Source organism: Hemiscyllium ocellatum, chromosome 20, assembly GCF_020745735.1.
Source record: "Hemiscyllium ocellatum isolate sHemOce1 chromosome 20, sHemOce1.pat.X.cur, whole genome shotgun sequence".
In the NCBI taxonomy this organism is placed as follows: domain Eukaryota; kingdom Metazoa; phylum Chordata; class Chondrichthyes; order Orectolobiformes; family Hemiscylliidae; genus Hemiscyllium; species Hemiscyllium ocellatum.
Genome location: NC_083420.1, coordinates 42,741,065 through 42,813,153, shown reverse-complemented (window position 1 = coordinate 42,813,153; position 72,089 = coordinate 42,741,065). Strand labels below are relative to the sequence as shown.

General features: G+C 43.8%; 3 protein-coding genes across 15 annotated transcripts in view; 2 read left to right on the top strand and 1 right to left on the bottom strand.

The window, feature by feature from the left end:
- Positions 1–7,063, top strand: part of natd1 (protein NATD1) — a 24,213-nt gene extending 17,150 nt beyond the window's left edge. Inside the window, exon 3 of the mRNA XM_060840801.1 lies at positions 2,948–7,063. Within this exon, the coding sequence (XP_060696784.1) occupies positions 2,948–3,091 (144 nt within the window). The 3' untranslated portion in view covers positions 3,092–7,063. The remainder of the gene's footprint in view (positions 1–2,947) is intronic.
- A 14,838-nt stretch (positions 7,064–21,901) lies between these two features.
- shmt1 (serine hydroxymethyltransferase 1 (soluble)) lies at positions 21,902–61,106 on the bottom strand. Of its 7 annotated transcripts, none has more exons than XM_060840793.1 (12): positions 61,081–61,106; positions 53,387–53,503; positions 45,857–46,002; positions 44,033–44,148; positions 42,670–42,830; positions 34,647–34,728; positions 33,202–33,414; positions 31,988–32,104; positions 31,174–31,296; positions 29,251–29,367; positions 25,886–25,996; positions 21,902–25,029 (listed from the first exon to the last, which is right to left on the bottom strand). In XM_060840793.1, the coding sequence occupies exons 2-12, from the start codon at positions 53,471–53,473 to the stop codon at positions 24,857–24,859; spliced, it is 1,446 nt and encodes a 481-aa protein (XP_060696776.1). In that variant the 5' UTR covers positions 53,474–53,503; positions 61,081–61,106; the 3' UTR covers positions 21,902–24,856. The 7 variants fall into 7 exon arrangements, with proteins under 7 accessions (XP_060696776.1, XP_060696782.1, XP_060696777.1 ...); XM_060840799.1 differs by having other exon boundaries at positions 53,387–53,506; positions 61,081–61,090; XM_060840794.1 differs by lacking the exon at positions 61,081–61,106 and adding an exon at positions 60,981–61,049.
- An 8,862-nt stretch (positions 61,107–69,968) lies between these two features.
- Positions 69,969–72,089, top strand: part of zfand2a (zinc finger, AN1-type domain 2A) — a 51,826-nt gene continuing 49,705 nt past the window's right edge. For 3 of the 7 annotated variants that reach the window (XM_060840304.1, XM_060840303.1, XM_060840307.1), the window contains exon 1: positions 69,969–70,117. The gene's annotated coding sequence lies outside the window, so the exon portion shown is untranslated. Of the gene's footprint in view, positions 70,180–72,089 lie in introns of all 7 variants that reach the window. The other 4 variants (XM_060840311.1, XM_060840309.1, XM_060840308.1 and 1 more) reach the window with 3 other exon arrangements.

The window sequence follows — 72,089 nt, the reverse complement described above, 5'->3', positions numbered from 1 at the left end:
TCAGATGTGTTTGTTCTGTATTGTCAGAGATGCTCACTTTCAGGTAATGCATTAAACCAAAGTACTGGCTGCCCTCCCGGGGATAGTCAACATGGCTTTGTGCGTGGGAAATCATGTCTCACAAATTTGATTGAGTTTTTTGAGGAAATAATAAAGAGGATTGATTAGGGCAGAGTGGTAGATGTGATCTATATGGATTTCAGTAAGGCATACGACAAGGTTCCCCATGGGAAATTGATCAGCAAGGTAATATCTCACTGAATGCAGGAAGAACCAGCCATTTGGATACAGAAGCGGCTCAAAGATAGAAACAGAGGGTGATGGTGGAGGGTTGTTTTTCAGACTGGAGGCCTGTGACCAGTGGAGTGCCACAAGGATCGGTGCTGGGTCCTCTACTTTCTGTCATTTACATAAATGATTTGGATGCGAGCATAAGAGGTACAGTTAGTAAGTTTGCAGATGACACCAAAATTGGAGGTGTAGTGGACAGCGAATAGGGTTTCCTCAGATTACAACAGGATCTTGATCAGATGGGCCAATGGGATGAGGAGTGGCAGATGGAGTTTAATTTCGATAAATGCAAGGTGCTGTATTTTGGGAAAGCAAATCTTCGCAGGACTTATACACTTAATGGTAAGGCAAAAGTGAGGACTGCAGATGCTGGAAACCAGAGTTTAGATCAGAGTGATGCTGGAAAAGCACAGCAGGTCAGGCAGCATCCGAGGAGCAGGAAAATTGATGTTTCGGGCAAAAGCCCTTCATCAGGAATAGAGGTAGAAAACTTCCAGGATGGAGAGATAATTGACAGGGGTGGAGGAGGGGGGTGGGGTTGCTGGGGGTGGGGGTGGGGATGGGGAGAAGGTAGCAATGAGTACAGTAGGTGAATGGGGGTGGGGATGGAGATGATCGGTCAGAGAGAAGGGTGGAGTGGATAGGTGGGAAGGGAGGTTGGCAGGTAGGACAGGTCATGAGGACAGCGCTGAGCTGGAAGGTTGGAACTGGGATAAGGTGGAGGGAGGGTAAATGAGGAAATTAGTGAAGTTCACATTGATGCCCTGGGGTTGAAGTGTTCCGAGGCAGAAGATGAGGCGTTCTTCCTCCAGGCGTTGGGTGGTGAGGGAGCAGCAGTGGAGGAGGCCAAGGACCTCCATGTCCTCGACAGAGTGGGAGGGGGAGTTGAAATGTTGGGCCACGGAGCGGTGGGGTTGATTGGTGCGGGTGTCCCGCAAATGTTCCCTCAAGCGCACTGCGAGAAAGTGTCCAGTCTCCCCAATGTAGAGGAGACCGCATCGGGAGCAATGGATACAATAAATGATATTGGTGGATGTGTAGGTGAAACTTTGGATGTGTAAGGCTCCTTTAGGGCCTTGGATGGAGGTGAGGGAGGAGGTGTGGGCACAGGTTTTGCAATTCCTGTGGTGGCAGGGGAAGGTGCCAGGAAGGGAGGGTGGGTTGTTGGGGGGGCGGGGGGCGTGGACTTGACCAGGTAGTCACGGAGAGAACGGTCTTTATGGAAGGTGGAAAGGGGTGGGGAACGAAATGTATCCCTGGGTGTGGGGTCCGTTTGGAGGTGGCAGAAATGTCATCAGATGATGTGGTTTTTGCGAAGGGTGGTAGGTGAGGACCGGGGGGGGGTTCTGTCCTTGTTTCGATTGGAGAGGTGAGGTTTGAGGGCGGAGGTGCAGGATGGGGACGAGATGCTTTGGAGGGCATCTTTAACCATGTGGGAAGGGAAATAGCGGTCTCTAAAGAAGGAGGCCATCTGGTGTGTTCTGTGGTGGAACTGATCCTCCTGGGAGCAGATACGGCGGAGGTGGAGGAATTGGGATTACGGGATGACATTTTTGCAGGAGGTAGGGTGGGAAGAGGTGTAACCAGGTAGCTGTGGGAGTCGGTGCTTTTGTTAAAAATGTCACTGTCAAGTCGGTCATCATTTATGGAAATGGAGAGGTCCAGGAAGGAGAGGGAGGTGTCAGAGATGGTCCAGGTGAATTTAAGATCAGGATGGAATGTGTTGGTGAAGTTGATGAACTGCTCAACCTCCTCGCGGGAGAACAAGGTGGCGCCGATGCAGTCATCAATGTAGCAGAGGAAGAGTTGGGGAGAGTTGCTGGTGTAATTACAGAAGATGGACTGTTCTACGTAGCCAACAAAGAGACAGGCATAGCTGGGGCCCATACGGGTGCCCATGGCTATCCCTTTGATTTGGGCCCCAGCTATGCCTATCTCTTTGTCGGCTATGTAGAACAGTCCATCTTCTGTAGTTACACCAGAACTAGAGGGCATAGGTTTAGGGTGAGAGGCGAAAGAAATAAAACAGACCTATGGACCTATGGGCCAACTTTTTCATGCAGAGGGTGGTACGTGTATGGAATGAGCTGCCAGAGGAATTGGTGGAGGCTGGTACATTTGCAACATTTAAAAGGCATTTGGATGGGTATATGAACAGGAAGGGTTTGGAGGGATATGGGCTGGGTGCTGGCAGGTGGGACCAGATTGGGTTGGGATATCTGGTTGGCATAGACGAGTTGGACCGAAGGGTCTCTTTCCATGCTGTACATCTCTATGCCTCTAAGTGGTAAAATATTCCACACACTATTCTGAAAAAGGATAGAGGAGATGTCCTCGCTGTCACCAATGATATTTATTTCTCAGTTGACATTATAAAACAGGATTATCTGGTTGCAAGCATTTGCTGTGCTCAAATTGACTGTTCAATGCATTCAAACATGTTTCTCGAGCATTCCCTTAACTAAAAATGTGCTTTCGGACATCCATAAGTTTGTAAAAGTGGTTATTCAAATGCAAGGATTTTTATTATTCCCGCATTTGCAGTCACAGGTTTGTTGACTTTGTTTCTCTTTCCTCCTTTCCTCTCCCTCTCTCCGAACCCCTCCTTTTATGATCAATCCTGGCTCATGTCACCAGTTCTGCTCTTTGTCCCTAGGCTGCCTTGGACTTTGTTGTTGAGGAGGATCTCCGAGCTCACCTCACCTGCTGGTACCTCCAGAAGTACATCAAAGAGAACCCACTGCCACACTATGTGGAGCGAATACAGCAGCGAGCGCCAACAGATTTCCAACTTCACTAGGATCTCTGGAGGCTCTGACCACAGCGATCATTGTTACATACTTGATTTTCCTTTTCCTTTTTCTTGTTTTTTTTGAGGGAGGCAGCGGCAGGGAAGTTCTATTAATTATCTGCGTGTGATTTTAAATGCACGCACGCATTGCGGGTTGGGGAAGAGAGCAGAAAATTTGTAAATGTTTGAAGCTCATGTATTTCCTTTGCCGAATGTTACCCCACCCCCACCTCCAGCACCTGATGGACTCCTGACTTTGTATACATGGGATTGCATCCTCTCAGTGAGATTGCTGAAGAATGAATCCCTTTCCAACTGACTCACGAAGTGTTTACAAGACAGGATATTACCTGGTTACAGATTCAGCGCGATGAATTAGACATATCTTGTCCAGCAAAAAGCTAAATGTTTCATTTTGTAATTCCTTTTAATGTTTCTCTGTTCAGAATCTATGGCTTTGAGCACATGTATTTCCCATAAGATTCATTTTCATCCATCTACCCACCTCAGTATCAAGACTGAGTCCATGTTAACAGGGTAGGCTGTCAGAGTAAGAGGAAACTGCCAAGATTATGGAACAGCAGGAGGAGAGACCGAAACAAATCCACAAATGATGGATAGGCGATACTGGACTTGGATTTTAAATGCTTATGGAGCTAGGAGGAGGGGAAGTTTGAGGAAGAGAAGAATTGGTTGGAAGGCGTTGACTGGGAAGCAGATTGATAGAGGTATTGAGCTTAGAAGGACTGCCTTTATAAAAGTGCCTCAAAGGCAAATTTCAGGCCTGCAGCAAGGTCAAGAAAGTGGCTAAGTCTGTGAAACATAGCAAACTTCCAGGGAAAAAAAACTCTACAGGGAGCACTAATACAGAGTGTAAGGACCAATCAGCTGCCCTCCTCATACAGTGAAGTCAAAGAGTTGGCTTGCCCCATTCCCACTTCTTGTCATTCCTTGGCTGAATAGATTGGGATCCATTCCTGGTGTTGGCCACTCATCAGTGTTTAAGAAAGTCAACAACAAAGTGTGTGTGAGTTACAAATCTGTCTGTGAAGCATTTCAGCAGCCAGTTTGTGCAGACTAACCTGAGGAAAACAGCAGCCTCTCTTAAACCCCAGCCTATTGTACCTACACCAATATAAAATGCTGGTAGTTAGGACATAGCCAAGGGCAGGAGGTCCTCAGTTAGTGTAGAATGGGAACAGCGACAAGCTTCGCATTTGTGTAGTGCCTTCTTCTATTAAAGTTAAAAATCACACAACACCAGGTTATAGACCAACAGGTTTATTTGAAAATACAGGCTTTCAGAGGGCTGCTCCTTTTCTCAGCAACTAGCTACTGGATGTAGAAACAGTGATCCAAAAGCTTATATTTTCAAATAAACCTGTTGAACTGTAATCTGGTGCTGTGTTGACTTTTAACTTTGTCTACCCCAGTCCAACACCAGCTTACAGAGTAACATCAGGTACCTGCCTATTGAGGACTGAAGGTTAGTGGGAACCTTTAATTAATATGGGACATTTAAAGAACGGTTTTGCTTTCATCAAGCGCCTTTTGCTACCTTTGGATGCCCCAAACTGCGTCAGAGCCAATGAAATGCATTTGGAAGTATAGTCACCATTATTAACAGCTAATTCATTCACAACAAACTTGCACAAACAGCGATGACATTAATATGGTTTTTATTTGAGAAGTTGATTGAGTAATAAACAATATAGCATCAAAAATGTGACATTTTCTGTAGATGCTTCTTCTAAAAAGTGCCAACCATACCTCTGAGTCAGAGGGTCATGGGTTCATACCTGACACTCCAGCGGTCATGCTACACCATCAGGGTACTGCCCTGGATGTGAAGTTAGACTGAGGCACCACACTACCCTCTCCAATGGATGCAAAAGGTTCCCCAGCACTTCTCCTGGTTTAATATTTAACTCTCAGCTGGGGACTTACTGAAAACAGATCATTTGCTCATTATCACCCTGCTGTTTGTGGGAGCTTGCTGTGCCGAAATTGGCTGCTGCCTTTTAGCACGACACTTCAAAATGTACTTAATTGGCCGTAAAATACTTTTGAGATGTCCTGAGGTTGTGACAAGTGCTGTGGAGACACAAGTTTTTTTAAAAAATCAGACATTTGAATGCCTGCATCATTCTGAGCCTGGACAATAATGAAGTCTTTCAGCATCGCTGAGTTTTTTTTGTTTCAATTGCCTGCTTGACTGTAACTTGTTACCCAGAGGAAGCTGGATCGGTCCTGTGAACTGAAACAACTCCTCTCATTAACCAAGCCCTGTCAGCTTAATGGAGACAGCGGTTTAATTGAGGCTGTTCCAAATTACCGGGTTGTCTGAACACTCCTCCTGGATGCAGCTCTAGGTAATGAGAGTCTCTGACCAGCAACACCTACCTTGAAATGAAATTGAACAAAGCTCGTGGATTAGCATAACTTTCGTCCCGGTTTTCATATCTATTCTGTTTAAATTGTTTAATTAATTGGCATCACAGGAGAGAACAGGTCAGCAACAAATGAGTAGCCCTCAATATCCTGGAGGACCAGACCCTTGTGAAAACAAGAACAGCCAATACATTAACAGCAAACATGGTAAACCACTCATGAAGTGTCAATGTCCTCTCATTTAATGAAGGCAACAGCCCATAACCACTCCCCCCCCCCCCCCCCCCCCCCCCACAAGATTCAAGATTGAGTTAAACTCTTTAAACTTATTAATGATAACATTGTTGACACTTTGCAGTGTGGTCTAACTCAGTCTCTTCACATCTAGATTAGGCAGGTGCTCTAAAATAAAGTCTACCATCAATTCAACTCAGCTCGATTCTTTCAGCTTTACTGGATTGTCTGATCATGACAGCGAGTTTGCTAAGGTGCTTAGAAAGTCCCAGATTCCTGTCTTAGACTAAAGTTAGTCTTGGGTCATTTTGTTGAGGAATTAGGGATATTGCTGTTCACTGAAGTTGTGGTTGCTATTGAGGAGGAGATAGGATGGGCTGTTTAACTGGCATTCTTCCAGACCCTATGGCTTTCTCTTCCAGTGGGTTGTGTTCAAGTTACTGGCCATATATATCTCCGTAGATGTGGCCCTTGGGTTTCCTGACTGCATTCCTTGGAATTGAGCTCACTGGAGTTGGAACAATGCCACTAGACGAAGCAGCACTTGCTCACAATGCTCTCAATTTGGCAGCAGAAGCCACATTCACATCCCAAACAGGCTCAAACTCTGACCTGTCGCTGGGTCGGGGATCCACTGATTCTGGTGAGGGATCCATAGCCCTTCTGAGAACCTGAAGCTCAATCTTCAGCAATTTGTCTTCAGAGTTTGAGTGTAGGAGATAAGGGGCAATCCAATTGAAGTGAATATAATCCAAGGTAATGCGGGGGTGAGGGGAGATGTTTTCCTCTAGTGAGGCACAATCTTCAAATTAGAGTGAGGTCATTGGAATGGGGTGGGGGTGGTGTTGGCAGGAAGCATTCTTCACACGTAAAGGGTCATGGGAATCTATTACTCGTTCCCTCCAGAAAACTATTAAGGTTGGGGGAAATTTTGCAAACTTTTTCAAAATTGAGATTCACAATTTGTGTTGGGATCATGATAACAGAAGTAGGTGGAGTTAGATGCTGCTCAGCGATGATCTAATTGAAAGGTGGAAACGGGCTGATTGGATGAGTCATGTACTCTGTTCTGAAAGATTCCCTACCCCCTCCCGAGTCTTTAATACCAGCTGTCAACCTTCATACTGTCTGTCTAACCTTGTACTCTATGGTAATGCTGTGTTAACACTCTCTGGAGAGATGGGTCCTCTCTCCTGTTTGATACTATACTTTCATTGTAAACTCTTTCAAGTGGTATTTCTGAACTTTTATGTATCTTTTATGCACAGAATCCAATTATTTAGTCTTTAGTTTTACAGAGAAAGCAATAAATTTCTAGCAAACAGCATCAGTTTGCAGTTGCCCTGAAGCTTAATACATATTTTGGATTATACCTGTCGCTGTGCTGGACTGTGTCACATTGTAAGGAAGAGTTGCATTTCTGCAGCACTTTTCATGACCTCAGGATTTCCCAAGGTGCTGTGCAATATGTTTTGGAGTTGGTCACTGTTGTGCTGGAGAAAGACAGCAAGCAGTTTGAACACAGCAAACACTTTAACAGATCAGTGACATGATCTTCAGTTTTAATGACATTGGTGGAGGAATAAAGACTGGGCCAGAGATTACATGGTTTCATGAGATCTTACCCAGAAAGGAAGACATTGACTTAATACAAAGAACAAAGAAAATTTACAGCCCAGGAACAGGCCGTTTGGCCCTCCCAACCTCAGCCGATTCAAATCCACTGTCTAAACCTGTCGCCTAATTGATTAGATTACATACAGTGTGGAAACAGGCCCTTCGGCCCAACCCTCTGAACAGCAACCCACCCAGACCCATTCCCTACATCTAACAGTACGGGCAATTTAGCGTAGCCAATTCACCTAACCTGCACATTTTTGGACTGTGCAAGGAAACCCACACAGACACGGGGAGAATGTGCAAACTCGTTAGGTGAATTGGCCATGTTAAATTGCCCGTAGTGTTAGGCGAAGGGGTAAATGTGGGAGAATGGGACTGGGTGGGTTGCGCTTTGGTGGATCGGTGTGGACTTGTTGGGCTGAAGGGCCTGTTTCCACACTGTAAGTAATCTAATCTAATTCACACAGATAGTTGCCTGAGGCGGGAATTGAACCCAGATCTCTGGCGCTGTGAGGCAGCAGGGCTAACCACTGTGCCACCTTGCCGCCCATTAATTCCTAAGGATCTGTATCCCTCTGCTCCCCACCTACTCCTGCATCTGTCCAGACACACTTTAAACGAATCTATCGTGCCTGCCTGTACTACCTCTGCTGGCAACGCGTTGCGGGCACCTACCACCCTTTGTGTAAAGTACTTGCCACGTGTATCCCCCTTAAACTTTTCACCTCTCACCTTGAACATGTGACCTCTCGTTATTGAATCCCTCACCCTGGGAAAAAGATTATCTCTATCCACCCCGTCTATACCCTTCATGGGGGTATACTTCATCTCAAAGAAGGCAACTCCCACAGTGCAGCATTCCCTGGGTACTGCAGTAAAATCTCAGCCACTGTTTAAGCTTCTAGAGATTCACAGCCCTCTAACACCAAGACGAATGTGTATTAGAATGTGAAAACAGCCGGCATGTTGGGAGACAGAAACAAGAAGCAGGAGCAAGAATTGGCCATTAACCCCTTTGAGCTGACACTGCCATTTAATATGCTCATGGCTGATCTCTCTCAACACCATTTTGCTGCACTATCTGTGTCAGCCTGGATGTTTTTAATCAATCTTGAGATCTCCAACTTGAACCTAATCAATGACTCAGCCTCTGCTGTCCCCTGGGGCAGAGATTTCCGAAGAGATGGCAAATCCTTGTGGATTTCTGGCGTGGCTCCATGTGAGGTTGTGTTGCTGGTTGCTGTGTTTCAGCTCTGATCTCCAGCATCTGCAGACCTCACTTTTTACTCCATATGAGGTTTCCAGGAAGGTTGAATTCAGGCCAACGAACAGGATTGATTTAGAAAGGAAGTCACTATTGTAATCTGAAGGGTGTGGTGGAGAGTAAGTGTGTGACGTTCCTTATTTCGTACAAACCAATCACTCAACACTTCATATCGTGCATTGTTTGTGCAGATTTTATGATACTGGTCAGGCATCTCAAAGGATGTGGTTTGATTTTGTTGGAGTGGAGCACATCTTTCTGCTTCAGCGATGATAAAGGCACTGGTTCTGAACTGGCCAACCAGAAACTGAGTTCAAATCCCACAGTGGCAAGAGGTAACATAATTCACCAAATCGGCTAAAGAAAAATTCAGAGGGAAAATGAAAAATTAATTGATTCACTAACTTCAGGAAAGAAATTAGTTTTTCTGAATCTATTACACTCTCCACATGATTCCAGTTACACCCTGTCTTTTGAAATAGCCTTGCAGATCACCAGTTGTAAAATAACCATTGGCACAAGGACTGCAGTGATTCAAGAAGACTCAGTTTCATCTCCTCAGGCAATCAGGTAAAGGGCAGTAAATTCTCACAACCCGAGAACAAATAATTTAATAATGTGTGAGAATATAAAGTGCTAAAGATCCAGTTACAAGATATTCAGGTTGTACACAGTTCTGCACGTGATAAGTTTCTTACACTCTACCAATTCTGAGTGTCCTACTAATCCGCACGAGAGAATGTATCATTTTTTGGTTTCCTCTCCATTCTTATGTACTGTTCCATTGATTGAGCCCAACACAGGTCAGTATGCACAGTTGTGATTTATGAAAAAAGCAAATAGGACGGAAATGGAAGCTGCTAATAAATGATGTCAATTCCTGATATTAACCCTTTGGTTACCAACAACTTGAAATCACATGTTCCCCAAATGTGGTAAAACTTTCCAAGGCACTTCACTGGCTTGAAACAAGATCAACATCAAAATTGAAGTGTTGAAGGAGATTGGTGACCAAAAGCTTGATCAAAGAGCTAAGTTTTAAGGAGTGTTTTAAAGGAGCAGAGAGGTTTGAGGAGGAAATTCTGGAGCTGAGAGTCTCGCCAGTTTCAGACACTGTCACCAACAATGAAACTCAGTGATGTGTGTGACACCAGATTTGGAGGAAAAAAAATCTTCGAGTAAAAAATGAGGTCTGCAGATGCTGGAGATCACAGCTGCAAATGTGTTGCTGGTCAAAGCACAGCAGGTTAGGCAGCATCTCAGGAATAGAGAATTCGACGTTTCGAGCATAGGAGGAGCAGAGATACCTGGGAACACCATAGGTAATATTCCCTCATCGCTGCATGTCCACAGGCAGCCCAGAGAGTTCCTCACAGGTTGTACAAACTGGCTGCTTTGAGATTCAGCCTCCTAAAATAATTCAAAGGGTCCACACACTGCAGAAAATAATTAAGGGGTACATTGGTAGTGTAAAAGATAACAGATACCAAGAAGTTAAGCCAAGGAGGGATTTAGAATTAAGGGTGAACATTTTGATATCGAGGTGTTGCCGACCAGGAACCAATATAGATTAACACACACAGGAGGGTGTGGGTGCACGGGAGCTGGTGCAAATTAGAATACTCACTTCCCTCCAAGGCCCCAAGGGATCCTTCCATATCCGCCACAAGTTCACCTGTACCTCCACACACATCATCTATTGCATCCGCTGCACCCGATGTGGCCTCCTCTATATTGGTGAGACAGGCCGCTTACTTGCGGAACGCTTCAGAGAACACCTCCGGGCCGCCCGAACCAACCAACCCAATCACCCCGTGGCTCAACACTTTAACTCCCCCTCCCACTCCACCGAGGACATGCAGGTCCTTGGACTCCTCCACCGGCAGAACACAACTACACGACGGCTGGAGGAGGAGCGCCTCATCTTCCGCCTGGGAACCCTCCAACCACAAGGTATGAATTCAGATTTCTCCAGCTTCCTCATTTCCCCTCCCCCCACCTTGTCTCAGTCGGTTCCCTCAACTCAGCACCGCCCTCCTAACCTGCAATCCTCTTCCCGACCTCTCCGCCCCCACCCCACTCCGGCCTATCACCCTCACCTTGACCTCCTTCCACCTATCCCACCTCCATCGCCCCTCCCCCTAGTCCCTCCTCCCTACCTTTTATCTTAGCCTGCTTGGCTCTCTCTCTTATTCCTGATGAAGGGCTTATGCTCGAAACGTCGAATTCTCTATTCCTGAGATGCTGCCTGGCCTGCTGTGCTTTGACCAGCAACACATTTGCAGCTGTGATCTCCAGCATCTGCAGACTTCATTTTTTACTCAAATTAGAATATAACCAGCAGAATTTTGAATTAACTTGAGTTTACACAGGGTCTTAATTTTGAAGTGGTATCATTATTTGATTATTTTGCTTTTTGTTGACATCATCCTGATTTGGTCGAGACCAACAAAAACTTATCTATTTTGGGAAGTCTAAAATTCAGGTTCCCCTGTCAAGATTCCCATGCTACAGCCATATGGCTACTAGTCTGGCCCTCAGATTCCAAATCCTTCCCTTATTATTTTCTGGGACCAGAAGATACACTTTCCACAGGTGACATGCCATTCTCTGTCACCAGATGGCAGTACCAAGTTCTGTGAGGGCAGTCAGAGGGTGGATACTGACACTGACTGCAGTGAACTCTGGCAAGTCTCGGGATATGTGTGATTGCAGTACTCAGACACCCCCTTGTGGTTATATTCACACAATGCACATGGGAGGGCGAGCTTAAGAACAATCATACAGCATACAGGAGAAGCTCTTCAGCCCAAGGGTCTGTGTCAATGCTACTTAAATAGTCTCACGCTGCTTTTCCTCCCATAGCCTGTTACATTTTCATTTCAAGTAGTCATCCAATTCCCTTTTGAAAAAGAATTATCTAATCTTCTTATCGCACCATTCCAGATCACAACTTGCCACATCAGAACAATCCTCATAGGATTCTAGAGTCATACAGCACAGAAATAGACCCTTTGGTCCAACCAGTTCATGCTGAACATAATCCCAAACTTAACTAGTTGCACCTGCCTACGCCTGGCCCAAATCCTTCTAAACCCTTCCTAATCATGTACTTATCCAAATATTCTTTACATGAAGGGACTCTCTAGTCTGAGGTACAGACAGACGTTTCTGTGGCCAGCAGCAAAAGATCAGAATGGTGTATTGTCTCTGGTGCCAGGATCAAGGATGTCTCAGAGAGGGTGCAGAATGTTCTCAAGGGGGAGAGGGGCCAGCAAGAGGTCATTGTACACATTGGAATCAACGACATAGGAAGGGAAAAGGTTGAAATTGTGAAGGGAGATTACAGAGAGTTAGCACTGAAAATGTGTTGCTGGTTAAAGCACAGCAGGTCAGGCAGCATCCAAGGAACAGGAAATTCGACGTTTCGGGCCAGAGCCCTTCATCAGGAATGAGGAGAGGGTGCCAGGCAGGCTAAGATAAAAGGTAGGGAGGAGGGACTTGGGGGAGGGGCGATGGAGATGTGATAGGTGCTGTGCAGAGGAGATGACCTGGGGGGTGCAGTGAGAGAGACACTCATTGAAATCGTTGTAGAGGGAGGAAGACAGCTTCTTCAAGGAAGGCATCCTTGCAAGAGGATTCGCTTGCCTGAGCTGCTGTGCTTTAACCAGCAACACATTTTCAGCTCTGATCTCCAGCATCTGCAGACTTCACTTTTTACTCGAAGATTTTAACCTACTGCGAATCCTCTTGCAAGGATGCCTTCCTTGAAGAAGCTCTCTTCCTCCCTCTACAAGGATTTCAGTGAGTGTCTCTCTCACTGCACCCCCCAGGTCATCTCCTCTGCACAGCACCTATCACATCTCCATCGCCCCTCCCCCAAGTCCCTCCTCCCTACCTTTTATCTTAGCCTGCCTGGCGCCCTCTCCTCATTCCTGATGAAGGGCTCTGGCCCGAAACATCGAATTTCCTGTTCCTTGGATGCTGCCTGACCTGCTGTGCTTTAACCAGCAACACATTTTCAGCTCTGATCTCCAGCATCTGCAGACCTCACTTTTTACTCGAAGATTATGGAGAGTTAGGCAAGAATTTAAAAAGGAGGTCCTCGAGAGTAGTAATATCTGGATTACTCCCAGGGCAACAAGCTAGTGATGGCAGGAATAGGAGGATAGAGCAGATGAATGCATGGCTGAGGAGCTGGTGTATGGGAGAGGGATTCACACTTTTGGATCATTGGAAGCTGTTTTGGGGTGGAAATGACCTGTACAAGAAGGACGGATTGCAACTAAATTGGAAGGGGACTAATACTGGCAGGGAGATTTGCTAAAGCTGCTTAGGAAGATTTAAACTAGTAAGGTGGGACCCAGAGAGATAGTGAGGAAAGATTTCAATCTGAGGATGGTACAGTTGAGAACAAAGACAAGCAAAACAGTGAAGGCAGGCAGGAACAAAGCAGAGAACAAGGTAGGACTGATAAATTAAACTGCATTTATTTCAATGCAAGAGGCCAAACAGGGAAGGCAGATGAACTCAGGACATGGTTAGGAACATGGCACTGAGATATCATAGCAATTAGAGAAACGTATATCATAGCAATCAGGGATGGACAGGAATAACAGCTTAATGTTCCAGGATACAAATGCTACAGGAAGGATAGGAAGGGAGGCAAGAGAGGAGGGGGAGTGGCATTTTTGGTAAGGGATAGCATTACAGCTATGCTGAGGGATGAAATTCCCGTAAATACATCCAGGGAAGTTATTTGGATGGAACTGAGAAATACGAAAGGGATGATCACCTTATTGGGATTGTATTATAGACCCCCTGATAGTCAGAGGGAAATTGAGAAACAAATTTCTAAGGAGATGTCAGTTATCTGTAAGAATAATGGGGTGGTTATGGTAGGGGATTTTAACTTTCCAAACATAGACTGGGACTGCTATAGTGTTAAGGGTTTAGATGGAGAGGAGTTTGTTAAGTATATACAAGAAAAATTCAGTATGTGGATGTACCTAATAGAGAAGGTGCAAAATTTGACCTACTCTTGGGAAATAAGGCAGAGCAGGTGACTGAAGTGTCAGTGGGAGAGCACTTTGGGGTCAGTGACCATAATTTTATTCGTTTTAAAATGCTGATGGAAAAGGATAGACCAGATCTAAAAGTTGAAGTTCTAAATTGGAGAAGGGCTAATTTTGACAGTATTAGCAAGAACTTTCAAAAGCTGATTGGGCGCAGATGTTCGCAGGTAAAGGGATGGCTGGAAAATGGGAAGCCTTCAGAAATGAGATAACAAGAATCCAGAGAAAGTATATTCCTGTCAGGGTGAAAGGGAAAGCTGGTAGGTATAGGGAATGCTGGATGACTAAAGCAATTGAGGGTTTGGTTAAGAAAAAGAAGGAAGCATATGTCAGATATAGACAGGATAGATTGAGTGAATCCTTAGAAGAGTATAAAGGCAGTAGGAGTATATTTAAGAGAGAAATCAGGAAGGCAAAACGGGGACATGAGATAGCGTTGGCAAATAAAATTAAGGAGAATCCAAAGGGTTTTTACAAATATATGAAGGACAAAAGGATAACTAGGGAAAGAATACGGCCCCTCAAAGATCAGCAAGGTGGCCTTTGTGTGGAGCCACAGAAAATGGGGGAGATACTAAATGAATATTTTGCATCAGCATTTACTGTGGAAAAGGATATGGAAGATATAGACTGTAGGGAAATATATGGTGACATTTTGCAAAATGTCCATATTACAGAGGAGGAAGTGCTGGATGTTTTGAAATGCATAAAAGTGGATAAATCCCCAGGACCTGATCAGGTGTACCCTAGAACTCTGTGGGAAGCTAGAGAAGTGATTGCTAGGCCTCTTGCTGAGATATTTGTATCATCGATAGTTACAGGTGAGGTGCCAGAAGACTGGAGGTTGGCTAATGTGGTGCCACTATTTAAGAAAGGTGGTAAGGACAACCAGATAACTATAGACCATTGAGCCTGACATCGTGGTGGGCAAGTTGTTGGAGGGAATCCTGAGGGACAGGATGTACATGTATTTGGAAAGGCAAGGACTGATTAGGGATAGTCAATATGGCTTTATGCTTGGGAAATCATGTCTCACAAACTTGAGTTTTTTGAAGAAGTAACAAAGAGGATTGATGAGGGCAGAGAGATCTATAAGGACTTCAGTAAGGCGTTCAACAAGGTTCCCCATAGGAGACTGGTGATCAAGGTTAGGTCTCATGGAGTATAGGGAGAACTCGCCATTTGGATACATAACTGGCTCAAAGATAGAAGATGGTAGGTGGTGGTGGAAGGTTGTTTTTCAGACTGGAGGCCTGTGACCAGTGGAGTGCTACAAGGATCGGTGCTGGGTCCACTACTTTTCATCATTTATATAAATGATTTGGATGTGAGCATAAGAGATATAGTTAGTAAGTTTGCTGATGACACCAAAATTGGAGGTGTAGTGGACAGCAAAGAGGGTTACCTCAGATTATAACTGAATCTTGATAAGATGGGCCAATGGACTGAGAAGTGGCAGATGGAGTTTAATTTAGATAACTGTGAGTTGATGCATTTTGGGAAAGCAAATCTTAGCAGGACGTATACACTTACTGGTAAGGTCCTGAGGAGTGTTGCTGAACAAAGAGACCTTGGAGTGCAGGTTCATAGCTCCTTGAAAGTGGAGTTGCAGGTAGGATCATGAAGGTGGCATTTGGTAAGCTTTCCTTTATTGGTCAGAGTATTGAGTACAGGAGTTGGGAGGTCATGTTGCGGCTGTGCAGGACATTGGTTAGGCCACTGTTGGAATATTGCGTGCAATTCTGGTCTCCTTCCTATCGGAAAGATGTTGTGAAACTTGAAAGGGTTCAGAAAAGATTTACAAGGATGTTGCCAGGGTTGGAGGATTTGAGCTATAGGGGGAGGTTGAATAGGCTGGGGCTGTTTTCCCTGGAGCATCGGAGGCTGAGGGGTGACCTTATAGAGGTTTATAAAATCATGTGGGGCATGGATAGGGTAAATTGGCAAAGTCTTTTCCATGGAGTGGGGGAGTCCAGAGCTAGAGAGTATAGGTTTAGAGGGAAAAGATATAAAAGAGACCTAAGAGGCAACTTTTTCACTCAGAAGGTGGTACATGTATGGAATGAGTTGCCAGAGGAAGTGGTTGGTACAATTGCAACATTTAAAAGACATCTGGATGGGTATATGAACTGGAAGGGTTTGGAGGGATATGGGCCAGATGCTGGCAGGTGGGACTAGATTGGGTTGGGGTATCTGGTCGGCATGGACAGGCTGGACCAAAGGGTCTGTTTCCATGCTGTACATCCCTATCACTCTATGTTGTAATTGAAACCACATTCACCCAATTCCTCAGGAAGTTCATTCCACACAGTCTTTTCAACTCTTTCTCTGTCAATTACCATAAATTTATGTTTTTGTTTACTGGTCCTGCCATGAGAAATTGTTTCAATTTATTGACCATATTAAAATTCTTTATATTTCGAGCACATTTATTGAACTCTTTCTTCACCTTTTCTACACTTAAGAACAACCAGTTTTGGCATATAAAATAAAATCCCTTACCTTTGGTACTAACACTGACCAACAGTTGCTTACACAATATCATCTGCTACCAGTCACACTCATAAAGTACATTATTCATAAAGTACTCATAAAGCCAATGAAACAAAACTGTAGAAGTTAGTTTGCAGTTTTACATCATTTATATTGAGCCTTTTATTTATCAAGGAGGAAGTAGTGAGTACGGAGCAAAGAAACTGACAGGGTAAATTATACAGAGGGATTGAAAGTTGATAATGCTGCAGAGGGAAACTTTATTTCTTTTTTTCTCAACTTTATACCTAAGATTTTGTACCTAGGTACCTTTGTACCTAAGCTGGTGCCAGGAATGGTGACTTTGTACTTTTTTTGCTGTGCTGTTGTATTGCTGTAATTCTAATTCTAATTCCAACATAGAGCAAAAGATTGATCATTAAACGATGTGGCAGGATGTAGGGAAAATGTGTGATGGAATGAAGGGAGAGTTTATGGTGGGATGTAAGATTAAGATTTGATTATAAGGTGCGCCATTGAAGGCTCCTCATGGTGGGAATTAAAATTTTGAAGTTTATATGCTCAAATATTTTATTTTGAAGTATAATTTTATTCAATAGTGTGAACTTCAAGTCTTGTTGTTTACTCACAAACATGTTGATGACTATAAAGAACCCAATAAAAACCAAAAGAACTGCAGATGCTATAAATTGGAAACAAAAACAAAAACAAAAAATGCTGGAAAAGCTCTGCAGGTCTGGCAGCATCTGTGCAGAGAAATCAGAAATAATGTTTGGGTCTGGTGACCCTTCCTCAGAACTGATGATGGCTCGGAAAATGTCGGCTTCTATGCAGAAGACAGGAAGGGGGGAGGGGGTAAGGAGTAAATGATAGGTGGGGTTAGAGCCCAAAGAGAGAGAAGAACAGTTGGACAAAGAAGTGGATAACGATCTGGCTATGAGGGTGAATAGCTGTTAATGGAGACTGTTAGTAGCTAACAATGGGTAATAGCAGACTGTTTGTTAACAAGGTCTGGTGTGTGGGGGTGGGGGCTAGGACATAGGAGAGTTCAAGCCCTAAAATTATTGAACTTGATATTGAGTCCAGAGGGCTGTAGGGTCCACAAGCAGGAAATGAGGTGTTGTTCTTCCAACTTACGCAGAGCTTCGCCAGAGTACTGCAACAAGCCTGAGACAGAGATGTTAGCCCTATCTTCCTTTCCAAAAATCCACTCCACCCTCCTCTCTGACCTATCACCTTCATCCCCACCCCATTCACCTATTGTACTCTATGCTACTTTCTCCCCTCCCCCACCCCCCTCTCATTTATGTCTCCACCCTGCAGGCTCTCTGCCTCTATTCCTGATGAAGGGCTTTTGCCCGAAACATTGATTTTCATGCTCCTTGGATGCTGCCTGAACTGCTGTGCTTTTCCAGCTCCACTCTGATCCAGAATAAGGTGGTGTGTTAAAGTGGCAGGCAACTGGAAGCCTAGGGTTATTTCTGCAGGCAGAATGTAGATGTTCTGCAAAGTGGTCATCCAGTCTATGCTTTGTTCCCTGCATTGTGAGAGTGAATGAGGTAGACTAGATTGTGTGAAGTGCAGGTAAAGCACTACTTCACTTGAAAGGGATGTTTGTGCCTTTGGAAACCCATTTGTTTGTGCTATACAAATGTCTTATTATACAGTACATTCCTGTTCTGGTCAGATACATACTCCTCTCTGTGTAATGTATAGTTAGTTCTGAAAGCCATTAAAACCTCCTTTTGATTTAACAATGTTTATTATGTTCCTTTTCAATTTGTCAGTTGTCTTCCATAGTACCCTGAGCTATGATATTATATATTTCACTGACCTGTTCTACTCTCAGAGAACCATTCGAGTCAATTTGAGGCACTGACTGAGATTTTCATCTGATTAATTAATGTTACACCAGTTATTCCACTTGTTCAGTAACAACATGTATTCTTTAGGTGATCAGACAGGAATCACACTGAATTTACAGCTAGGTCAAAGCACTGCAATAAACTGGTGATTCCAGTAATGTAACCTTCCAAACTGAAGCTCTCACAGACTCAGACTTAGAGTCTGTTTTGTAAGGACTTCAAGACTGAGGAGCAAATTTGTGATACTGTCATGGAGCTGCACATTACCGAGCATAAGTAATTGTGTGGGTGAAGTTAGTCAAGATTACACTAAATTACACTACACTAGAACTTTAGAGTCTTACCAATACAACGACATGAACAAATGAAGGAGATAGATTTACCCTTACCTAATGTAACTATAAGAGTGAACGTGGGATATCAATGATTAGTGTGTACATAAAGACTTAACATGAGATAGATTAATGTATAATAAATAGTGTCAATTTGAACTCAAAGTGTGAAGACAGTTCTTGGCTTTGCTCGTTCCTGGATCTGTCTTAAACCCAAATTCACAGCAGGGCATCCAACCACACAATAAAGAGTCGTAAGCCATCTGGATTTGGCTACAATCCATACCTTTTACTTTCTGAATGTGCAAAAGGGCTTTGTAGTTGGGATTCTGGAACTTTATTGTTGATATTGACAACCAAACACAATACTGAGCTTCATTCCAGCTCCGAATCTGTACACTGCGCCACGATTCCTCTTGAAATTGTTCCTTAAGTTGCACACTTACTACGCATTGAACTACATAGGAGCAGGCCATTCAGCCCTCAATTTTGTTCTACGTACAACTGGACTATGGATGATCTGTACATCAATGCCATCTATGTACTGCTGTTGCTTGTTTTACAAAACAAAATTCCCATTTAAAACCAACTCCACAAAATGAGCTAAACTATCTGAAATCCAGATTTTTCACATAAGCCATATGTACATGATTTTAAAGATTCACTAGGGAGGCAGGATGATCCAAATTCGCACAACTCAACTTCAAGAAATGTTCTTTTCAGCTTGTACCTTTCAATTGTAATAAAGCCTAGTCTTAGCAACCATATTTTGGAACATTGCATAGTAACCTCTTGGAAGTGTTTATTGATCTTTATGGGCAATGGAGATTAGAATTTAAAGTCTGGTTGAAGATTTGTAGCTCGGGTGTCTGTTGTTGTGGTTCTGTTCGCCGAGCTGGAAGTTTTTGCTGCAAACGTTTCGTTCCCTGGCTAGGGAACATCATCAGTGCTATTGGAGCCTCCTGTGAAGCGCTGCTTTGATGTTTCTTCCAGTATTTATAGTGGTTTGTTCTTGCCGCTTCCGGGTGTCAGTTTCAGCTGTAGTAGTTTGTATGTGGGGTCCAGGTCGATGTGTCTGTTGATGGATGTTCTTGCCGTTTCCGGGTGTCAGTTTCAGCTGTAGTGGTTTGTATATGGGGTCCAGGCCTATGTGTCTGTTAATGGAGTTTGTGTTAGAACATACAGCCCTACCACAAATCCAACCCAAACTCTGGATCAGATACGTCGATGACACCTTTGTAATCATCAAAAACACAGAAATAGAAAAACCACACCGAATCATCAACGCCACACTCACAGGAATACGATTCACGAGAGAAGAGGAAAAGGATAGCCAACTCCCATTCCTAGACATGTTAGAGAGAACACCCAACAGAGAATTCACCACAAGGGTACACAGGAAACCAACACACACAGACCAAGTCCTAAACTATGAAAGTAACCACCCCAACACACACAAACGAAGCTGCATAAGGACACTATTCAAAAGAGCCACAAGACACTGCAGTACACCAGAACTGCGAAAAGAGGAAGTGGAACACCTATACAAGGTATTCGCCAAAAACGGATACCCACGCAACTTTATCACCAGATGCCTAAGAGATAGACCACGGAACGAGGACATGCCACAACCAAAAGAACTAGCCACACTACCATACGTCAGGAGCATCTCAGAACTGACAGCCAGACTACTGCGACCCTTAGGACTCATAACAGCACACAAGCCAACTTCCACACTCAGACAACAACTCACTAGAACAAAGGACCCAATAGCCAGCACGAGCCAAACTAACGTAGTTTACAAAATACCATGCAAGGACTGCACAAAACACTATATAGGACAAACAGGAAGACAGCTAACAATCCGCATCCATGAACATCAGCTAGCCACAAAACGACACGACCAGCTATCCCTAGTAGCCATACACTCAGACAACCAGGAACATGAATTTGACTGGGAAAACACTACCATCATAGGACAAGCCAGACAGAGAACAGCCAGGGAATTCCTAGAGGCATGGCATTCATCCACAAACTCCATTAACAGACACATAGACCTGGACCCCATATACAGACCACTACAGCTGAAACTGACACCCGGAAACGGCAAGAACATCCATCAACAGACACATCGACCTGGACCCCACATACAAACTACTACAGCTGAAACTGATACCCGGAAGCGGCAAGAACAAACCACTATAAATACCGGAAGAAACATCAAAGCAGCGCTTCACAGGAGGCTCCAATAGCACTGATGATGGTCCCTAGCCAGGGAACGAAACGTTTGCAGCAAAAACTTCCAGCTCGGCGAACAGAACCACAACAACGGAGATTAGAATGCCAAGTAGAAACTGGCTATGCTCTTTGCCAATGCAGTCATACCACTTCTGATCAGGAAACTGTGGGCAGATATCTAGTTAGAAAGAACAAAAAGTCTGCAACAAATTGCGAGTTTAGTGAGAGAGGAGAAAACACTTATTACTCATTTATAGGACACGGGCTGATCTGACCATGTCTCAACTTGACTTTCTTGTCTGACCACCACCCCTCCTGGTTATCCATGACCATCAACTCCTTTGTGGTCACTAAACAGTCCAATTCAGTGTTGTCAGCAAAGTCAGCATTCATTGTTCATCTGTAATTACCTTTGCAAAGGTAGTAGTGAGCTGCCCCCTTGAAGTCCATGAGATGTAGGGACACCTAAAGCATTGTTTCAAAAGGAGTTCCAAACTTTTGACCCACTGATAAACAAGGAAAGACAATATAACTCCAAATCAAGATGTTGCGTGGCTCAGTGGGGAATCTGCAAATGATGCATTCCCATGTGTCTACTGCCTCTGGCTTTCTATTTGCTGGAGGTCCCGAGTTTATAAAATGCTGTTAATGAAACCCTGGTGAGTCACTGCAATATATCTTGTGGATGGTACACGCTGACTCAAATTGAACCAGAAGGCCAGCATGGGAAGAGAAAGGAAGGCAAGCTGGGTAAAATTTAAATACATTTGCCCATCTTGTTCAGATATTCGAGGTTGTTCTATAATTAGTTTCACAGAAATCAATGCTACAATTAAAAAGGCTCCATTTAATGATTTTAAACAAAAGCGATTGTTTTCAAAGCATCAAATGGCATTGTTTCTTCTTTACTAACTGCTGAATATAAGCAAATTGAAGGAGTAGATTTTTAAGCCTGACTGCTAAGACTGTAAATCTATATTCATGGACTATGTGATAAACTGGAAGACATGGAACTGCTTGGACAGTAGCCAGTAGAGTGTAAGAATTCATAATTTTTTTTTGTTGTTCTTCAGGATCATCAACATTAAGGGTGTGGCCAACATTGGTCAATAAGGGTGTTTTTTTTGCTCTATTTTAATATCATTCCTACAAAGTCTTTGCCATTTGTTGTTTGTAATGGGTTTAAAAGGGGGATTTCATTCTAATTCCAGATTACATCTTGAATATTAATCTGATTTGCTACTTGTTTTCAGAAGTGAGTTGTGTTTTATAATAAACAGAATATTTTTGAGTTCATTAAACGGCAGACATCTCTTTTATTCTGGATAGCTGTATCAAAAGGGAAACAACAGGCCATTTTGTTGATTGAATCTAAACACTTCTATTAATGCACTGATTCATGGAGCTTGATTCCAAGTACAGTATGTCTCCACCATTCATGTCAGAATACAATAACTGACATCACATTCACTCAGAAAAGGCACTAATAGCTTGTATTTATGTAGTGCCTCTAGCTGAATAAAAGATCCCCAGGCACCTCTTGGGTGAGTTATAAAACAAAACTTGACAAAGTCACACCAGAAGATATGAAAACATAATGAAAGTTTGATCAAAGGGTTAGGTTTTAAGAATTGTCTTAAGAGAAGTAGACTCTGGGTAGGAGATGGAAGAATTTAGGGCAGAATTTAATTCTTGCGACAAGGGTCTTGCGACTGTCAGAAAAGCTAGTGGGCGTGTCTCATGTTGTCTCTACTGGGAAAGGTCCTTCAGCCGTATGTACCTATCACTTGCTGAGGTGGCTTGCATTGAGTATTTCCTGGGATGGAAAACCCCGGGGGAAAACTTCAGCCAGTGAGAGCTGCAAATTTTAATGCATATAAGAGATTTAAAGTCAGAGACATATACAGCACAGAAACAGACCCTTCACTCCAACTCGTCCATGCCAACTAGATTTCCAAACCTAATCCACTCGCATTTGCCAACTCTTGGCCAATATCCCTCTAAACCCTTCCTATTCATACACTCATCCAGATGCCTTTTAAATGTTGTAATTGTACCATCTTCCTCTACTAGCTCATTCCATACACTCACCACCCTCTGAGTGAAAAGACCCTCTTTTATATCTTTCCCCTCTCACCCTAAACCTATGCACTCTAGTTCTGGACTCCCCCACCCCAGGAAAAAGACCTTGTCTATTTATCCTATCCATGCCCCTCATGATTTTATAAACTTCTATAAAGTCACCCCTCAGCCTCCGATGCTCCAGGGAAAACAGCCCCAGCCTATTCAACCTCTCCCTATAGCTCAAATCTTTCAACCCTGGCAACATCTTTGCAAATCTTTTCAGAACCCTTTCAAGTTTCACAACATCCTTCCACTAGGAAGGAGACCAGAATTGCATGCTGTATTCTAACAGTGGCCTAACCAATGTCCTGTACAGTCTCAACATGACCTCTCAACTCCTGTATTCAATACTAAGAAAGGAAAGCATACCAAATGCCTTCTTCACTATCACATCTACCTGTGACTCTACTTTCAAGGAACTGTGAACCTGCACTCCAAGGTCTCTCTGTTCAGTATCACTCGCTAAGACCTTACCATTCAGTGTCTAAGTCCTACTCTGATTTGCTTTTCCAAAATGTAGACCCCACATTTATCTAAATTAAACTCCATCTGCCACTCCTCAGCCCATTGGTCCATCTGACTTGCAAAAAAAAACAGCAAATGTGATGAGAAAAAATGCTTTTCAAAAATGAGTGATTTGGGTCTGGAATGAGCTGCTTGGAAGTATGGTGAAGGCAGGTTTGATCAAGGTCTCCAAACACACTTTTGGTGATTATTTAAATGGCAGTAGTGTGCAGGGTTACGGGGAAAGGGCAGGAGCATGGCACTAAGCGATGCTGCTCGTTTGGAGAGCCGGTGCAGACACAATAGACCGAATGGCCTTCTGTACTGTACCAACTGTGAGCTAATCATGACAAGTCTCCATTACACTCTGCACCATCAGAAACAGTGAGTGGCAACTGCCAGCAATACACCCACCGGAGCCAATGAGGGATTCAGTTCATGCGTGAATGATGGCCACTGGGCAGGCGCAGGGGGCACAGTGGTCAGCAGAAAAGGCATGTGAATGGCTGTCGAGGGAATCCCCCTCCCCAGTGCCGGATTCCTTGGTCAGATACAATGTACCTTTGACCAAGGAATTCTCCAGGAGCCTGTAACCCAACCCAACAGGACTGTGTTTCCCATGTGGTGACAGGCCCTCTTGTTGCTGGGTAAAATGTACAGGTTAGGTGGATTGACTGTGCTAAATTGCCCATGGTGTCTAGGGTTGTCTAGGTTAAGTGGATTAGCCATGGGATATGCAAGGTTATAGGGTAGAGGGGATGGGTCTGGAATGCTCTTCAGAGGAGGTGTGGACTTGACAATGTAGGGATTCGATGATTCCTAAATACCAGCGGCAGGCAATAATGATGGAAATTTTTTGCTGATTTAAGGGGTTCAATTCATGCCTATACAGGAATCCATCAGCATCCTACCCTTTATCAACAGAGATGAGAACCCAACTTACAGGGAGGGAGGGAGAGGTGCATGTACAGGTCACCTGCCACCCAATTAACTGACTGCTCTCACACTCGGTGCCTCCACACTCACTGCCTGGGGCATTCAATCTTGCCCTTAAAGAGGAAACTCCAGGGCAAGTTTAGACCACTGAAGACACAGACATCCTTAGTACAGCGATTAAAAGCAGGGATGCTCAATAGGCCAGAATAGTTGTTGCTGTTGTAAATAAGGCACGTTAAATGGAACTTACATGCACTTGCATGGGGTATGAGTACTAAAACACAATCTACGATTAAAAAAATCAGCTTGAGGTGTCCATTTAAAAACCATTAATATAAACTGTTAAAAGCCCCATAATCCTGGGAATAAAGAGTGGTTTCTCATCAGGCGACAATCAAGCAATGATCCTGAGGAGAGTGGGAAGAGTACCTCTTGAAAGTGAGAAACACGACCATTGGTTTTGCAGAGACTTGGGCAAATCTCTCAAACATGAAATACAGTAGTCAAAAAGGCCCTGAAATAATGACAGGATTCCCGAGCTTTCATGAAATAATTCTAATTCTTTGCATCACAAGGGACCTCTTAATTTAATGGAATTTTTAATCACTTCAGGGATAGGTCAGCTCGAATAGCAACACTGTTGTGCATTTTAAACAAATCCCACAAGTTTAGCTGCTGCAATTCCAGGCTCTGCAGCTTTAAAGATCAGCGAACCCAGGAATTGGGAATTTGGATGCAAACATCTCCACTTCCTCCTTTAGTTGTCTGATCTTGCTCTGGTAGTCCTTGTCAGTCATCATCCTCTCTTTGAATTCTTTGAGTGATGCCTTTGCACCAATGTCTCTCTGAATCTCCAGTGTTAACTGGATCCCTGTACAGGTTAAAACAAACCCAGTTTATACAAATCAACCTGACAATAGGACATCTACATGCAAAAGGTAGCCAGGAGATCCACCAGTCACTGTGGACGGGATAGGTCTCCCTTTCCCCATTCCTTCTCCAGCTGGGACTGATATCCTCCCCCAACCCAGCAGGGATGGACTTCTCTCCCCCAGTCCAGCTGCGATCGACTCCCCTCCCATAATCCAGCTGGGACTGAATCCTCTCAGCCCTGAATCCAGCTGGGATTGACTTCCCTCAGCCCTGAATCCAGCTGAGATTGATTTCCATGAGCCCTGAATCCAGCTAGGATCAAATTCCTTCAGCCCTGAATCCAGCTGGGACTGAATCCCCTCAGCCTTGAATCCAGCTGGGAATGAATCCCCTCAGCCTTGAATCCAGCTGGGAATGAATCCCCTCAGCCTTGAATCAAGGTGGAACAATTCCCTCAGCCCTGAATCCAGCTGGGATTGACTTCCCTGAGTCCTGAATCCAGCTGGGATCAAATCCCTTCAGCCCTGAATCCAGCTGGGATTGACTCCCATCCCCTTGAGTAAACTGGGATTGAATTTCCCTCCCCAAATCCAGATGGGATTGACTCTCCTGTCCCCACACCATTTTTTGCTTCAGCTATTGAGCACACCACACCCCCCCCCCCCCCCCCCCCCGCACCACCATATTACCCCAAACTGATGAACACATTAACATTTGTGATTCTGCTGCCCCTGGTGCTGAGTTCTCCCCCAATCTGAAGAACAAAACCTGGTTAAAACACAGGAAATCCCAGTGCTGACCTCCCCCCCGCCACCACCCCGGCCAAGTGTCTTCAGAATCCCCAACCACTTTACCTCTGTGAATGAAAGCTGCTACTGTGCGGAAATGCTCTTCCTGGAACCCTCGGGAGGTGAGAGCTGGTGTTCCCAGGCGAAGGCCACTGGGACGTAAGGCACTTTTGTCACCTGTGGACAATGAGAGGTTAATGTTTCCTCATTACCATCTCATCACTTCACAGCTTTCTCATGTCCCAAGACAAATTTACTTTCAACTATCTTTTATCTTTCTTCATGGTCACAGAAGATGGACTGCAACATTCAGTGATTCCCCCCCTCTCCTCATAGCATTGTTCTGTCCAGCACAACAATAGAATCGTGTACAATTCAAATCTTAACTGCAACAACAATTCCCTTGGTTCTATAGCCTTCTCAGAATTTCACCTTACAGTCCCAGCCTATTTGTTAAGATTTGTGGGATGTGGGCATCACTGGCTGGGGCCAGTACTTATTGCCCGTCTCTAGTTTAGATTTAGATTTATTTAATATTGTCACTTGGACCCAGTGAGAAGTGGATAACGTCACCATGTTCCGGTGCTGTCTTTCATTCCAGAATAAATTACTGAATAAATTGTACATATTGCAAAATACTGAATTAATTAATATTACATCGATACTACGAAAACAGAATTGGCTTCTCCCTCTCCGTAGCCTTCTGCTTGTTTGCTCCCCCAGTCGGTACCATCCAACATTGTCCCCGAGTTCCTGGCAATGTGCTCCTTTGCTGCTGCCACCAGCATCGTCACTTCAGCTGCCTCTGAGCTGGAGACAGTCACTCTATGCGAGACCTGCACCTCCTTCGACACTGGGCATCGACTGACGGGACCTGGCTCCTTTGTTGCCCTTGCATTCTTGAACCGCTGCAGTCCATCTGCTGTGAGTTGACTACAATGCCCCTAGGGAGGAAATTTCAGGATTTTGACCCAGCGGCAATGAAGGAATGATGATAAATTTCCAAGTCAGACAGGTGAGTGACTTGGAAGGCAACTTTCAGGTGGTGGTGTTCCCATGTATGGACTGCTCTAGTCCTTCTAGATATAATGGTTGTCGGTTTGGAAGGTGCTGTCTAAGGATCTTTGGTGAATAGCTGCAATGCCTCTGTTAGATGATACACACTGCTGTTCCTGAGTGTCACTGACAGAGGGAGTCGCTGTTTGTGCTCGAGTTGTCAATCAAGTCGGCTGCTTTGTCCTGGATAGTATCAAGCTTCTTGGAGCTACAACCATTCAGGCAAGTGGGGAGTATTCCCTTACACTCCTGACTTGTGGATCCCATTTACAACCCCCTGAGAAAAAGAACATGAAATGACATCACCACAGGAAATGACGTCACCACCCCAGGAAATCCAAACAATATATAAAGCAGGAAACACCAACAGTGCATTGTCTGGAAGCTCACCGAAGATGTTACCTAGTATGGTGACGGACGTCTGAAAAATGAACCTTCCAACTCAATGAGCAAACCTACATCCACATCCACTCCTGACTTGTGCCTTGTAAATGGTAGACAGGCTTTGGAGAGCCAAGAGGTAAGTGACTCGCTGCATAATTCCTAGGCTTTGACTTCTTGTGTTAACGTGATGAGTCAAGTTGATGTTCTGGTCAATTATAGCATTTGAATATGGATTGCTTCGGTATCTGAGAAGTCAAAACAGTGCTGAACATTGCGCGATCATCAGCAAACATTGCCACTTCTGACCTTAGGATGGAGAGAAGGTGATAGGCATTGCTGTATGACAGCTCATAACCTATGGGAAGGAGTTCCAGATTTCCACTGTCCTCGATGAGGAAATGCTTCCTGAACCTTGAACAAACCAGTTCTAATTTTATTGACGCTGCTTTTTTGATAAACTCTCTCATAAAATCTGAGCATTGCTCCAAAGGCTTGTATTTGCTGCACAGCCTAATAGCCTATGAATATAATGCTACCTCTAAGACTTCTCAGACTTCCTTTCCACAGCAAAGTTTATGGTGTCAGATTTCACCCAATTTTTACCTCACTATTATTTGAGAGACCAATTACAAAAGTTTTCATTTATCCATGTGTCCACGCATACCAGGTCAAACTGTCAGGATCAGCAATTCAGGCTCTGATCAGCCTATAAGTATGACAGAGCTACTGCCTATCATAGGTTAGAGACAAAGAAACTGCAGATGCTGGAATCCAAAGTAAACAGGCAGGAGGCTGGAAGAACACAGCAAGCCAGGCAGCATCAGGAAGTGGAGAAGCCAACATTTCAGGTGTAGCCCTTCTCCAGGACCTGACCAAAGCAAGGAACATTTAGTAGTATTGACACCCTGTTATGTTGTTTCCGCTCTTACTGCCCTGGACCTTTGAGATTTTGCTCAAATGTTTAATTTTTCATTTGTCACAGAGCAGCTTTCCAGTTTGTGTACTCTTTGAGATTTGAGACGTTTACTTAGTCATAGGGATGTACAGCACAGAAACAGATCCTTTGGTCCAATACATCCATGCCAACCAGATATCCTAAATTAATGTAGTCCCATTTGTCAGCATTAGTTCCATTAGCCAGCACTCGGGTGCATGATTAGGAAGGGTTTACAGATTCTAAACCTTTCCTATTCATATATCCATCCAGATGCCTTTTAAATATTGCAAATTGTACTAGCCTACACCATTTCCTCTGGTAATTCATTCCATACACACAACACCCTGTGGTTGCCCCTTATGTCGCTTTTATATCTTTCCCCTCTCACCCTAAACCTATGCCCTCTAGTTCTGAACTCCCCCACCCCAGGGAAAAGACCTTGTGTATTTACCCTATTTATGTCCCTCATGATTTTATAAGCCTCTATAAGGTCACCCATCAGCCACTGACGCTCCAGGGAAAACCGCCCCAACCTATTCAGCCCCTCCTTTTCACTCAAAACCCTCCAACCCTGACAATATTCTTGTAATTTTTTTCTGAAACCTTTCAAGTTTCGCAACATCCTTCCTATAGGTACTTCTTATCATATAGATCCTTTTGTGAAGGTCGGAGTCAAATAAGGTCAATATGTGTTTAAACCACAATTCTCCTTGAAATCATCTCTCAGCTTCTTTCACTCAGGGGGCATTACAAGTAGGAATGAAATAATGTAGTACAAGACTAAGTTTCCCAGTGAAATGAAGTTCAACTGGCAATCCTGAAGGAGTGCTGCATGATTGGAGATGCTTTTTTTTGAATGAGAGAATAAACTGAGACCAAGTCAGTCCTTCTGGGTGAGAGCCCATTAAAAAAAAACACCTCTTTGATTAAGTTTTTGCTCACCTGCCCTGATATCTCTATGCGTAACTCACTGTCAAATCAGGCCTCCAAAACCACTCCCTGCAGTGTGGAACATTTTACCACATTAAGGTCTATTTCAATTTAAGATGCAAACCTGGACAGGTGTTCTTGTTGCAAGCAATGGCGCACTTTTCCAGAACCTTCTCAGCTCTGCCCCCATCTGTGCCTTGGTTGCGTAGATCCACCAGGATCAGATGATTATCTGAGCCACCTGTACAAGGAAGGAAGGAGAAAGTAGAGGCAAGCATTTCACATTGCAATTCAGTATTAGCTCTGCACATTCTAGTACTACGGAAATTAAATGGCAGGTTTGTAATATCTGTGTGGATGTCATTTGGGAGGATAGGGGACTGCAGTTATCCAGGGTGCATTATGAAGTTACAAGAGTCAAGTAATTTGATTGATGGTTTAATGACTGTGACGGGCTGTTTTATAGGGAGAGAGAGTCTGAATTAGTCAGAGGAAGAATATGGGTTGGGAACACATAAAAACCTAAAGAAGAAAATTAAAATAGATTAATTCCTAAGTTTGCCCCAATGGCCAGCTAAAGTAGGAGTTAAGCCTCCAGCACAGATGAGCACGAAGGCTAATGCCTGCCTTAGGCCCTACTCCACTAAATTGAGTATTGCAAAGTAGAGCAGGATCCAGGTCTGTTACAACTAAATTCTCAAGCATTCAGTGACCCAAGCAGTGACTGCAAATACAAATTACATTGTTATTTAAAGGCAAGAAGGTGCCTTTCTCCCAGCCCTTCACTCCAGTCACCAGCGTTTCTGAATTAACCACTAAAAGAGTTTCAACATTCACAACGAAATGCCTTTGGTGAATCTCAGCCCTCTTGCTTTTCCTTACTGTCTACATTCCACAGGACCTAAAGGAATTTCAAACCCAAAGTGACTCTTGAAGAGAGTTGTTTCACCTGAAAACTATGGAACAGCAAGCACCTGAACGGAACCATCTCCAACAGAAAGGAAACAAATGTATGGAATAAGACTTGGTCATTACAGTGAGCAGCAGAAATGGGGCCAAAGCAACTGAGTCATGTCCTCAAGGAGGGAGGGATCAAGGACTATGAAAGAGTCAGGGCTATTTGGGATCTTAATTTCCTGATAAAGGTAACATGAAAGAAAGGAAGTTCACGGACAGAAACAGACAGTTCAAGATGACAATACGTGACACATCACTATGTCAGGATCAAGTGCTTTTATTCAGCTCAAGGGAGGTTTGAAGAAATGTATTGTTGGCTGGAGTGCAACACTGAAAGATATGATTTCAAAACACTAAACTTGTGCATTTTCTTCCAAGTCATCTAACCCTGATTCAAAACCCCAAATGAGCTCAATCAGGCGAATCAAAGTAATTTGTTCATTTCATTCACTCTGGTAAACAGGACTGCATTTCGACCCATTCCAATCCAGACTATAATTAATCATAAATTCCTTAAAAGGACTTGGTTGGAGAGACTTTCGAGGAGACGATTTGACTCTTCAGAAATTAATGAAAACGCACCTGTCTTTTCCTTAAAGCGTTCAAAAATTGGACTCAAAGTCAAACAGAATAGGATGCTTCTGCTATGACACCAAGCTTCGGTTTTTAAAAAATTTAAGAGGCAGGGGAAGACTGAGGCAGGTCAGCAGTTCCACAGAATTAAGATCTGAACCAATAAATTAAGGATGAGAGATGTTTGAAACAAACTAGATGAAAGGACTGGATGGGAATGGTGCCATTTGGCATGTAGAAAAAAAGATAGTGAAAGGGCAAAGATTCCCCAAATGACATTTGCTTCATATATTTTGTTGGAAACAATTGCATCAGAGACCTGGATGTAACTTTAGACCTACACTTAATCATATCACACATTAATAGGAATCCTTGTTTAGTTATTAGCTTAGGGCAAGTACTTAATCAAAATTGATTGGCTAAAATTTTACAGTTCAGTTCAAATACTTGCTAAACTGGTCACAAAGATGGCTGATTCAATCTTCTGTGGAGATCGTGTCACTCCCAAAATTCTCACCAGTAACAATCTTGTATCCCAGATTCACCAATGCTGATGAAAGAGCCTTGCAGTTTGCCACAATCTGTTTCTGATAAAGCTTGAATTCTGGAGTCATCGCCTGTTTGAGTGCAACAGCAACTCCTGCCCAGAGACATACAGGAGAGATTTCAGTACAGACCACACAAGGTCAAAGCTTTCCCTTATCACTAAAGTAATTCACATGCAAGATAATTCCAACCAGCTCTGCTCAGAACAAATAAAAAGCACTGCTAATTGCAGTCTGAGGTATAAGAAATGCAGTAATATTTACTGATGAGAAAGACAGAGAGGAGAGAGACTTGTGGAGGATATATGTGTGTGAACTGTTGAGAGTGGCAGGGCAACTAGAAAAATTAATTGAAAAGGAACCAGGGGTGTATGAATAGAGGCTTAGGGTGATAAAACAAGGAATTTATGTTGAAACGTAATAAAACATTGGTTTAATTTCAACGGGAGTATTGTGTCCAATTTATGGCATCACTCTTTAGGAAGGATATGAAGGTTTTGGAAAGGATGCAGAAAAGACATATGGGAATAATTTGCTGAACTGACAGGTTTCAGTTCAGAGATTAGTTTGGAGAAGCCAGCGCTCTGCTGGTTAAAGGAGTGAGGGGAAGCGGAAGATAAGAGGAGATTTAAAAGTTGCTCGAAATCTTGAGGGATCTAGATAGAGTAGGTAGAGAGAAACCATTCCCATTGGCAGAAAGATTGAGAACCAGATTGCAACACAGTATTTGTAAAACACCTTCATTTTCAGAATACCACCAAATGGTGGATCTGCTGCAGACTTTACCTGCGATGGCATGGTTGTGGGGCCCACCTTGCAGCCCCGGGAAAACTGCCTGATTGATCAGACTTTCCAAGTTGTACATGATCTCCTTTCCTGTCTTCGGATCAGTGCTGCGAACTCCTGCAGAGTGAGCAAAGCAGAAACCTGTGGGTTATCAACCATAAAAAGGAGAAGTTGTTTTTTGTTTTAAAATTCATCCGAGGATGTGGAAATTGCTGAGAACACCAGTGTTTATTGCCTGTTCATTGAAAAGAAGGAGCTGGGCTGCTTTCTTGAAGTATTGGAGGTTCCCATCATTGAAATAAGGGAGAGAAGTCCAGTGTGTCTGCATTAACAAACGCTACATCATAATGGCCTGTATGTTCTTTACTCCCTCTTAACATTGGGATTTGTTTCTTCATGAGCCAAACATTCCCTAGGATTGCTCCTGAATAATTATGAGTCCCAGTTATATATTTATCTGGAGTGGACAAGCTGAATCCAGCTTATATTTCTTCATATTCCACAAAATGCAAAGTACAAGTCAGGAGCATGATGGAATTCTCTCCACCTGCCTGGGCGAGCGCAAATCGAACTATACACTACAAAAGAAGTTTAGTATCACCCAGAACAAGGCAAGCAACTTGATTGACAATCTTAAACATTCACTCCCTTCACCAATGGTGCACCACGGCAACTGTGAATATCATCCACAAAATGCATTGCAGCAACTCAAGGTTCTTTCAACAGAAGCTTCCAAACTCGCGAGCTCTATTACCTGGGCGTAGTGCAGCAGACATATAGGAACAACTGCAAATGCCCCTCCAAACCACACCTCTTCCTGACTTGAGAACATCTCAGCATTCCTGCATGGTTCCTGGGTCAATACCTTCGAAGTCCCTCCCTAACAGCATTTTGTGCATTCCTACAGCACATGGACTGCAGCAGTTCCAAAGGCAGCTCTGCACCACCCTTTCAAGAGCAATTAGAATGAATAAAAAAATGCTGGCCAAACTAGTGACACCCACATCCCATGAAAACATTTGAAAAAGATGTTTGGTTGAAATGCACCAATTTGAGGTGACATTGCTAACAATGTCACCTAATCATGGCATTCGTATCAATAAATAACAGCTGTATATTTCACCAACATTATGCCAATAAATTACAGCCTCAGAACCAGTACTTCGTTCAGACAATGGGGCCAGAAGGAGCTCAGTCAAATATCTTTTCCTCACCTTTTCTGTAGAAGATCATCCCGGACCTGCAGCCACGGAGGGTCTTGTGTGTTGTTGTGGAAACCACGTCACTGTATTCAAATGGAGAGGGCACCACCCCGGCTGCCACCAAGCCACTGATGTGTGCCATGTCTGACATCAGGTAGGCACCATTGTCATCCGCAATCTGTCGCATCCTGGCGTAATCCAGATTACGGGAGTAACAGCTCACCCCTGGGGACAGCAACAGTGCAGTTCAGGTGATTGCAAAGCTGCTGTGAATGAACTTCTTACTATAATCCCCAACTATTACACATTCAGATATCTGGGACATCATGTCTGAAACGTCCTCCTTAAACTTCTCATCCTTCTCCAGTAAAGATCCTCTTTAAAATGGAACCCCTTTGACCAAAGACAATTTGGAACAGAATACATTCAGGGCAAGGGCAAGTGTTGCCCCCTCAACTCTACTTCAGGAGTTGAATGACTGTACTCCTCTTGTTACATCCACTGCCCCCTTCAAACCTCTGCAAAGAGGAAAGCTGGACCCAAGTCACTGCCCAATCCAGCAACTTGATATGTAGTGAAAGGCAGCAGCAGAAAGTCAACAATATTTCATTCAGGAGGAAGTCAAGACTGTAAATGCTGAAGTGTGGTGCTGGAAAAGCACAGCAGGTCAGGCAGCATCTGAGGAGCAGGAGCATCGACATTTCGGGGAAAAGCCCTTCATCAGAAATGAGGTTGTGAGCCGAGGGGATGGTGAGATTAATGGGAGGGGGGTGGTGTTGGGGGAAAGGTAGCTGAGAGTGTGATGGGTAGATGGAGGTGGGGGTAAAGGTGATAGGTCGGAGAGGAGTGTGGAGCGGATAGGTGGGAAGAATGATGGACAGTTAGGACAGGTCACAAGGGCAGTGCCGAGTTGGAAGGTTGGAACTGGGATACAGTGGGGGGAGGGAAATGAGAAAATTGATGAAATCCACATTGATGCCATGGGGTTGGAGGGTCCTGAGGCGGAATATGAGTCCACCAAAGACATGCAGGTCCTAGGCCTCCTCCATTGCCACTCCCTAACCCACCTGACGCCTGGAGGAAGAAGACCTCATCTTTTGCCTCAAGACCCTACATCCCCATGGCATCAATATGGATTTCATCAGTTTCCTCATTTCCCCTCCCTCCCACCTTACCCCAGTTCCAACCTTCCAACTTGGCACCACCCTCATGACCGGTCTTACCTGTCCATCTTCCTTCCCACCTATCCACTCCACCCTTCTCTCTGACCTATCACCATTTGCCCCACCTTCATCTCCCTATCGCACTTAATATTTTATTCAGAATCATCCAACAGGAATGCTGATCTGAACTTGCTGTGTACTGCAGAATAGCTCAGTCCACAATGAGGATGCCTGATTTATTGGGACCGGGGATTCAGTTGTGAATTCTCTTTCCTGGATGCCACTAGCGCTTACCTGCGATGATGAGCTTTGGGTGGAAGAGTTGGGCATTATCTGCCAACCTGTCATAGTCAATATAACCAGTTTCAGGGTTTACCTAAAGGGGGTGAACAGCAGAGAACATTTTGTCATTCATAACATTATGGGTGTTATTGGTAAAAGCTACAAGTTACTTCCTATCCCTAGTTACTTTTAAATGAATGGCTTGCTAAGCCATGTTAAAGGGCAGTCAGAGTGAACGTGAAGACCAGACTGGCTAAATACGCAGTATTCCTTCACCATTACGGAACCAGATATGTTTTTATAACAGCTAGTAGCTACATGGTCACCATTACTAATACTAGCTTTGTATTTCAAATTTCTGTTTGTATAATAGGAGTTTAAATTTCCCAATTGCCATTGTCAAATTTAAATTTATGCCTCCAGAACTGCTGTCCAGACCTCTAAATTCCTCAGCCTTGTCAAAACTACAATACCATCAGTCCCCATTTGGCTGCTCCATGTTATCCAAAGTCAAACTGTGAACATGATATCAAGCACACATTGTATTTTTTATATAAAGAGCACAAAGGAGATTTACAGAGGTTATTAAGAGGGTAGTCTTCTGCCAAATCTCTTAACGAGGTCAGATGTCGTTAGAAACTCAAAATTTCTTCAAAATACACCAAGACAACAGAGGAACTAGGAAACCTTTCTTTAATTCAGATAAATGTGAGATGCTGCATTTTGGGAAAGCAAATCTTAGCAGGACTTATACGCTGAATGGTAAGGTCCTAGGGAGTGTTGCTGAACAAAGAGACCTTGGAGTGCAGATTCATAGCTTTGAAGGTGGAGTCGCAGGTAGATAGGATAGTGAAGAAAGCGTTTGGTATGCTTTCCTTTATTTGTCAGAGTATTGAGTACGGGAGTTGGGAGGTCATATTGCGGCTGTACAGGACATTGGTTAGGCTACTGTTGGAATATTGTGTGCAATTCTGGTCTCTTTCCTATCGGAAAGATGTTGTGAAATTTGAAAGGGTTCAGAAAAGATTTACAAGGATGTTACTAGGGTTGGAGGACCAGAGCTACAGGGAAGGCCTGAACAGGCTGGGGCTGTTTTCCCTGGAGTGTCAGAGGTTGAGGGGTGACCTTATAGAGGTTTACAAAATTGAGGGGCATGGATAGGATAAATAGACAAAGTCTTTTCCCTGGGGTCGGGAAGTCCAGAACTAGGGGGTATATGTTTAGGGTGAGAGGGGAAAGATGTAAAAGAGACCTAAGGGGCAACTTTTTCACGCAGATGGTGGTACGTGTAAGGAATGAGCTTCCAGAGGAAGTGGTGGAGGCTGGTACAATTGCAACATTTAAGAGGCATTTGGATGGGTATATGAATAGGAAGGGTTTGGAGGGATAAGGGCCGGGTGCTGGCAGGTGGGACTAGATTGGGTTGGGATATCTGATCGGCATGGACGGGTTGGACCAAAGGATCTGTTTCCATGCTGTACATCTCTACGACTCTATAATGGTGGACTCTCCTGAATAGAGAGAATTCTAAGATTGATTAGGAGTTAACAGAGCTCGGGGGAACTGACAGAACAGGACTTGATGGGAGTTCATTCTTCCCCTGCAGAACTCCTCATCTCCCTCAGTATTTTCTACGACAATCTTCAGACCTTTGACCTCATCATAATTGACCTTTCGATTCATTTCCCTTTCTTGTGTCCTGCGTTGAGTTTGAAGTCTTAAGAGTCAACTTTCCCTAGTAATAACATTCTTATTCAAGTTGGAATATCAGGGATGTGGATCACATTACTAAACTTAAGCCCATAATCTACCAGCACCAACATTGAAGGAGCTGTCAGATGCAGGCTGCTGGATCAGAGTTAAATTATAGCCTTGTCTGCCTCTTCAAGGAGGAGGGCAAAATCGTATGATGCTTCTTAAAGACGAGTGGAGAGTTCTCCTGCCATCCTGGCCAGCAGTTATATCTTGGCCAATACCATCTAAAGCAGATGAGGTAATGTCCCATTGCTGTTTCCTGGGTTCGCCTGTACACAGGTTAGCTTCAGCATTTGGCTGCATAACAGCAACAATTAATCTTCAAAATTCATCCCTGTGAAATCCCTTTGGCACGTTCCGTGTAGGAAGAAGGTGTTAGATAAATGCAACATTTTCTAGTTTTGACAAAAGGTCATTGACCTGAAAACATTAACACGGTTGATCTCCCTCCAATGTGGTCTGACCTGCCGGTTCTTTCCAGCATTTTCTGTTCAGATGTATTTATAAACATGCTGGGTTCTTTCATCTTCGGAGCACAATAAAAATACTTAAACATAAAGCAAACATGAGAAGTTTGGGCTGGAAGAGTGAATACTTCTTATGCCTTGAATGAGGTTTGTCTGTTTTTCACCCTCCAGCTGCAATAAAATACAGTCAAACGGGTTCATGGACCTTGTTTTATTGCCTGAGCCATTGACATTCCTGTTCTGCCCATATTAACTTCATGATCTGATCGTTAAAAAATGCTCATATAAGATGTGTACACAATAAATATGCAACTGCCACAAACCAAAGAACAACCCTTCACTCTCAAATCTGGGCCACAAATAACATACTGCTTTTCACCTTTGTGCTTGAGCTGAGGATCTGTGTAATAGAAACAACTGCATTAATCTCGAGGTGCTTCACATGAAAATATATAAAACAAAATTTAAAACTGAGCTCCAGATCGGATTACTTGGACTGATGAGCTAAAACTGTGTCAAGATATAGATTCTAAGGAATGTCTGAGGATGCATGAACAGGTTTAGGGGTACACTAACTAAACTAAATGTAATTCCTTGCAGCATCAGGGCTGAGATTACATCCAGGAATCAGTAGTCCATTGGAACCAATCAGCTAACCAACGCAGGTTGCAAATACAGCTGCTGCAAGCACCCAGCCAATGGTTTTCTCTGACCCCCTTACCATCTTCCTGGCTGAGAAGTTAACAATAAATTAACTCACTCCCATTCCCTGCCAAGAAGGATCTGTGAATCAGTCACATTGAGGAATTAAGTAGGGATGTCCTTGGTAACTTTCAAATTCAATTCTTGTCCCCTTTCCTGTGGAGCACACAACCTTGGCTTGGTGCAGTACCACATCAGGGAAGATGAGACTGATAATGTGGCAGACACCATGTTCATTACAGAAATTGAATGGGGAAGTTGTGCTTTTTGGGACAGTTTGAACTGGCCTGAAAGGGATCAGGAACTCCAAAGTAGTTTCAAAACTGAGAAAAATAAAACTGAAAATTGAACAGCAGAAACTTAGCATACAAGTCAGGAAGGCTAGGAAGCAGGGACGAAAAATAGACAAAGAGTTTGTTTGGTTGCATTCAATGCTTTTTTTAAATTCACTCCTGGAATGTGGACATCACTGGCTAGGCCAGCATTTATAGTCTGTCCCTTGTTGCCCTAAGTGACAGTGAGTTGCCTTGTTGCAATGCTATTGTCCATATGGTGGAGGTGGACTCGCAATTTGTAAGGAGGGGAATTTCAGAATTTTGAACCAGTGACAGAGAAGGAACAGCAATATATTTCCAACTCAGAATGGTGAGTCGCTTGGAGGGGAACTTGTAGATGGTGGCGTTCCCATATATCTGCTTCCTTTGTCCATCGAGATGGAAGTAGTCGTGGGCTTGGAAGGCGCTGCCCTTGGATCTTTGGTGAAACTCTGCAGTGTGTCTTGTAGATAGTACACACTGCTGCTACTGAGCATCAGTGGTGGATGTTTGGGGATGTGGTGCCAATCAAGTGTGCTGCTTTGTCCTGGGTTGATATCAAGTTTCTTGACTGTTGTCTGAGCTGCATTCAACCAAGCATGTAGGGAGCATTCACACTCCTGACATGTGCCATGTAGATGGTGGACAGGCTTTAAAGAATCAGGATGGCGCAGTATTCCAGGAGTGCAGTTGAGTTTTTTTAAAAATTCAATGTAATGAGTCTTGTGAATTAGCAGATGAATTGAAGCCATCGGTATTCTTGAAACATGGCTGAAAGAAGGGCATGAATCACAACTCAACATTCCTTGCTACCAAGTTTTCAGATCAGATAGGGAGGGAGATTAAACCAAAAGGAAACGGAACTTCAATTTTGATTAACAATCACAGCTGTGAAAGCAGGATGATGTTCGAAAAGGATCACCTTATAAGGACATGTGGGTTGAACAGAAAAGTAAATAAGGAAAATATCAAACAGCTGGCAATGTCTCATGATCCTCAAATAGTCAGAGGGTGATAAAAGAGCAAATATGGAGGCATATTGCTGAGAAATGCAAATTGAACAAGGCACTACTAGCAGGGAATTTCATTTACCCAAACACTGCCCTGGATAGGATCAGCACAAGAGGTACATAGAGCGCAGAATTCTTAAAATATATTCAGGAGATTTATTTCAGCCAATATCTAACAAGCCCAAAAGAAAGAGGATATTTCCAGACTTCAGGTTATGAAATTGAGCAGGACAGCTGGAAGGGGTATCCGATGGGAAAGTGTTTTTTTGTGATATGGATATGATTCGATTAGATTTTGTGCAGTCATGGTAAAGGAAAAAGATAGAACAGAAGTAAAAGTTCTCAGTTAAGCATAGGTCAATTTCTCTAAGTTGAATGTGATTGAGCAAAAGTGGACAGCAAACCAGCTAGTTGAACGTAAATCTGTAGGGTGGATTCAAGGATGAGATAGTGAGGTTTCAAAACATACATATCCCCACAAAGTAAAAAGAGGTGCAGCGCACAAATTTACAGTTCCCAATTAACAAAGGGCAAATGTACTAATACAAGGCAAAAAAAAGCTTATGTCAGATATCAAAATCTCATATTAGAGTAAGCCTAGAGATGTATAGGAAGCGTAGGATGAAATTAATAAGGAAAATTATGAAAGTAATGAGAGCATTAAAAATATTGGCAAGTAAAATGAAAAAAAACCCAAAAATGTCTTATGAATACCTAAACAGCAATAGAATAACCAACAAAGGAATTGGGCCTATTAGACAAATAAGATCAGTGATGTGTGGATACAGAAAGAAGTGTGATTTTTCTGATTGCAAACTTTGTTTCAGCCTTCCAAAAGTGGAGGGTCATGCAGGCATGGTATCTAGGAGGAAGTGTGAAACATGAGATGGGATAAATATAGCAAGCAAGAAAATATTAGAGGGTCGAGCATCTTTGAAAGTAAATGAACTCCCAGGCTCAGATGAAGTATATCCCATGTTGTGAAGAGCAGCTGGGAAAGAAATAGTGGAAACTCTGGCAATTATTTTCTAATCCGCATTAATATGGAGGTGATAAACTGGAGGACAGCTAACACTGCACGTTTTTAAATTAAGACATAGACAGGGCAATTACAGCTCTGTCAGTCTAACCTTAGTTGTTGGCAAATATTGGAAATATCTTTGAAGGGCAGTTGGAATCCATTATTCAGACAGGCAGGGGTTAATCAAGGACAGATAGCAGTCATTTAATTTCTTAAGAGATTGACTCTTTTGATATAATGTTTTGAGAAGATAACAGGAGGTTCAATGAGGATAGTGTATTTGCTGTGACTCACTGATTTTGGACAAGGTCCCCATGGCAGACTGGTCAGAAAAGTAAAAGCTGAAGGTATCCAAGGGAAATTGAATTAAAGTGATCTCAGTAGCAATAAGTAAAAGGTTAATGGTCAACATGTGTTTGGAGCTGGAAGGCTGCAGTGTGGTTCTGCAGAGTATAGTTCAAGGTCCTTCTCTTTTTGTGGTATAGCTCAACATACTACTAATTAAGAAATCTGATATAGAAGGTGCATATGGTACAAAAATTGCCAAATATGTGGTTACAACAGAGAAAGCAGGCAGATATTAATAGGCCAGGTTGGCACAGATTAGTTAAAGGAATTCAATCTGAAGTCGTGTGAGGTTACACATTTGAGTTAAGGCAAACAAATATACAATGTATCATAATACAACGAGAAGTTCAGGGTGAGAGATTCATAAAGTGCATATCCACAAATGCTTGAAGGTAGTAGGATTTACTCAAAATCAAAAAATCACACGCAATGGCACATAAGAAAATTAATAACAAAATAAGAGTTTATGGGATTGGGGAGCAAGGTGATATATCAACATCAGTCAAGAATTACTTCATAAACAGAATATACAGTTGGAATTAGGGGTAATTTTCGGGTGAGTAGAAGGTACTATAAGAATCACAAGTACATGAACCTCAGCAATTTAGAATTAAAATCAGTAACTTAGATGAGGCTACTGAATATATTGTGTATCCAAACTTGCTGACAATACCAGAAGGCTAAATGTGAAGGTAGGCTGTAGGGGGTGGTTCAAAGATGTTGTAAAGATTTTAAACAATTTGTAATGCGAGGAGCTATGAAGCTTTTTATGGGGCACAAGCATCACTACACCAGCATGTTGTGGGCTCTCCCAATTTGCCTTTGAAAAGAGGTGATGAGCCAACTTCTTGAATCATGGTAGTCCATCTGCTAAAATAAACACTTTGGAAAGGAGTGTAGAAAGAAGTACAGAATGGTTTTTAAATGCTAAGACTGCGAAATATTGATATCCGGAAGAACCTGGGTGTCACCACCCATGAATCGCATCACGATGCAAGTACAGCAAGAAATTAGTAAGGCACAGGGTACACTTTGTTTATTACAAAAGGATTGGAGGATAAGATGAAAACGACTCACTGAAATTTTGGCGAGACCACCCCTAGAGTAATATGCACCAGTTTAGTCTCCTCATCTCATGGAGAATATAATTGCCTTGAAGACAGTGCAATGAATGTTCTCTGGTCAGTAGAAGTTTAAAATGTCCTATTAAGAGAATGAATCCAAACATCCCTAGGATTTAGAATCTCATTGTAACATAGCAAGTTCTTAACAAACACAAGGTGGACGTTGAGAGGATGCTTCTGCTGTTTAGCAGTCAAGAAAGAGGGGTAACAATTTTAGAATTAGGAGTTAACTATAACGGGCTGAGATCAAAAGATATGTTCACGCAAATTGTTGTGAATTTTTGGAATTCTCTATTCCAGAGGTATGGATGCTCAATCATTGAATTTATTCAAGACAGAAATCAATAGTTTTGTTTTGGTTGCTACGGGAACTGAGGGATATGATGATGTTGTGGGAAGATCAAGTTCAGGTTAACATGATCATATTAAATGCCACAGTAAGATTGGATAACCAATTGGTCATTATTCCTGTTTCTTGTGCTCTTTATTAACAGAGTTACCAAATATAAAATCAAGGAGGTCATGCTCGAACCTTAAATAGTTAGACCACAGTTAGAGTACTGTATACACTTCTGATCACTACAGGAAGGATCTGATCAGTCAAGAGGGTACAGCAGAGATCTATGAAGATATTCCCAAGAGTGGAGAATTTTTGCAATGAAGAAAGGTTGGATAAACTGGTTACTTTCTTTTTAGCAGAGAGACTGAGGAGAGAAATTAATTAAGTGTATAAAACCATGAAGGGCCTAGATGTGGCAGGTATGAAAATATGTAGGTTATAGATTTGAAGTGCCAAAACCAACATCTACAGATCAAGAGCTGGGAAGAGGGATTAGCTTAGACAATTCAGTTTCAGTTGGCATAGACATGTTGGGACTAATGATCTCAGGTCTTCAATAAATATCCACAGTTGTAAGATAATAAGTTGACAGCATGATGTGTGGAAACCATCACTTTTTCAACCACAGTTTTTGAAGGAAATCACAACAATGTTACATTTCCATATGTCAATGTGTCATAATGCAACACAAGCAAGTATCACATCTTATTTATCATGATCTAGAATGGGCTGCTGGAAGAGGGTGAAGGATGAAAATTGAGAAGTAAAAGTAAGCTTAAAAAGAATAATTGAAAGTTAAAGAAATCTATGAATAAAACTGGGAAGACAGTACACAGTGAATAGGTTGTTCAAAAAGTTGGCACAAGCACAATTAACCAAATAGCCTCCCAAACAAAAGGGCAGTGAAGGATTAACTGCTAATTCAATACTGAGTTATTTTTCAAATGTTCTTACCTTGTATGGCATTGACTCAAAGAAGATGGACGTGGCAGAAATTTTCTTCTTTTCAGTCATGAAGCCATGGGTCAAGTGGCCACCATCAGGAAGGTCCAATCCCATGATTCTCCCATGTGGCTCCACGAGAGCTGTGTAAACAGCAAAGTTCGCTGGAGAACCTGCCATGACCAGGGAGAGAGGGAAACCGAGGTTGAGGGGGGGGGGGGGGCAGAGGGGGAAGGAGTGGAATGAAGTAGAAGGACAGGTACAAGGAGAGGGAAGGATAGGGGGTGAGGAGCAGAGAGGGGAAGGAGGGGGAGAGCAAGGGGGAGAGGGAGAGAGGGAGAGGTAGACGGTGAGGGACAGGGAGAGAGAATGAGTGAGAGTGGACGTCAGGGAGGGGCATAGGGAAGGAGGGGAAGGGAGAGGAGAAGGGAAGAAGGATGGAAGGAGAGAAAGTGTGAGGGAAATTTCTGTCACCCTTTGAATACCTCTAAACACCTCCTGAAAGTCCAGGAGAAAGACCTAAAAATGTTGACAAAGCACTCTTGACTTCAAAGAATCAAACAGGTCATACTGCAACCATATCTCTGCCCAGTGACATAAGCCAGCCCAGTTTGGCAAGATGAGAATGCCCCAGCTCCACACCTGGTGGAACAGTCTGCTGACATTTGATGTTGAGAGAAACATATAGAACAAAGACTCTTGTGAATCTTTGATGAACTATTGAGAAAGTGAGTCGTGAGTGTGTTGCTGGAAAAGTACAGCAGGTCAAGCAGCATCCAAGGAGCAGGAGAATCGACGTTTTGGGCAAAGGTCCTTCAACAGGAGGCTTGTGTTACACTTTAATTCCCCCTCTCACTCCGCCAAGGATTGGCAGGCACTGGGCCTCCTCCATCGCCAAACACTAACCACCCGACGCCTGGTGGAGGAACGACTCATCTTCCGTTTTAGGACCCTCCAACCACATGGCATTAATGTGGACCTCACCTGTTTCCTCATTTCCCCTCCCCCCACCTTATTCCAGATCCAACCTTCTAACTCGGCACCACCCTCATGACCAGTCATACCTGTCCATCTTCCTTCCCACCTATCCGTTCCACCCTCCCCTCTGACCTATCACCTTCTCCCCTACCTTCATCTACCTATTACACTATCAGCTGCCTTCCCCCCCATTTACCTCTCTACCCCTCACTCCCAGCCCACAAGCCTCATTCCTGGTGAAAAGCTTATGCTTGAAACATCGATTCTCCTGCTTCTCAGATGCTGCCTGACCTACTGTGCTTCTCCAGCACCACATTCTCGACTCAGGATGAACTACTGTCTTGAGTAAATGATGGAAACATTATGGGGAAGAATGAGTTGTACTCGCAGAGTTTACCTGAATATGGCTGGACATTGACTCCCCATTTCTCTGGGTCAAGGTTGTATAGATCCAATGCTCGTTTCTGGCACAGCCGTTCCAACTCATCTACAAACTCAGTGCCACCATAATACCTACAGAGACCAGACAGTCACTTCATCAGAACAGGCCACATGACCAACAAATTAAAAATGACCTGGCAGAGAATAGTAAATGCTTCCTTTCAATGCCGCTGGAGGAGCAGTGTAGATGATTGGAGTCATGGCACATCTTAGTTTGCACTTTTATCCCTTCTTCACACAAAGGACAGTGGAAATCTGGGCCTTTCACCCCTTGCAAATCTGCTGAATTGGATTAAGACCTAGTTTTTTTTTGTTGTGTAAGAGCATTAAGCAAGAGGGACAAAAGCAGATAAATAGATTTAAGATGCAGACTAATCAAGAACTAGCTGAATGGCAGAACAGACTCAAGGGATTGAATAGCCTCCACTTATTTGCACCAAGGAGCTTCTATTCCTCAAGTGAATGATGACAGAGATGACAATTGGGACCAGGATAGAGAGGGAGAAATCATGATTTTTTTCAGATGAAGGATTTTTAAAAAAACTACCCAGAATCTGCTCCACAAAAGAGCCATTACTTTGGCTGCATTCCAAACAATGACTGACTTTCAGGAATTGTAGACCTCTCAAGCCCATAAAACCAACGGCATACAAACAATCTGATGAACTACAGGAGTCACTTGAGTCCTGTTTGCATTCATTGTTCCTTTATTACATGGTCCTTCCTGAACAACACGCACTCCATCCCTCCCCAAGCATCCTACGTAAAAAGAAGTGACTAATGACACGCTTCCCATAAACAGCATCCAAACATCTGGTGAAATAAAAACACCTCAACAAATCAGATCTGGTGAGTTCTTGCCACTGTTAGCTGTGCTTAATAATGATTTCACTAGGTTCAGAAAACACAGAACTAGAATTAGTTCAATGATTGAATCAGGTTTAACTGAAGGCAATATTAATGTGAGATCCTTGATTGGTGTTGTTAACCTGGGCCAATCAGGGAGTTCTGGCTGAGAGATATAAACAGGAGATACAGAGAGTCTCTTGATTCTACGCATTGACTCTGAGCTAGCTGGTTAGAGCCTGTGTACTGTGTACATGTAAATAAAGCGTGACTTGGTGGCAGGATACCTGGCTTCCTGGAGTTATTTCAAGTATTGAGTAGTCAGCTCTTCAAAGGCTCAGAACCCGATTGCTATTGCTGTTTAATTTAGAGAGCAGCAAAAAGAAAATAAATTGATTTGCATTTATATAGTAGGTGAAAGTGAGTACTGCAGATGATGGAGATTAAAGTCAAGAGTGTGGTGCTGGAAAGGGCTTTTGCCCGAAACTTCGATTTTCCTGCTTCTCAGATGCTGTGCTTTTCCAGCACCACACTCTTGCATTTATATAGTGTCCGTTAGGATCTCAGGACATCCTAAAATACTTTACATTAACATCTGTACTTTTGAAGTGCAGTCATTATGGTATTGGAAGTGCTGAAAACTGAAAACAGACAAATTAAATAAGTTACAGGTGATATAGATGAGATAAAATAAACCCACTGCATCTTTGATAATGTCCTTTGATGCACCTTGTTACGGATTGCAATGTCAAATGATGCTATGTATCAATGTAAATTGTTGCTGTCCCATTGCATTTGGGAGAGCTGGGGATTTGACACACATTACTCCTGCCACACCAATGTATCATTCTAACTTTTAAGTGCAGTTTGGTGCAGTCACATGTCAGAACAAATAATGCAGTCATTCAAAGCAAGATGAGCACCAAGTTCATACCTCTGTCCAGGATACCCCTCAGAATATTTGTTATTCATGCACGAGCCCAGAGCCTCCAACACAGCTCGGCTTGCAAAGTTCTCAGAGGCAATGAGCTCCAAGCCAAGTCTCTGACGGCTCTTCTCCTTCTTGATGATGTCATATACCTGGCAGGGAAATATAAATGATTTTTAAAACTATTATAAATGCTGTTTCTCAGCACAAGTCAAGAGGTAGTAACCTTTCCAGAAATAAGGTCACATCACCAGCTATGATAAATCTTCCATGGATTGATCACTTGAGTCGAGCAATCAGGAGCTAGAATTCAACCTAATTTTCTTCTCCACCACATTCCCATAGACTATTCCTGAGCCTGGGCACTTTACCCAATTAAAGCCATCTGTTCATATGAAATGGAAACAGTAGACCACTCGGCCCCTTGAGCCCATTCCATCATTCAATAAGTTTACAGATGAACTTCTTCCTCAATCTCACTTTCCTGCCCTCTCTCACATTCCTTGGTTCCCTTACTGCTTTGAAATTTATTAAATTCAATAATTAAATACTTACAGGAGCCTGAGTTAGATCATTTTAAAGATTCCCAACCTTCTGAATGAAGAAATTTCTCCTCATCACAGTCCAAAATAGTTTGATTATGATAACTGTTGACACCTCAGCAAGGCAAAGTAGCTTTTCACCCCTGCCTCAAAGTACTTTGTCTGAATGCAATAAATCTCAGGCTTCCAAGCTAGACAGCATCAGTCCATTCTACTCAACCTCTTCACATAGGGTATTCCACTCATTCCAAGAAACAATCTACAGAACCCCTTTGTTGAATTCCCTCTAAAACAAGTATATTCTTCTTTCAGCTGATGGGTTCCAAAACAGTATAAAATATTCCAGATGTGATCTCACCAAAGCATTATACAATTTTAACGAAACCTCCTTTCTTCAATCTCTTAGCAATGAAGGCTAGCAAACCATTTATTGTTCTAATTATTTGTACCTACATGTTACTTTTGTTTCTTTTGAATAGACACCCCTGTCACTAAGCATCATTTACCAGTCTTATTAAAAAAAAACTGTTTCTGCAATCCTCTAAGCACATTATACTCCATCCACTTCCTTCTTGTTCAATCTCTTAACTGGTCCAAAACTCCCAGCATCCTCTTTGCATGCTCTGCACAGTTTATATCCTCACTCACTGTGAATCATCAGCAAACTTGGATATATTACACTTCGTTCTTTCATCAAATCATTGAGAAAGACAATAAATAACGAAAGTCCAAATGCTGACCTTTCAGCACTCATGAATTAACACCTGCCATCGCAAAAATGACTGGTTATTACAACTCCCTGTTTCTGACTGTTCATCAATCTACAATACATGCTAATATATTACCACAATCACTTGAGCCTTTAAGGCGTGCAATAACTCTTCTGTGGAATTTTGTCCTGTCTTTAAGAATCCAAATGTACCACAACTACTGGTTCCTTTTATCTACCCTACTCTCAAAAAGCTCTATTAGATTTGTCAAACATAATTTCCCTTTCATAAAACTATACTGACTTGGTTTAATCAGATTGTGCTTTGTCTAATGCTGTGTTCCCGTGTCCTTATTAATAGATTATAGTGTTTCATCCACTTGTGAGAAATAGGAAACACAAGAAGCAAGATTAGGACCAGTCTGTCAATCTTGTTTTACCATTCTACAAGATGATGGTTGATCATGAGCTTTAAATCCACCCTTCAGTCTAAATATCCCTTACTCACTGGAAGTCTGCTTGTCACAGTCATAAATATTTTCAAAGATATAGCATCCTTAAACCTCTGGAGTAGAGAATTCTGTGGATTCTATGAAGTGAAGTAATTTACCTTCATCTCAGTCCAAGTGATCAGCCCCTTTTCTAAGGCCATGCTCCTGTTTTTGTTTCACTAGTTAGCAAAAGTAATGTCTCAGCTTTTACTCTATCAAGCCCCTTCAGAGTTTTTTACGATTCAATAAGACTTTTGCGTCTCACTCTTCAAACTCCAGACAATATGTCAAGACAACTGGTCAAACTTTTCCTAAATCTTCACTCCCTTCTTTCTTGAACAGTTAGGGTTACACCTATTACCTTCCAAACAATGGGGACCATTCTACAGCCTTGGGAGTTGCCCAGTCACTTAGCTAGTCCAAACTGCTTGGCAGCTTCTAAGGCACTTTGGCCTAGTAACACTTAAAGAAAGGCGATATATTTCCAAGTCAGGATGGTGAGAGACTTGGAACGGATCATACAGGTGGTGGTGTTCCCACGTATTAGTTCCCCTTGTCCTTCTAGATGACAATGGTTGTGTGTTTGGAAGTTGCCACTAAAGGAATGTTTGTGAATTTCTGCAGTGCATCTTATAAATAGTACACACTACTGTTATTGAGTGTCAGTGCTGGAAGCATTGCATGTTTATGGATGTGTTGCCAATCAAGCAGACTGCTTTGTCCACTTGTAGACTGTGGATCGTGTCAAGCTTCTTGAGTGTTGTTGGACTCATCCAGACAAGCGGAGAGTATTCCATCACACAAGGAGGCTTTGGTACATTGTCTCTGCACTGCATTTAGTGCCAATCTCCAGTCTTTTGTCCAAAACCTTGCACATTATTTCATAGGAACATAAGAAATGGGAGCAAGAGTAGGCTATCTGATTCCCCCCATTCAACAAGATCATGGCTGATTTACCTCAGGCCTCAACTTCTCTTTCATGACAGTTCAATATCCTCAATATCCTGCCAGCTCAAAAATCTACCTTCCTCCTCTTTAAATGAAGTGATCTTACCTCCACAACTCTCATGGGGTGGAAAATTCCAGACATTCATAAGAAATATCTTCACGTTTAAATTTTAAATGACTTATCATGCAATGATAGATGCAAAACCATTTGTCCTTGCAGGTTCCTCTACTGATTGGGTAGAACATTACAGCACCCCATCAGTGGGTTTAAAAGTACAGGGCTCACAAAATTCAGCACTCAGCCTGCCGCTGTTTAACTGCGCACTACTGACTTATGTCCCTTTTCACATGGGGAGGTGGAGGCCTAGGTAACCCATTCACCCTTAGGCCAATTAAGGCCCTTAAGTAGTCAAATGATGGGCACTTGGGTGTCTCCACCCACCCCTGCTATTCCTACCGTATGAGAGAGGTTCACATCAAGTGGGTTGTCCAGCAGTTTCAGCTGCATCGGCAAGGATGGTAGCTCCTTCCAAGACCTGTGTTCCGACTGGTGGCATTCGCCAGGGGCATATTGCTTTAATCTTTTCCCCTAGCCTCACACATTCAGCACCTCCAACTTCCTCACTGGGGCTGTCAGCCAGACTCTGCGAGTACCCTGAACCTGCCTTCAGTTTGGCCAGCATTAGTTCTTACAATCTGGGGACTGGCTGAAATTCCAACGCTCGAACCTGGGATTATAGATCTGCTAGCTATTCACATGACCAGTGGCTAAGATAAGATTTTGTGTCCAAATGGAGTTAGAAGTTCCACCCTTAGCCAATTAACACGCAGCCAAGCGACAAACGACTGTGAGGTTGACAAATTGGTGAGGGTGACACTGTGTCTTGCATGCATTCCATAACTCATGACTCCAAACTACTATTTTCCATTGTAGTTTGTTCAGTTTAGGTGAAAACTAAGTGTTTCACAATAATTACACAACTCTTGTCACACGCTCCTCTATTTTCCAGATTTACACTGTCTGAAACGTTTTACTGTTAGTAGACTGATAAACTACAGCTGCCAATGTTTTCTGCTATTTGTAATTTCTTAATTCCAATTATACTATCTGTATCCGGATTTTCTGGACCAAAATATTTTTTTATCCACTGCCTCATCTGATCCTTTACTCCACAATCTCCTTTCCTATTTTTCCTAGTTTTTTAAAAACTCACACACCTTGTATTAAGTTTGTTTGTTTGTTTATTTATTTACTTACTTATTTATATATTTACTTAGAGTCAATAACACCAATAGATTATTTAAATATAGTGCATGGGAGCAGGAGTAGGCCATTCTGCCCTTCAAGCCTGCTCCACCATTCAGTATCACAACTGTTCGTCATTGTACCCGCTTTCTCTCCATGCCCTTTGATCCCTCTTGATCTTAGAACTATATCTAATTCCTTCTTGAAAATATTCAATGTTTTGGCCCACAAATGTTTTCTGCAGAAGAGAATTCCACAGGTGCACCATTCTCTGAAGAAATTCTCCTTGCCTCAGTCCAAAATGGTGTGTCCCATATTCTTAAACTGTGACTCCTGGCTGTTAACACCCCTGTCACTGGGACTATCCGTCCTATGTTTAACCTATCTAGTCCTGTTAGCAATTTTGACATTCTCTATGAGATTCCCCATCATTCTTCAAAACTGATATATCGTCCTAACTGATCCACTCTCTTCCCATACATTACTGCTGCCATCCCAAGAATCAGTCTGGTTAATTTTCATGATACTACCTCCGAAGGATGAACATCCTTCCTCAGATAAGGAGATCCAAAACTGCACACAATACTCCAGTTTTAGTCTCACCAATGCCCTGCATAATTGCAGGCCCCTTTGCTATAAAGGCCAACATACCACTTGCTTTCTTCATTTCCTGCTTCACCTGCATGTTACTTTCAACTGTTGGTGTACAGGACACCCAGTCTCTTTGCATCAACCCCTTACCCAATCGATCACCATTCAGATAATAATCTGCCTCCCTGTTTTTGTTATCTCACGTTTATCCATATTATATTGTATCTGTCATACATTTGTCCACTCGCTCAAATTGACCAAATCACACCAAAGCAAGGCTGCATCTAACTCACCATCCCAGCCAACTTTGTATTGTCTGTAAACTTGGAGTTATTTAATTTAATTCGCTCATCTAAATCATTGATACATATTGCAAATGGCTAGAGTCAAAGCACTGATCCCTGTGGTATGTGAGCTGTCACTGGTTGCCATCCAGAAAATAACCTGCTTCTTGCTACTCCTTTCTTCCTGTCTGTCAACCAGTTCTCTGTTCATGTTAGTACACTATCCCCAATCCTATGCACTTCAATTTTATATGCCAATCTCTACGTCTTATCTTATCAAAAGCCTTCTGAAAGTCCAAGTAAACCACATGCATTGGCTTTCCTTTATCAACTCTACAAGTCATATCCTTGAAAAATTCAAGTATTTTTGTCAAAAATGGATTTACCTTTTGTAAATCCATATTGACTCTATTCTATCCTTTTTATGATGGCATCTAGCATTTTCTATACTGCAAATGTCAGGCTAGCTGGTTTTTTATTTCTTGCTTTTTTTTTGCCATCAATTCATCTATCTTGCAATGAATGCACCTTCCATTAGACACAGGTACCATCAAATGTAATTTTTTACTCGTTTACATTATATAGTATTATCACCAATGTCCTATCATCATGGTTTAACCTTTCTGACACAACTTGTGAGATTTTACCCAAATCACATTCTTGCTCCTTAGTCTTGTTTTTACTCTTAGGGCACCTGAATTTACCTTGATTTGAATATTTCTACCCTTCACCACTCTTGTTAGTTTAAGGTCCCATCTACTCTATGTTTCACAGAATATACTGCACAGAAACAGGTCATTCATCCCAACTAGTCCATGCTGCTATTTATGGTCCATGCAAGCTTCCTTCTACTCTAATTCAGATCCTCTTCAGAACTTTGTTTATTCCTTTCTCCTTCATGTGATTATCTAATTTCTCCTTAAATGTATCAACATTATTTAGTCTCAACTACTCCTTGTGGTAACAAGTTCTATTCTGTATCAGCTTTTTGGGAAAAAAAAGTCTCTCCTGAATTCTTTACTGAATTTAACAGTTATTTTTCCAAATACACCCATAACTGGAAACATCTTAGAACATAGAACATAGAACATAGAAGGATACAGCGCAGTACAGGCCCTTCGGCCCTCGATGTTGCGCCGACCGAGTCCTACCTAACCTATACTAGCCCAATAACTTCCAAATGCCTATCCAATGCCCGCTTAAATGAACATAAAGAAGGAGAGTTCACCACTGATACGGGCAGGGCATTCCATGAACTCACAACCCGCTGTGTGAAGAATCTACCCCTAACATCTGTCCTATACCTACCACCCCTTAATTTAAAGCTATGTCCCCTAGTAACACCTGACTCCATTAGCGGTAAAAGGTTCTTAGTATCTACCCTATCTAAACCCCTAATCATCTTATACACTTCTATCAGATCTCCCCTAAACCTTCTCTTCTCCAATGAGAACAGCCCCAAGTGCCTCAGCCTTTCCTCATAAGATTTTCCTACCATTCCAGGCAACATCCTGGTAAACCTCCTCTGCACTCGTTCTAAAGCTTCCACATCCTTCCTATAGTATGGCGACCAAAACTGCACACAATACTCCAGATGAGGCCTCACCAGAGTCTTATACAACTGCAACATGACCTCAGGACTCCGGAACTCAATTCCTCTGCCAATAAAGCCCAGTACACCATATGCCTTCCTCACAGCACTATTTACCTGGGTGGCAACTTTCAGAGATCTGTGTACATAGACACCAAGATCCCTCTGCTCATCCACACTACCAAGTAGCCTACCATTAGCCCAGTAATCCATCATCTTGTTATTCCTACCAAAGTGAACGACTTCGCACTTAGCTACATTGAATTCCATTTGCCACATTTCCGCCCAGCTCTGCAACTTATCTATATCCCGCTGTAACCTACCACTTCCTTCCTCACTATCCACAACTCCACCGACTTTCGTGTCATCCGCAAACTTGCTTACCCAGCTTTCAAGTCCTTCCTCGAGATCATTTATAAAGATAACAAAAAGCAATGGTCCCAAAACAGATCCTTGTGGTACACCGCTAGTAACTGCGCTCCAAGATGAACATAATCCATCAACTACTACCCTCTGTCTCCTTCCAGCCAGCCAATTCCTAATCCAAACCTCTAATGTATCCTCAATGCCATACCTCCGAAGTTTTAGCATTAGCCTACCATGGGGAACCTTATCGAACGCCTTACTAAAATCCATATACACAACATCTACTGCTTTACCCTCATCCACTTCCATAGTCACCTTCTCAAAGAACTCAATAAGGTTTGTGAGGCACGACCTGCCCTTCACAAAACCATGCTGGCTATCCCTGATCACGTTATTCCTACCCAGATGTTCATAAATCTTATCCCTTACCATTCTCTCTAAGACTTTGCCCACCACTGAAGTCAGACTCACTGGCCTATAGTTACTAGGGCTATCCCTACTCCCTTTCTCTATGTCTATTCTAAGGAATCTCTTCACAAGGTCAAAGATCTGTAACAAGTCACTTCTCAGATTTCTGATTTCTAGAGAAAGGCCAGCCTGTTTAGCATTTTCTCATAGTTTTAACCTTTAAACTCTGGTGGCGAATGACTTTTGAGTCTGTACTGCGTTATACTGGTACTAGGGCAAGGCTTAGCCCACTAACTGGTTTTGAGAAACAAATCACTTCATAAAGAAAAATTGACAAGATAATTTTGTTTTCTGACATACCTCTGGATCATTGGTACTGAGGGGTTCCACCAGCATTGCAGTATGAGTTTCCCACCTGGCTGAGGTGTTACCAATGATATTTGCCATAACTGAAAAGCCTTTTTCCAGTAAGGATTTCTGCTGCAACAAAAATTAAAATTGCACGAGAGTAATGATGACGCCTGGAACTTATGTCAACTAACAACCAAGGTTCTCTAAATTGTTTAATCGCCACTCTAAACAATGTTTCAACAATCTTGTATAATCATTTACAGATTGTTTGTGAAGGTTCAGGTTTGTTTGCTGTTGCAATAGTTGCACAATAACTCTAAAATAACGTTTACTGATGCCCTTCCTAGATTGTCAAGGTCTATAACATAGAAAGAGGTCATTTGACCCTTCTTTCAGTGCCAGTGCACTGCAAATAATTAACAATAACGCTTGGTTTCCCTACAATAAAGACTGTGGATGCTGGAAATCTGAAGCAAAAAACAGAAATTGCTGGAGAAACTCAGCAGGCCTGGCGAGATCTGTGGAAAAAAAACAGTTAGCATTTTAGGTCCAGTGACCCTTCTTCAGAAACAAATTCAGTAACTGCTTTGGCTCTGTAATCCTCTGTGATATTTACAAATCTAGGCTCTTTAACATCATGATTTTAGTCACTTTGCTGTTGGTAGACATTTTCAGCTGCAAAGGCCCTAAAGCTCTGGAATTCTGTCTTAAAACCTCTATACCACTCCCCCTTTTAAGATAGGCCTTAAAATCTATCACTTTCACCAGGTTTTTGGTCACCTATCTAATATCGCATGTGGCTCAGTTTCAAATTTTGATAATGCTCCTGCAAAATGCTTTGGCCCGTCTTGCTGCAATTAAGATGCGATTTAAATCTAAATTGTTGTTGTCATAGGAGAAGTGTAATCAAACAAAGATCTGACAACCAGCCACACAAGGACAGCTGACCAAAAGTCTGGTCAAGATGGCTTTAAGAAGCAACTAGTTATGGCTTGCGTAGCTGCAGACATAGCTGCCAATCATGAGACAAAGAAAGACAGGATGCACAAGAGGCCAGAGTTTGAAGAATGACAAGTCCAAACATTTCATTGTCTCTACAAAGGAAGTGCCACTTCAATAAATACAAGAGGCCACAATGCAGATTTATAACAAATGTAAACTTCAGGTTTTGCATAAACTCACCAGCTAAAATATTCAAGCTCAGTTGTTTCCTCCAAATCTAGTTTCATTCACTGACAACAAAGTAGCAATTATAGCTCAATCATCTGACATATTGTCCAATTGACATTTGGAACAAAAGCACGCTTTGTTTCAGTGCTCAAACCCATCCTCCCCAGCTGGTGTAAGATGTCACACTGCACCAAGCCACGGATACATAGTTTTACTAACAGCACTCACAACAGAGAGGAGGTTCAGCTCTAGAGTTTGGAGGGATTAGCTGGAACACATGAAGTTCATCCTACCTTCCCAGCACACACACTTTTAATTTTCAACTCCCTCCAAAAACTTTCCCTCCATTCTTCTACCAACAGGACAGATCCGCAATGCAAAAATCAATCCTCACATTTCTGGGTAATCCAAGATGGAGGACAGGAAAAATTTCTGGCTTTAACAGGCTGCTCCTTTTTTGGGGTATTTTAGGTGTTGGAGGTTTCCTCGAATTCCAGGAGCAGCAATTATTGTTTTATATGCTATTGCATTGTTTTGGAAATTTGGAGGAAAAAAAAAGAGTCAAAACAACGGCACTTTTAAAAGGGAGAAGGACAGACAATAGGCTGTACGTGGTCAGTGCAGAAGAAAGAGTGAGAAAGAAACCCATACTGCTAACTGACAGAGCAGTGAACCTGCACAGTTACTGTCTTTGCTGCTTGAATTCATGTATCGCTGGACATCGGAGTATGTCCAAGAAGACTTAACAAAGTGAAATTCACAACTGATCTTGGAGGAACCTGTTTGGGAGAGGTCACAGAACAGAAACAGATAAGTGAATAGTTTTAAGTACAGCCTTGCTGTAAATTTACAATAGTGAGTAGAGTGGGCTCTTTCTTGATTATATGTTTTATTGAGATTTGTCTCTGAAGGCATAAGTATTAAGTTAGCCTGCAGCAATGTTTTGTAGAGCAATAAGACGGTGTTATATTCTGGGTCTGTAGATTGGAAGAAGCAAAAATTCACTTTAGTAGAGTGATATGTTCTTTTTGTTGGATGTGGAAGTTTAGGAAGAGTTTACGTGTTTCTGAGGATTACATCTGCAATAAATGCCATTAGTTGCAAATCCTATCAGATCAAATGATTCGTTTGGAGCAACAGTTAGAGGCAATGAGGAATTTACAAGACCAAGGGGATGTGATGGATGGCAGTTATAGGAAGAGAGAAAAGCTGCAGATACAGTCACATAGATGGGTTAACTCCACGAAAGGTAAGAGAGGCAGGCACATAGTGCAGGAATCTTCTGTGGCTATCCCCACTTCAAACAAGTATGTTGTTTCGGAAAATGTAGGGGGTGATGGATTCTCAGGGAATGTAGCACTAACAGCTGAGTTTCTGAAATCAAGACAGGCTCTAATGCGATGAGGGGTATGTCGGGTTCCAAGCATTCGCTTGTGTTAAGGGACTCTCTAGTCAGAGGCACAGACGGACGTAGCCAGCAGCGAAAAATCAGAATGGTGTGTTGCCTCCCTGGTGCCAGGTTCAAGGATATCTCAGACAGGGTACAGAATGTTCTCAAAGGGGTGAGGGACCAGGATGTTATTACATACATTGGAACCAATGAGATAGGAAGGGAAAAGGATGAGATTCTGAAGGGAGAATATAGAAGGTTTGGCAGGAATTTAAAAAGGTCCTCAAGGGTAGTAATATCTGGATTACTCCTGGTGCTGCAAGCTAGTGATGGTAGGAATAGGAGGATAGAGCAGATGAATACATGGCTGAGTAGCTGGTGTATGGGAGAAGGATTCACATTTTTAGTTCACTGCAATCTCTTCTGTGGTAGAAGTGACCAGTACAAGAAGGATGGATTGCACCTGGATTGGAAGGGGACTAATATACTAGCAGGGAGATTTGCTGGAGCTGTTCGGGAGGATTTAAACTAGTAAGGTGGGCGTGGGACCCAAGGAGATAGTGAGAAAAGACATCAATCTGAGACTGGTACAGTTGAGAAAAGAAGCAAGTCAAACAGTCAAGGCAGGCAGGGACAAAGCAGAGAACAAGGTGTGATTGATAAATTTAACTGAATATATTTCAGTGCAAGAGGCCTAACAAGGCAGGCAGATGAATTCAAGGCATGGTTAGGAACATGGGACTGGGATATCATAGCAATTAGAGAAATGTGGCTCAGGAATGAACAGGACTGGCAGCTTAATGTTCCAGGTTACAAATGCTACAGGAAGGATAGAAAGGAAGGCAAGAGAGGAGGGGGAGTGGCAGTTTTGATAAGGGATAGCGTTACAGCTGTACTGACTGAGGATATTCCTGCAAATACATCCAGGGTGGAACTTACAAATAAGAAAGGGATGATCACCTTGTTTGGATTGTGTGATAGACCCATTAACAGTCAGCAAGAAATTGAGAAACAAATGTGTAAGGAGATTTCAGTTATCTGTAAGAATAATAGGGTGGATATGGTAGGAGATTTCAACTTTCCAAACATAGACTGGGACTACCATACTGTTAAGAGTATAGATGGAGAGGAATTTGTTAAGTATGTACAAGAAAATCGTCTGATTCAGTATGTGGATGTACTTACTATAGAAGATGCAAAACTTGACCTACTCTTGGGAAATAAGGCAGGGCAGGTGACTGAGGTGTCAGTGGGGAAGCACTTTGGGGAGAGCGACCATAATTCTATTAGTTTTAAAATAGTGATGGTAAAGGATAGACCAGATCTAAAAGTTGAAGATCTAAATTGGAGGAAGGCTAATTTTAATGGTATTAGGCAAGAACTTTCAAAAACTGATTGGAGGAAGATGTTCGCAGGTAAAGGGATGGCCGGAAAATGGGAAGTCTTCAGAAGTGAGATAATGAGAGTCCAGAGACACTATATTCTAGTTGGGTGAAAGGAAAGGCTGGTAGGTATAGGGAATGCTGGATGACTAGAGATATTAAGGGTTTGGTTAAGAAAAAGAAGGAAGACTGGAGGTTAGCTAATGTGGTACCACTATTTAAGAAAGGTGGTAAGGACAAGCCAGGGAACGACAGCCCAGTGAGCCTGACGTCGGTGGTGGGCACATTGTTGGAAGGAATCCTGAGGAACAGGACTTGGGTGTATTTGGAAAGGCAAGAACTGATTAGGGATGGTCAACATGGCTATGTACATGGGAAATCATGTCTTACAAACTTGTTTTTTTTGAAAAGGTAACAGAGGATTGATGAGGGCAGAGCAGTAGACATCATTTCTATGGACTTCAATAAGCCATTTGACAAAGTTAGCAAGGTTAGATCTTATGGAATACTGGCAGAACTAGCCATTTGGATACAGAACTGACTCAAAGGTAGAAGACGGGGGGCGGGGGGGGGGGAAGAGATAGTGGAGGGTTGTTTTTCAGGCTGGAAGCTTTTGTCCAGTGGAGTGCCACAGGGATTGGTGCTGGGTCCACTACTTTTCATCATTTATATAAATTAATTGAATGTGAACATAAGAGGAACAGTTAGTAAGTTTGCAGATGACACCAAAATTGGAGGTGTTGTGGACAGTGAAGAAGGTTCCCTCAGATTACAATAGGATCTTGATCAGATGGGCCAATGGACTGAGAAGTAGCAGATGGAGTTTAATTCAGATAAATGCGAGATGCTGCATTTTGGGAAAGCAAATCTTAGCAGGACTTATACACTTACTGGTAGGTCCTAGGGAGTGTTGCTGAACAAAGAGACCTTAGAGTGCAGGTTCATAGCTCCTTGAAAGTGGAGTCGCAGGTAGATAGGGTAATGAGGAAAGCATTTGGTATGCTTTCCTTTATTGGTCACAGTACTGAGTACAGGAGTTGGGAGGTCACGTTGCGACTGTACAGGACATTGGTTTGGCCACTTTTGGAATACTGCGTGTAATTCTGGTCTCCTTCCTAGTGGAAAGATGTTGCAAAACTTGAAAGGGTTCAGAAAATATTTACAAGGATGGCGCCAGGATGGAGGATGTGAGCTATAGGGAGAGATTGAATAGGCTGGAGCTGTTTTCCCTGAAACGTCAGAGGTTGAGGGGTGACCTTATTGAGGTTTCTCAGACCATGAAGGTCATGGATAGGATCAATGGACAAAATCTTTTTGCTGAGGTGGGGTAATCCAGAACCAGAGGGAATAGGTTTAGAGTGATAGGGGAAAGATATAAAAGAGACCTCAGGGACAACTTTTCACACAGAGGGTGGTGCATATATGTAATGAGCTGCCAGAGGAAGTGGTGGAGGCTGGTACAATTGCAACATTTAAAAGGCATTTGAAAATGTATATGAATAGGAAGGGTTTGGAGGGATATGGGCTGAGTGCTGGTAGGAGGGACTAGTTTGGATTGGGATATCTGGTCGGCAAGGACGGGTTGGACCAAAGGGTCTGTTTCCATGCTGTACATCTCTATGACTATTCTCTCCAGGACACTCTGGTTAACTCCTCCTCCATTCCCAATACTCCCCACATGAATTCCACAGATGTTGCCAGAACCTGCTGAGTTCCTGCTGCAGTTTCTGGTTTTGTTGCCTATCTTTGAAAGTAAATTACATAGTAAGGATTGTCCACTATTTTATCGTACACAGTATTAATACTAGCATCAATTCTATTCTCACTTTGACATCCATTTAAATTGGGAACAACCCTGTACTTTTAATTGCATATTATCACCTCCTTGGAACTTTCCAAGATATTTGAAAGCTGGTGAATTATCCTGATTCACCACCAGACATTGCAACAAAGTTCCACAGCCAGCAAAACAGATTTGTTTTCCTAATGACCCTGGACTTTTGCTTTTTTTTTCAGATTTCTGACTTTGGATAGGGGGGGTGTATATTTTATCAGCAAACTATACATTCCTGATTTCTAAGAACAGGTTCTGATTGAACAATCATGGCTTTGGCCAAATAATGCCCCCAGGAGAGTGCCAAAGTCACAAAATCCACTCCTCAATAAAAACACTAAATGTAGGACTCAAATTAGGAGTTGAAAAGTGTGGTGCTGGAAAAACACAGCAGGCCAGGCAGCATCCCAGGAACAGGAGAATCGGCGTTTTGGGCATAACCCCTTCTTCAGGAATCCATGCCGTACATCTCTATGACTGTATGACTCAAATTAGAAGTCAGGTTATCTTCATCCAACCTGTGGTTGGCACTAAAGTGAACAGATGTGTCTGGCAATCAGGTGGGAGATATGTCAGTATCCAAATTTAAAACACTAGAAAGACATGCTCACTGAACAACTTCAACTTATACTGAGGTTGTCTTGTGTCAACACTCGCCTCATGCTGCTCATTTTCAAAATTTTTCACCTCACCCTATTTTTGGAAAACCTCCAGATTGTGCGCAATAATTTCTGTGAAATTTGGTTGAAGAAGAAATGGATCTGTAACTAAAATCTTGGGAGTCGTCAGGGCTGCTGACCACCAAAGTGACGATGACAGAATGCACTCTGCGATCATCGGATGCCATTTGTAGCTGTAGAGCTGTATCGCCCTGGATTTAGATTAGAAAATAGCCACCCTACAACATCAGGTATTGTAGTTGAGTGAAATGTAGATAGGTTACAGCACAGGAGGCCATTCAGCTGGTCATGTTTGTGCTGGCCCTTTGCAAGAGGGATTCACTAAGCGTCAAACCCCACCCACCCTTTAAGATCCCTACGGCCCAACACAATTATTTGTTCCTTTCCAGATACTCTAACTGGTTTCCATGTGAATGATGAAGTTGAATCTTCCACTTTCAGATTGTGCAAACCACATCCTGAACACTCAATGTGATTACAGCAGGGTCAACAGTGTGGCACTGGAAAAGCACAGCAGGTCAGGCAGCATCCTGATGAAGGGCTTTCTCCCGAAACGTCAATTCTCCTGCTCCTCGGATGCTGCCTGACCTGCTGTGCTTTTCCAGCGCCACACTCTCGACTCTGATCTCCAGCATCTGCAGTCCTCACATTCGCCCCGTGGTTGGAGCAGGGCTTTGCGCCATGTCATGCTGCTGCTGATCTTGTAGCTGGAGCGTCTAGTCGGCATCATGGACCCATACAGTGTGGAAACAGGACATTTGGTCCAACAAGTCCACACCGACCCATTCCCCAACCTATTGCACTGCATTTCCCCTGAATGATGGACAATTTACTGTGGCCAATTTAGCAATGGTTCTCGACCTTTGACCTCCCCACCAGCACTTTCTCCCCATCTGCACTGTCCAGACCCTTCAGGTTGTTGAACTTTCTCTCTGAGGTTTGAGTGAGACACACAAGAGGGAATGCCCTGCCTGACTGCTGGCGCTCAATGGTCCAGTTTTGGAGATTGAAGTCTCTGGCGCCGGAGGAAAATCCAGCTGCTTCAAGTCGGACAGTGAACTATTCACCATCACTACCGGCTGCCGCCTGCCTTTACTCGAAGAACAATTCATTCACCGGAACGTTCAGCCCCTCATGAAGCACTAACCGCGGTGGGTACCGTCTCAAAGTCCCGGGGCCCAGCAGGCGCGCGCGAATGTGGGGGAAGGGGAGTAACGGTCCCGCCGCCAATTCCGACACCAACTCACCCTCCACGCGAGGACCCAGAGCCGCTCAACCGCCACCAATCAGCGCCGACTCATACCGCCCAATCAGTGGCCACGCGCCTTCAACACCGACCAATCGCAGAAGCGCAGTGATGCTACCCAACAGCCAATAGGAAAAGGGGCTCCGTCCACAATCAGCCAATCAGAGAAAGGACTGGTCTCAGCTGCAACCAGTCAGAGAGCAGATGTGCCGTGCACCCTCTCAGCCCAAGTCCGACAGGGGGCTGTTCGCTCCTGCAGCCTGTAGGGGGCAGATAACCACTACAGCCAATCACGGAGGGGGCAGTTCACCGTTGCAGCGAATCAGGAAAGGGGCCGATCTCCCCTGCAGCCAATGAGAGAGGGCTGGACGGTCCATCCCTGCAGCCAATCAGAGAGAGAGAGGGTGTAACTGTCCACACGCTGGAGCCATTCAGAGAGGGGTGTGTGCTGTCCACACGCTGGAGCCAATCAGAGAGGGGGTGTGCTGTACACCCTCTTACAACAAACAGAGAAGGTGGTGGGGGGCGGGGAGAACAGTTTTACGCTGCAGCCAATCAGAGGGGGAGGGGAATACCATCCATGTCTGAAGCCAATGAGAGAGGGATCTGTTCACCTCTGCAGCCAATCAGAGAGGGAGTCAAAAAAAAAGCGTGGAGCTGGAAAGACACTGCAGGTCAGGCAGCAACCCAGGAGCAAGAGAGTCGTTTGGGCATAACCCCTTCCATCAGGAATGTGGAGGGGGAAGGGAGCTGAAAGGGTGGTGGGTGATGCCACACTGGATGTGGGGGAGGTTGGTACAATTGCAACATTTAAGAGGCATTTGGATGAGTATATGAATAGGAAGGGTTTGAAGGGATATGGGCCGCGTGCTGGCAGGTGGGATTAGATTGGGTTGGGATATCTGGTCGGCATGGACGGATTGGACCAAAGGGTCTGTTTCCATGCTGTACAACTCTATGACTCTATAGGTGGATGCAGTTGGAAGGTAATTGGTTCGTGGGGTCGGTGGAGCAAAGAGGTGGGAAGGAGGGAGGACAGGTCAAGAAAGCAGTGTCGGGTTGGAGGGTTAGATCTGAGATTTGGTGGGGGCAGGGGAAACTTGGAAACAAGTGAAGTCAATGTTGATGCTATGTGGTTGTAGGGTCTCAAGGTGAGGTGTTCTTCCTCCAGTTGGCGGGTAGCTTTGATTTGGTGGTGGAGGAGGCCAAGATTTGTATGTCCTTAGGGCTGTGTGAGAGGGATTTGAAGTGGTTGGCCACAGGGCGGTGGGGTTTGGTTGTCTGGTGTGTGCGGACCAGAGATGTTCCCTGAACGTATCCACGTGTTGGCGTCCTGTCTCCTTGACGTAGAGGCGGTTACATTGAGAGCAACGGATGCAGTAGACCGGGTGGATAGATGAGCAGGAAAATCTCCACGAGATTTGAAATGATCCTTTAGGGCCTTGGATGGAGATGAGGGGGAGAGGTTTGGGTGCAGGTTTTACATCACATGCAGAGGCAGGGGAAGCTGTTGGGAGTAGAGGGTTGGTTGGTGGGGATGTGAACCTAATGAAGAAGTTGCAGAGGGAATAGTCTCTGCAGAACACAGATAGGGATGGAAAGGGAAATATATTTTTGGTGGAGGTGCACTGTAATTTGTGGAGTGGAAAGTGAGGACCAGGGGTGTACTATTCATTCTTGCAGCCATTGAGAAAGGGGATGTACTGTTCACCTCTTGCGGCCAATCAGAGAAGGGGTGTTCGATACATCCTCAGGTGACCAACTGTGTGAAGTTTGCATACTTTCCCTGTGTCTGTGTGGCTTTCCTCTGGGTGTTCCAGTTTCCTCCTCAGTCCAGAGATGTGAAGATTAGGTGGATTGGCTATGCTAAATTGTCCATATTGTCCAGGGTTGTGCAGGCTAGGTGCATTTGTCATTATGGGAAATGTAGGGTTATAGAGGTAGAGTGGGGGCTGGATTAGGGAGGTATGCTCTTCAGTGAATCGGTTTGGACTTGATGAGCTGAATGGCCTGCTTCCAAACCATAGGGATTCTATGATCTGAGCTCCAGGACATCTCTGCAGGATTCCTCAAGGCAGTTTTCCTGGCCATACCATCTTTAGTTGTTTCATCAATAATCTTCGCACCATCATAATGTCGGAAGTGGAATGCACTGCTCACAGCTCCTCATATACTGAAGCAGTCCATGTCCAAATGCAGCAAAACCTCATCAATATCTAGGTATGGGGAGAGAAGTGGCAAGTAACATTCATGCCACACAAGTGCAAATCATTGACCAATGTGAGGGAATTTAACCATCATCCCTTGTCATTCAGTGGCATAATCCCTCACTATTAACAATCTGGGATTTACAATTGATCAGGAACTGTATTGGATTAACCATGTTAATACTGTGGCTATCAGGGAAGGTCAGAGGTGAGGAATCCTACAGCAAGCCATTCAGCAAGGGCAGCAGTTACATGGGAACAGCACCACTTGCAAGACTACCTTCAAGCCGCTCATCACCCTGATTTGGAATTATAATATTGTTCCTTAAGGGCCATCTGGTCAAAGTCTTGCAACAGCTTCCTAAACAGCATCATGATTGCTGACTCAGCCAGCAAAGCCCCTTTTAATGAATAAGTTAGTAGTTAATCAGACAGGGAATATGGTAGTTTCAGCAGTTTCCTCATTTTCCCTCCCCCTACTTTATCCCAGTTCCAACCTTCCAGCTCAACACTGCCCTCATAACCTGTCCTACCTGTCCATCTTCCTTCCCACCCATCCGGTCCATCCTCCCCTCCAACCTATCAGCATTATCCCCACCTCCATTTACCTCAGCTACATTTCCCCCAGCTTCACATCCCTTCCATTTATCTCACCAACCCCAAGGCTCCCAGCCTCATTCCTGATGAAGGGCGTTTGCCTGTCGATTTTCCTGCTCCTCGGATGCTGCCTGACCTGCTGTGCTTTTCCAGCACCACACTCTCAACTCTAATCTCTAGCATCCGCAGTCCTCACTTTCACCTAGGGAATACTGCAGCAAAGCAAAGTGGGAGCAATGTTTACAAAACTCAGAGAGAGAGGAAGAAAAGCATTAATCACAGCCACCGATCAGTTAGGGTGGACTCTTCACTGTAACCAGTGGGGAAAGGCAGTCATGATTTGGAGATGCCAGTGTTGGACTGGAGTGTACAAAGTTAAAAATCACGCAACACCAGGTTATAGTCCAGCAGGTTTAATTGGAAGCACTAGCTTTCGGAGCACTGCTCCTTCATCAGGTGACAACCACCTATTGGACTATAACCTGGTGTTGTGTGATTTTTAACAGTGGAAAGGGAACTTGGTTTGCAGCAGCCAATCAAAAGGGGAAGACTTATTACTACAGCTAATCACAGAAGAAGCACTATTTCGAACTCAGCATCGCCCTCCTAACCTGCAATCTTCTTCCTGACCTCTCCGCCCCCACCCCACCCCAGCCTATCACCCTCACCTTTACGTCCTTCCACCTATCACATCTCCATCACCCCTCCCCCAAGTCCCTCCTCCCTACCTTTTATCTTAGCCTGCCTGGCACACTCTCCTCATTCCTGATGAAGGGCTTTGGCCCAAAACATTGAATTTCCTGTTCCTTGGATGCTGCCTAACCTGCTGTGCTTTAACCAGCAACACATTTTCAGCTCTGATCTCCAGCATCTGCAGACCTCACTTTTTACTCATTTTCAGCACTATTTAACTGTAGCCAATCAAGAAAAGAAGTCTGTTTTTACAGCCAATCAGAGAGGATACAGTATTCAGTACAGCCAATCAGAGAAGGTATACAATTTACTGTGGTAATCAGAAGACTCTTATGACCGGACACTTGTTTGACACAAATGAGATGTGCTACTTCTTAGCACTAGACTGAATATTGTCTGGGTCTTGTTGCATGCAGGCAGAGAATGCGTTATCTGTGGAGCTGGGGATATTGTAAATTCCAACTTCCTCTTTGTAATGGAGTGAAGGATGTTAATGTAGTCTGAAGGCGGTTGGACTGAGGACACAACACTGAAATTTCTGCATATATTTTGGACCCTATGATGGGCGAACAATTGCCACAACCAATTGTACTACTTCTGGTCCAAACTGGCACAATTCTGGAAAAAGATGGTTACAAATTGCCTTTTGCACTAATGAGATAGGCAACTTCTTCACTGAGGCACTTTTGTGGAAACACTTTTTTTATTGTCAACCATCATTCATATTTGTCTTTGCAGCATTTTAATCTGTTCTATTAGGTTGTCTAACTCTGTCCAATGTCCATCTAAGACTTCTAGATGCACCACATTAGCATACTATTTGAGGTATGTCAGTGCTGTTCATGGCATTTCCCACACACCTCATTGACCAATTGATCCTCTATGTTGAATCATAGCATATGGAAACAGACCCTTTGGTCCAACTTGTCCATGCCAACCATATATCCCAAACGTAATTAGTCCCATTTCCCTGCATTGGCTCCATTTCCCTCTAAACCTTAAACTAAAAACAGAAATTGCAGGAAAAGCACAGCAGTTCTGGCAGCATCTGTGGAGAGAAGTCAGAGTTAATATTTTGGGTCAGGCGACCCTTCCTCAGTACCTTCTGAGGAAGGTTTAGAGATAGAATGTTGAAAATGACATCAAGTATGTTTTAACCTCTCATTGGTTCTCTGGCTACATGCTGCTGGCCCAATCAGATATATGTATTTTAGGAGTTACCCAGCTTAATCTGTGATGTTGCTATTGTATTGAATTGAACTGAATTGAATTAGCTCTATTGTCATATGTACAATATGCAGAAAGCGACCTAGATACAGCTTCTTCAGTTACAGGATCAGTTACAGTATAACAATGTCCCCAATACAGCACTATCTTAGGTACATACAATTAGCCCCATTATCCGAAAGTACAGCTTTCTCAGGATACCCTTCACAAGCCGAAAATGGCGTAAAGCGAAGGTGCATGATTTATATGAGTAAAGATATTGGCATTTTTTGTAAAAGCAAAAATTCTCTTCAGATTCGCGAAAACAGGTCCTAATGTAGCTCTTTCGTAAAAGCAAAGTTGTAGAAAGCAAAAGTTCAAAAAGCGGCGGCTACCTGTACCTAGGTACAATCCGTAAAATTAAGAAATAACAGTTAAATTATAGCTATACACTGTATAATCACAGGTCAGAAAATCAAGAAGCAAAGTTACAAAGACAACCATCACTGTCTTTCCAAGGGCTCCCGAAGCAGACCAGAACAAGGGGCCTCCATGTGGTCTGACTGCTGCAGTCACACTCCGCACCAGGCTGATGCTCAGGCCACTGGTCACAGATGTCCCTGGTTGCACTGCTGACCATCAACTCCACTTCAGAGGCCAGGAGTCAGAGGCTGAGGCCAGTTGAGAGTCTGGAAGACAAAAGAAGAGAAGCAAACCACAAAAAGGAGGAAAAGCTTTGGGGTGGGGGAGAAAAAAAGGACAAGAACTGGTGCTGTGGATGAGCTCTGACTGACGTGTTCTATCCCACTGCCATTTTACCAGTCATGCTGATTGATACTGAAGTATCTAACAAAAGTACATTCTGCCATGTTTTTATTGGTGTTTAACATGGACTTTTGAACCACTGGCTAAGGGAGGCCGTTAGGTGTTAATTAGCAGGATCTTTCCTTACCCATGTTTGTTCTCATGCTTGGGCACTTCATGGAGTCAGGGCCATTTGCTCCTGACTGTATGCATATCTATTGCTAAATCTGGTTTAAAAGAGTACTGCAAAGGTCCTTTGGAATTGCCTCCCTGAACTTCTCTGTTGTTCTAAATTTCTCTCATGCTCTCCATTTAAGACATTTCTTAAAACTCCCATCAATGACTAAGCTCTTTGATCATCTGCCCTAATGCCCTAATATCATCTGTGTTGCTTAATATCAAATTTTGCTGATGTGTCTCTGAGACATTTTGTAATGTTTTATGTTTGAAGGCACTATAAAAATATAAGTTTTAATTTACTATGAATACCAGTTCACAACCTCAGCTTGGGAACTACCAATGATTGTCCAGTCACATTCAATATCCAGACCTCAAGGTGAGGACCTGTCACTAGTTTCAATCTTGACTCATTAGCATGCTCACCTTTTCCTATTAATGTCTTACTCCAGATGAGCATGTAATTGGACTGATACTCCATTGCAGCACTAAATGCTGAGTCGCTGTAAGAGGTGTCATCTTCTGGATCCCCTCAGCACTATTCAAAGAACAAAGATTAACTTGATCCCGTAATAAACATCACTACTACAGATAATCTGGCCACCAGTGTCATTGTGAAATTGGGCAATACACAGATTGGCTGCCATTTTTCTCTGTCTTGTGACAGAGCTGATTGGTCTACAGTGTTTTATAGTCTCTGAAACACTTTGGAACATCCTGTGATTATGTTAAAGTAAATAGCCGCAGTTCACTAAGACTCACAGGCATTTGTCACCATTACAGAGAGAAACAATTGGTTACATACAGCTTAAGGGCACTATTACACAAGACGTGGAGAGGATGAGGAGGCAGACCTTCATGAGCTACCATAACTGGTATTGTGACAAAACTATATCACTGCTGTCTTTGTGCTTCACACTCCAGCTATTGAGCCAACTGACCAAACCATGAGGTCATGAAGAAGTATTCTTTCTTTTAAGCTTTCTTTCTGATTCTTGGCTCAAAAATCATACAACTGTATCAGTGAGGAATCTGATTCTTTTAGGCTTGGTTCCATGGTCTTGCAAGCCAATGCATAATGGTCCTTTAATAAGTTATGACAAGCATACCAGAACATCAAGGTACTTCAGCAGTACTCCAAAGTGCACCCAACACTCCATCACCTATGTTAAAGTTTTCTGAGGTTTGCTCAGTAAGATTTGTTGTTGCAGGAGGAAAGTGTGTATTGTGTAACTTGTAAATAGATACATGGGAATCCTTTAGTAGTTTTGTTTGAATCTCTTAAGAATTATAATCAGTTCAAGTACTGGCTGAAAATTTAAAAATTATGTATTTAAATTCCATGGTCAGCTCCTGTTGAGTGTATATATTTCTCATCAGCCCATTCATACATGTTATAACAAACATCAGGAGCAAATGAACACACACCTCTTGGCCCAGAGATAGGAATACTAACTCTGGTTCATTAAAACCATACAAACTAAGAGCCGGAGTAGTCATTGCACCCCTTAGAGCTCATGGTCTCAATCTTTACATGTCAGTGGTGGACTCTAAAATGGGGAGAGATTTCAGTCTGTTATGAAAGAAAAATTGGAGCCTTTGCCATTTCTATCTGTGGAGCCTCTCCACAACATGCATATAAAGGTGTAAGTTGGCACAACAGCTCAGGTCCGTAACACACCACCACCTCAGAAATAATCATTACTGAATTAGTAATCCAGCGCTCTTAAAAGAGCAGCATGGTGGCACTGTAGATAGCACTACTACCTCATCAGTGCCAGGGACTCAGGTTCATTTCCAGCCTTGGGTGACTGTGGGGAGTTTGCACCTTCTCCATGTGTCTGTGTGGGTTTCCTCTCACAATCCAAAGATGTGCGGTCAGGTGAATTGGCCATGCTAAATTTCCTATAGTGTCAGGTGCATTAGTCAGAGGGAAACAGGTCTGGGTGGGTTACTCTTCAGAGGGTCGATGTTTGAAATTTAAGCTTTTGTTAATTAAATATGTCTGAAATAATAATTAATAATAGTGATCATGAAACTGCTAGATTGCCACAAACAATTGAGTCAGCACAGATATGGTGGGCTAAATAAGCATTTTCTGTGCTTAATTTGAGTATGGCTGTTAGGTTTTTAACTTTTGTCACTTACTTCTAGTCCCCCTCAAAAAGGGATTTTTTTTAGCATCTGGTCTATTAAATCCCCTTCGTACATGTTTTACTAAAATTGATTTTCTTTTTTCCAGACTAATAGCTAAAGACCAAACATATCAATTGTTTCTTCCTAAGATTACTCTTCATCTCGGGGGTCTGCCCTGGCCAATACTTATCCATTGACCTTCTTCAACAAAATAAATTATGTTGTTATTCCAAGTTGTGTAACTCATTACTGCATGGAAATTGGTTGCTGGATTAGTGGTGCTGGAAGAGCACAGCAATTCAGGCAGCACCCAAAGTGCAGCTAAATCTATTTCTACACTGGAACAGAAACAGCACATCAAAATGTATTTCTTGCACATTACAGTACTAAGTTTGGGATTTGTACTGTATAAACATTTAATTTTTTAAAGAAATGTTGAATACATTTTCATGATCACAAGATCACTTGAAGCCAATGACACTTGAAGCCAATGAAGAATTTAGGAAGCAGTCTGTGCAGAAAAACTATCGGAAGCAATGAGAGTTCATGATTTCAATTGAATTTTTTGAACAATGACAGTGCATGATTTGAACTAAATTATATAAACAATGACGGTGCATGATTTCAATTGTGTTGTATAAACAATGACAGTGCATGACTTAAACTAAATTGCATAAGCAATGACTATGCATTTATTTCAGCGCTGCCATGGCAATGACTATGCAATTTATCTGCTATATGGAAATAAGGTGCATTTTCTCAAATTTTTTGGAAGAAAAGTGATACAGTAATGACGACTGTGTAAAGTCCAGCCTGTAGTGGTGAGCTTTCACATTGCAGCAGTGGAACACTGGCAAGGGCCTGGCCAGAGGGACACCTGTTTGTATGAATGAAACCCGGTGCCACGTCACGGGTTGCGTCACCGACGTGTGACGTCACTGCAGTAGGGCACGTCACAAGAAGTCTTCCGTCATTGAGACGCGACCAACGGAATTGCGTTTCGTCGCAAATACTGAAAATTAGCAAATAGTCAGAGAGTTTACAAAGCGAGGGCATGGGAGGGAGGGTCTGGGAGAGAGAATGGGGCAAATAGCAAGAATGTGGAGGCGGGGCGAGAGGAACCGGCGGTTATATATAGACCCGGGCTGTGACATCATCAGGACCCGACGGCAGTGACGGGCGAGGCCGCGAGAGGAACCGGAGCTGGAGAGAGAGAAGGTGAGAAAGCCGAGAGAGAGAGAGAGAGAGAGAAAAAACCCAGAGAGAGGAAGAGAGAGAAGGTGAGAAATCCCGGGGGGGCGGAAGAGAGAAAAGCCAGAGAGAGAGAGAAGGTGAGAAATCCCAGAGAAAGATAGAGAGAAGGTGAGAAAACCCAGAGAGAGGGAGAAGGGGAGAAAACCCCCCAGAGAGAGGGAGAAGGGGAGAGAACCCAGAGAGAGGGAGAAGGGGAGAGAACCCCCCAGAGAGAGGGAGAAGGGGAGAGAACCCAGAGAGAGGGAGAAGGGGAGAAAACCCAGAGAGAGGGAGAAGGGGAGAGAACCCCCCAGAGAGAGGGAGAAGGGGAGAGAACCCCCCAGAGAGAGGGAGAAGGGGAGAGAACCCCCCAGAGAGAGGGAGAAGGGGAGAGAACCCCCCAGAGAGAGAGGGAGAAGGGGAGAGAACCCCCCAGAGAGAGAGGGAGAAGGGGAGAGAACCCCCCAGAGAGAGAGGGAGAAGGGGAGAGAACCCCCCAGAGAGAGAGGGAGAAGGGGAGAGAACCCCCCAGAGAGAGAGGGAGAAGGGGAGAGAACCCCCCAGAGAGAGAGGGAGAAGGGGAGAGAACCCCCCAGAGAGAGGGGGAGAAGGGGAGAGAACCCCCCAGAGAGAGGGGAGAGGGGGAGAGAACCCCCCCCAGAGAGAGGGGGAGAGGGGGAGAGAACCCCCCAGAGAGAGGGGGAGAGGGGGAGAGAACCCCCCAGAGAGAGGGGAGAGGGGGAGAGAACCCCCCAGAGAGAGGGGAGAGGGGGAGAGAACCCCCCAGAGAGAGAGGGGGAGAGGGGGAGAGAACCCCCCAGAGAGAGGGGGAGAGGGGGAGAGAACCCCCCAGAGAGAGGGGGAGAGGGAGAGAACCCCCCAGAGAGAGGGAGAGGGGGAGAGAACCCCCCAGAGAGAGGGGAGGGAGGGGGAGAGAACCCCCAGAGAGAGGGGGAGGGAGGGGGAGAGAACCCCCCAGAGAGAGGGGGAGAGGGGGAGAGAACCCCCCAGAGAGAGGGGGAGAGGGGGAGAGAACCCCCAGAGAGAGAGGGGAGAGGGGGAGAGAACCCCCCAGAGAGAGGGGAGAGGGGGAGAGAACCCCCCAGAGAGAGGGAGAGGGGGAGAGAACCCCCCAGAGAGAGGGGGGAGAGGGGGAGAGAACCCCCCAGAGAGAGGGGGAGAGGGGGAGAGAACCCCCCCAGAGAGAGGGGAGAGGGGGAGAGAACCCCCCAGAGAGAGGGGAGAGGGGGAGAGAACCCCCCAGAGAGAGGGGAGAGGGGGAGAGAACCCCCCAGAGAGAGGGGGAGAGGGGGAGAGAACCCCCCAGAGAGAGGGGGAGAGGGGGAGAGAACCCCAGAGAGAGGGGGAGAGGGGGAGAGAACCCCCCAGAGAGAGGGGGAGAGGACCCCCCCAGAGAGAGGGGGAGAGGACCCCCCAGAGAGAGGGGGAGAGGACCCCCCAGAGAGAGGGGGAGAGGACCCCCCAGAGAGAGGGGAGAGGACCCCCCAGAGAGAGGGGAGAGGACCCCCCAGAGAGAGGGGGAGAGGACCCCCCCCAGAGAGAGGGGGAGAGGACCCCCCAGAGAGAGGGGGAGAGGACCCCCCAGAGAGAGGGGGAGAGGACCCCCCAGAGAGAGGGGGAGAGGACCCCCCAGAGAGAGGGGGAGAGGACCCCCCAGAGAGAGGGGGAGAGGACCCCCCAGAGAGAGGGGGAGAGGACCCCCCAGAGAGAGGGGGGAGAGGACCCCCCAGAGAGAGGGGGAGAGGACCCCCCAGAGAGAGGGGGAGAGGACCCCCCAGAGAGAGGGGAGAGGACCCCCCAGAGAGAGGGGAGAGGACCCCCCAGAGAGAGGGGGAGAGGACCCCCCAGAGAGAGGGGGAGAGGACCCCCCAGAGAGAGGGGGAGAGGACCCCCCAGAGAGAGGGGGAGAGGACCCCCCAGAGAGAGGGGAGAGGAC

Excerpts from the sequence above, each read along its gene's own strand:
- shmt1 (XM_060840793.1), bottom strand. The coding sequence starts at position 53,473 with ATGGCAAATATCATTGGTAACACCTCAGCCAGGTGGGAAACTCATACT. Across the intron at positions 46,003-53,386 it reads TCAGTACCAATGATCCAGAG|GTATATGACATCATCAAGAA; the intron begins GTATGTCAGAAA and ends TTTCCCTGCCAG. Across the intron at positions 32,105-33,201 it reads GATGATCTTCTACAGAAAAG|GAGTTCGCAGCACTGATCCG; the intron begins GTGAGGAAAAGA and ends CTCACTCTGCAG.